We start from the raw sequence: 72,089 nt of genomic DNA, 5'->3' as shown, positions 1-72,089 counted from the left end.
TATATCTATTCATTGTTTTTTTGAAATTTGATCTTTTTTTTCTTTTCTTTCTTTCATTATTATTAGGAGCCATTATTATTGTAACATATAGATAATTACTTTGGAGGATGAATGGACACACAAAATAAATTGTGAGACAAATTTTAAATAGATATGAGAAGCTCTCTAAAGCATGCCACATTGCCACATCATCACAATGCTTGCTTATGTGCAACTCAACATTCCTTTTACTAATAAAAGATATATTATTTCATTCCTTATGGCAGTGGTAGGTAGCATTAATTTAGAGACTGGTTTCTTCGTCTTTTTTTAGTATATATATAAACGAAATGGTAAAGATATTGGAAATTCATACACACATGAAGTTGAGTGACTGAGGTTCGAATTCTGATTATAGCGTCCGAACTAACAATTTCGATATTTTTACTAGTGAAGTTAAAATTTGAGGACTAGAGATTGATTTCTTTTGTTTTCAATTTAAGAATTACCGTACCTACCAAAAAATGGTACAACAGGTTGGCGACTGGTTGAATGTATTAAAACGAAGGGAAGTATAATGCATGTTTATTATTTAAGAGATAAAAGTGTAAGTATATAATGAAAGTTATCCGAAATGAGAATTTTCAAAGATGTATAGTTATCAAATTTAAAATTTTTAATTGATTAGTTACAAATTTTAAATTGACAGTTCATTATAAGAAAATTTGAGGTTAGCTAGAACACCGGTTGTTGAGTTTAATTATTCTAATTTTAATAGATTTAATTATATTTAGTCCCTTATATTATTATCATGCTCACAAAAATAGTCTATTTTTTAAAATCAAACTTTTAGGTCCATCAATTATTATTTTTATTGCAATTATAGTCTTAAATTGGTTTTAAGTTTAACTTTTCAAATGGTGATTTTTGTTTAAAAAGGGTGAATTTTGGCCTAAACAATTATATTTTTTCTTGATATTCAAAATTGAAGAACGAATCACCATTTTAGAAGTGAATCTTCTCCATTCTCTACTTGTCTTCTTAAATTTTTTGCAAATTAGTTAGACGTGAACTCCCGAAAAACCATAATATCTCGCATCCTTATTAATTTTACCATTTTGCTCTATGTTTATTCTCCAAAACACATATGCTTCTTTTTTTTTTTTTCAGTGTAAAGCCCTATTTCTACTTATCTAATTAACTGTCCTCGTAATTTTTAGACTTAATTATGCCTCTAGCTTCTTTATCTTGACACACCTTATTCCATCGATCCCGATAAATTTTTCTTCTTATCATTTGCTTTATGACTCAATGTTGTATTTTGTATAGCCATTTATTTATTTGGTTTTTGTTTTACTTTTAAAATAAATCATAATGGGATAAACTTTCTTGATTTAAAAAGCGAAACAGCCTTTGAATTTGTAACCAATTGTAATTTAATTTCTAACAAGGAAATTTTCTCAACCACATCCTAGTCTTTTCAAAGGACATAATATAAATAAAATACAAGTTAAAATGGACATATAGTGTATATCAACAATAAAGCATATTAAACAACTCGTTTTTTTTTCTTTCTCATTATGGGTTTCACATACATATGTGAACGAGTCATAGGACACTACAGTAAGTTACTACCAACACATACAAAGTTACCCATAATTGTCTGAGGAGCAATATAGGTCCGTCCCTCACCAGTGAGAGACCATCTTTTTAGCCATTAAATCAAATAAGTGGTTAAGATCTATTTTAGTTTTTTTTTTTCTTTCATTTCTCCACATATAATTACACTTCTCACCAAACATTCCCACCAAAAAGACAATTAAGTCCTCACCATCACACCACCGGTACACTATTCCGACCACCCATTTCACCGATGACGGCGACCACACACGTCTCCGACGCCAACCACCAACTATTACTTCGTCTGCCACAAATCCAACGACGGGCACAAATCCAACGACGGCAAGCACCAAATTTTACTTCATCATCCACAAATCCGACTTCGCCCTCCACAATACGATGATGGCGACCACCTAAACATCTGTCAATCACCATACGACGGCAAAAAAAAACCCAAAATTCATAACCATTAACCTTATTCATTTCTATTTGGTTAAATGACATCTTGCATCAACTAGTACAATTCTGTTTCATTGGGTTCTTTAACACAACGACATGAAGGGGCAACTGGGAACAATAACACAAATTGGTGATATCTCCACAATGCATTGAAAAAATAGATTTCAAATAGATTATAAAAAGCCTTTGGCAAGGGAGTGTTTGGCCAAACAGATTTCAAATAATCTTCTCCAGACGGTGTTGCCTCAATTCCCACAAAAGTCAACTGTAAAATTTTTCACAATTCACATATTATACATTAGTGTTGGTTTCAAAATTCAAGATTTTATCCCTCGATCCATTTCATACAAAACTATGCTCATACATAGCTAGCAGAGAAGAACATATGGAGCTTACACAAAACAAAGCTAAAACAGAGAGATGTGCAAACTCCATTTGGCTGGCTATGAAGAAATGGTAACTTTAGAAGTTTAGCGTGTGTGTATGTGTTACAAAGGTTCCCATTATATAAGCAAATGCACAACTAGTTGCATGCAAAACTTATTGTATTTTTCATATTGATTCTTTAATGTGGTTTGCAAAGATTATGCACATGTCGTCCATGCAAGAAAGTTGTTATCTCCAAAAGGGTATCAAAGTTAATTTGTTTTACCTTATGCACATGGCTTCCATGCACAACTCCTACTTCTCTGCAATGCCATAAACATTGTTTCCTTAGTATTACCAAACTTTTTGTGCATATTGTTCTTATGGAGGAAAAGTTATCATTAATATCCAAAGCTTATGAAGTTATTGTACCATGCATCACATTGATTCCTTTGTTAATTGATCCATGTATTTATGAGATTATGGAAAATTAATCGGAGTAACAACGTTCTTGAGTTTAATGTTTTTTTATAAACTTGCGTAAACATCTAATCCACCCATACCCATTACAGACCCTTAAAAATCCCTGAACAAACTACTCCAAAAGTACAACAAAATCAAAATAACCGCATAGCAACGCCCCCACCCATCCTCCTCAACATAAACCCCGTCGCATCAACCACAACCGAAACAACATCCCCGAAGCAAAACAAGATTCGCTGCACCATACACCAACACCAAAACCTTTGAAAGACACCAACACCAACAACTCTGAAAGACCCTGTCGCGGTGATTTTCGGATATCAAAGCTATTGATCAGACTTTGACTCGCAAAATAAGAAGTCACCACCGAACTTTAATTTATCCAAGGGAAGGGGAAAAGATCGAATAAAACCCACAAATAAACATGCAAAGCTAAAGAAGCAATAAAGCAATAAGCAATGCAATGAGAGATCAAGGTACGGGGGTTGATTATGCAAAGGGAAGGTATTAGCACCCTAAACATCTATAGTACTCTATAGGAACCTCTTGTAATATATATGTTTTTGGCTAAAATTGTTTGCTTGTAAATGATTGGAGAGATGAGAAAAGAAATATCTTTTTTTATTAATTTTTGATTTGGAAAGACGTGAAAGTCTCATGCCTACGTACCAATGAAGGATCAAAACCTCGTAGTTCGGGGTAAAAATAATAAAGTGGTTTGTTTGATTGTTTTTAGGAGAAGAGACGAGTTGTCATCTTAAGTTAAAACTCCTTTAATCCACCACAAACATGATGACGATAGATCTTTGCTTCACAATAGGGAAGGGCTCTAACTTGGATATCAAATCAACAAGTATGCCACTAACTCTCCTAGGTGGAAAAGAATCAATATCTTTTGATTAAGTGTTATGGGGAATTTGAGTTTTCAACCATAGATGACTCATATCTAAACTCTTTGAGAAAAAAGTTTTTAAAGTCAAAAACCAAATGGCAAAAGGTTTTAGTGAGTTTTTGTATTTTTTAGTCTTTTGAAAATGTTTGGATATGCTTAAGTGTGTTAAAGCATTTATTGAAAAAGAGTTGAAAATCTCTTGACGAAAGTCAAGGTTTCTTAAAAAATATTCTTTTTGAAGATTAGTTTTTTTGAATGTTTAAGATTTTGTGTTTTGAAAGTAAAGAACAAAGATAAACAAGTAAACATGCAAAAATCACATAATGACACAAAGTCAACAAAACAATCCCTTCCCTTGGATTTAGACAAAATTAAATTAAAATGATAAAGAAAAGTATTTTTTTGTATTTTGTTATTTATGATAGAGAAAACAAAGAAATATGTTTTTTTGGGATTTTTTTTAGATATTTTTAATGATATATATAAGAATAAAAAAGAAATAAAATAAAATAAAGGGGTTTTTAAAGAAAAAGGCAGAGGAGGGTGTTGAACCCGTGACCTCCCCATGAACAAACCAAATACTCAGCCAACTGTGCCAGGAGCCCTTTGGTGAACAAACACGCGCCGTGTATATAAGAAATAAAACCCGCGTTTAAAACATAAACAAACGCGCGAAGATGTCTTCTTCCTCCTTCGGCCAAACGCAGAAACAACTCCATGACTCAAAAAACGTATTTTCTCATTTTCTCACCAAATTTGACATGTGAATATACCATTTTGCTCGGAATTTAATGAGGATCATGAATATACACTTAAAGTTTATCAATTCTTACTCAAACATTCGAATTTTTCAAATTAAAGTAAGAACCCTAAAACTTCAAATATAAATTAAATATTATTTAAGCACAATCAGAACTCATGCGTATAGGGCTTTCACTTATCACATCATGGACTACATTTTGTCTTCACGAATCAATCAAAGATAATGCATGTATGATGTAGTTCAAAGTCACGAAAACTTACCTATTGGAGCAAGGTCCAATGCCCCTTCAAATGATGTTTCAAGATGAGAAAATGATACCTTTAGCTTCCTTGAGTCCCCAGGAGTGTAATGGTATAGTTACTTTTCCTTTAAACCTTCTGAAAGGTTCTACCCAATTCAAGTTGAAAGTGACAAAAAATGGGATTTGGGAGATGGTAAAGGAGGTGTTACAGTTGATGATAAATGCATACAGAAGTTTATTTATGGTGTATGGATGATGATTCAATGGAAAAATTGGAAGAAACTTTGAGGAAATGCAAGTTTCGAAATTTGGATTTTTGAAAGTGTAGTAATGGAGTTTTTGTGTGGATTTTGTTGATGTTTGTTGATGTCTTAGTTCTGAGGCTTGAGGGGCTTTTATAGAGCTTCCAATGTGTCTTCAGAAGTTGATGGAATTGACTCTAGTTGCATCTCAATGCTGGTTTGTCTCCAAAGTTACAAAAGTGGTTCAAAAGCATCATGGTTCCAAGATGAGATGGAGTGAACAAGGAGGCAATGTGGGAAGCTTTCTCTGAGTTTAGGAGGTTGCTTCTAAACTTTAGGATGGAGTGTGATCAGAGGAAACAAATGGGAAGCTCAATGCATGAGTTGTTGGAGAAAAGCAAGCTTTACAAAATGTCAATGGAACTTTATGCAAAAAGTGCTCCAAAAAGGACATGTAATTTGGACAATGCTTCAAACACTTGGATAATGCACTAAAAGTCTGTGTAAAACATCAGTTTTGTTGAGATTTAGAAGCAACATAGGCCTGCAATTACTGATCACAAGGTTTGGATTTGGTTTGAGCAAGAACTTGACATGGTTTTTTGACCCATAAATCAGCTCTAACATGGTCACTTCTCCCCTTCGAAACTTGGTTCTCAAGAAAGATAAATTCATGCTCTTGGTGTCATTGGAAAGATGGCATCCGCCTCTACAACTTTGATTTTGATCACTTGTCCTGAATACAATGGGATCATAGATAAAACTGGCCACCAAAATTCAAAGTTTAAGCTGTTTGACACTTAGAAAAAATTCTAAGTGTTTTGACAGTTTTTTACAATTTGACATCTCATGTTTCCTTGTTGTTATAAGCCACTCAGGAACTCTTCTGAATCCAAACTCTTCACCATGATATAGTATCATATGAAATCTTGACATTAAGCTCTTGTTTGCTCAAAATGGATGCTGGTATTGGAAGTTATAAGCTTGCAAAGTCATGCACTTGATAAGGTCAAAAACAACTTAGAAAAAATTTCTAAGTGTGGAGATTTTCAACAACTTTGAGAATCAACTTTAAGCATTGTAAAGATCCTTTTGACTTCAAATATTTTTACCACATTTCAATATGCCATGAGAGCTTTCCACAGAGTCCTTGTTTGCAAATTTATGATACTTGAGGAAGAAGATATGATCTTGATAAGTTGGCTCCATGAACATGAAATTTTCTATACTTAGAAAAATTTCAAAACCCTAGTCTTTGATTTTTGGAACCCTTTCTTGACTTTCTTGATTCAAAACCATGTCTTACCAAAGAGGCAAGCACAACAAGATATCTTGTATTTTATTATTTTTTTATTAATGATGCATGAGAATATGAGGTGGGATCTTAGGTCAAAAATTGGGGTATGACAGATGCCCCTATTTAAGTTTCTTCATCCGGAGATATGAAGATTGAAATCTTTGTATTGACGGGATTGAAGAGACTTAAATATAGAATACACAATTTTGGACCTAAGATACCGAAAAATTATTATGATGCAAATATGGATGCAAGACTCTAAATCTTGTGGGAAGAGACGTCACAAGAGACAAACTACTACTACTAGAGAAACCAGGGATATGACAAAGAAAATCCACAGGGGAATAACAAAAGTGACCCGACTGAGGAAGAGAAATAACAAAAAGGGATGTCCAAGTCCATTAAGGAAAGGAATCCAACTCCACTGGAGAAATGATATAATTTCACTGGGAAGAGATTACCTACTATCATGCAAGTGATAGCTTGTTAAGGTAAATCAAAGTGACAAGACATTATCTACTATCCAAACAAGTGATAGCGTGTAAAGATAATGAAAAGAGGAGACATTACCTACTATCAAACAAAGTGATAGCATGTCAAGATAATGAAACCAAATATTACCTACTATCGTAACAGTGATAGCGTGTCAAGGCAATATGAAAAGATAAGACATTATCTACTATCCAACAAAGTGATAGCGTGTCAAGATAATGAAAAGAGGAGACATTATCTACTATCAAACAAAGTGATAGCATGTCAAGATAATGAAACCGGATATTACCTACTATCGAACAAATGATAGCGTGTCAAGGCAATATGAAAAGAAATGAGACATTATCTACTATCCAACAAAGTGATAGCGTATCAAGATAATGAAACCATATATTACCTACTATCGTAACAGTGATAGCATATCAAGGCAATACGAAAAGAATGAGACATTATCTACTATCCAACAAAGTGATAGCATATCAAGATAATGAAACAAGGAAATTACCTACTATCAAACAAGCGATAGCATATCAAGGCAATATGAAAAGAAATGAGACATTATCTACTATCAAACAAAGTGATAGCATATCAAGATAATGTAACCATATATTACCTACTATCGTAACAGTGATAGCATATCAAGGCAATACGAAAAGAATGAGACATTATCTACTATCCAACAAAGTGATAGCATATCAAGATAATGAAACCAGATATTACCTACTATCGTAACAGTGACAGCATATCAAGGCAATACGAAAAGAAATGAGACATTATCTACTATCCAACAAAGTGATAGCATATCAAGATAATGAAACCAGATATTACCTACTATCGTAACAGTGATAGCATATCAAGGCAATACGAAAAGAAATGAGACATTATCTACTATCCAACAAAGTGATAGCATATCAAGATAATGAAACCAGATATTACCTACTATCGTAACAGTGATAGCATATCAAGGCAATACGAAAAGAATGAGACATTATCTACTATCCAACAAAGTGATAGCATATCAAGATAATGAAACGGGAAATTACCTACTATCAAACAAGTGATAGCATATCAAGGCAATACGAAAAGAACGAGACATTATCTACTATCCAACAAAGTGATAGCATATCAAGATAATGAAACAAGGAAATTACCTACTATCAAACAAGTGATAGCATATCAAGGTAATATCGCTCCAAAGATTGAATGATAACAAGCTTCCGTTATTAGAATAGGGAAATCAATAACTCTACCGGAAATTCAAAAGAGCCGCGGGTAGGTTAGATTGAAATACAGGTTTCTTAACAATGAGAAAAATGTATGTAAGGTTCTTCAACAAAATTTCTTGATATGACTCACTGGGGATAAAACCACTTGAGAAAATTGAGTGAAGAGATATTTTGTGATATACGAGTCGCTCAAATAAAGAGACTGCCACTTGTTGCTTGGGGACGAAATTCAATCCAGGAATGAACTGGAGAGAAACGGTCAAACAAGACTCTACATCCAATGAGGAATAAACTCAACTTGGGATTTTCCTATCTACATATTGGAAAGGAAAAAACTGAAGCAACCTTCTTCCACGAGGGATGAACTCAGTGGGGAATTTAGAAAGGATACACACTTTCTGCTTACGGCTGACACTCTAGTGGAGAGATGACACACCCGTATTTATTTTCCGGTGATAAACACAACCAAGATAAGTGAAATAATAGAAATCGGGGAATGCAATCATGCATAAATGATGCTAAATGATGCAAGTATGTATGTCATGTATGAATGTTATGTATGAATGTATGAATGTTATGTATGAATGTATGAATGTTATGTATGTCATATGTATGCTGACAAAACAGATAGACAAACAAATTGGAGATGACCAAACAACATCGCACAACCGGATACTCAACCAATCTCAATCAAGATGGAAACATCACTAGAGAGAAAACAAAACCACCGATAGAGTAGAGTTCTTCTATAATGTTCAAACCTCACTAGGGAGAGGAAAATACTTCGTGGGGAAGAGAAAAGAATAACATACCAACTTTTATTGAAGGTGAGGATACAGCGACATACCGACTTTTACTAACGGTAGCGAAACAAAGAGACACTGACTTTTACTGACAGTGAGTTACCAACTTGAAAGTAACAAATCATACCGACTTTTACTGACGGTAAAGAATGCTTCCCAAGATGGGTCTTGGCTTTATCTTCATAAACCTCCCAACGACTCTGGACATTAGCCACGAACGGGTCTCAGTTTCTTCTTAATTCAAGTCTTTCACTTGGAAAGGACCGAAAACAATCCGTCTCCGCTAAAGGGATTGCCACTTGCTAGGAATTGGAAATCAATTACTCCACCAGGGATCTTCAAGAGAGACGCGGGCAGGTGAATCTTCAACAAACTTCTCTGACGGGACTTTTTCGGAGAGATGCCATTTGATAGAAAGAATCATGATAGATATAAGCAAACTTCTCCGAGAGATGCCATCTGCTGTTGACAGTTGAGATATCCAGAAGACACAAGCTGTCCAAATAAAGAGACTGCCACTTGTTGGGGATATAAATGTTAATTTTTGCAAGGCGAGCTAATGCCGGTGATTCCACTGGGGAAATAAAAACTGTGTTGTGGAATATCAAGTTTGCAAAATAAATGCAATCTCCTGAACCACCTTCCCAACAATAACCGCTGGGGAATCAACATTCAATCCAGGAATGAACTGGAGAGAAACAGTCAAAGAAGACTTTAGTGAGAAAATAACTCAACTAAGGGGTTTGTTCTATCCAAATATGAACCGGAGTAGAACACTGAATAAAATACTTCCATAAGGGACAAACTTAATGGAGATTAAGAAAAAATAGGGAATTTTTTGCTTAAAGGGTAAACTCTAATTGAGAGAAGTACATACACCTTATGAGGAGAAGGGACAAACATAAAAAATGCAAAAATGAGCAACGAATATAAATTCGGCTATGCATGATGAATGTTGTGATGTGTATCATGTATATGCTGACAAAACAGACAAAACAGATAAACAGACAAATTGGAGATGACCAAACAACACAGTACAACCGGATACTCAGCCAATCATAATCAAGATGGAATAATCACTTTAGAGAAAACAAAACCACCGATAGCGTAGAGTCCTTCTATAATGCTCAAATCTCACTGGGGAGAGGAAAATATTTCATGAGGAGAAACCTCCAAAATTCAATCCTCTAATATCACAAATCCGTTGAAAGGATAACAACGTGAACTCTTCTTTGAGGCTTAGCTAGGGATGAATGAGGAACAGTCAAGTTCAGTATTTAATTGGGGAATGCTGGATCACATACATAACAACCATCTTGACAGATCTGGATTGCCCCTGGAAACCACTTCGAGTGCCCCTAGTTTACTATGTTGATCAAGGTAGCCTTCAATTCACAACTTGCCCCAGACCGCATGGCCTTTGAGATAAATTGTTTGATTAAAGATTCACGACGTAACTGCCCCAGATTGACGGTACTTGGCATATTCTTTGCTCAACAAATCTTCTAGGCAACATGCCCCTTACTGATGCTCATTTGTAAGTTTCCTTGATATCAAGCAAATGTTTTACAAGCAGAAAAAGTTTATTTTGAGAATGAGAATTCTAATACAACAGTTATGTAAGTCTTGAAGATTTTATTGAAATGATGTCGCAAAACCTTGTGACTGAATCACTAGTTAGGATATGACATTGATTTTTATTTATTTATTGATTTTTTTTTTAGACAAATATACAAAAGCATATGATACCATCACAGATTTTGAGCAAAGCTCATGGGAGTCAGGAACGCTTTAAAGTATGTTATTGAAATAAACCCTGTTTCAATTAGGACTTTCGAGGATTGTAACGTGGCCTGGTTCACGGTATATAGAAAAAAGATTTTAAGGCTCAAAGGTTATTTGTGCCCACCCATTCTTCGTGATGTTCTCCAATCCTATGTTCATTTCATTCAACCAGAGTGTTCATTTCTCAAAAAGGATTTTGACGATTAGGGAACCAATGAGGCTTTCGGAGTAGCAGTCACCTTTTTGTCTTTGTTGTTGTAGTCACACAAATTTGTTCTTTTTGGTATTGAAGACCTTGGCTTTATTAGCCCTTTCGCTTTTCACTTTTCATTTTCCCTAACTTTTGCCTGAACTCTTTCTTTTGAATTGGTAGTCCAGCGGGATGCCCTAACTTTTGCCTAAGCCAATTGTTTTCAAGCTTGGTCTTAGCGGGCTTTTCTTTTTTGCTTCTTTCTTTTGATTGGTCTTTTGATATCTGGATTTTGAACAAATCGTATGACTTTGTCTTGACTTGTTGAAAAGGGTTTTGCTTTCCTCATCTCTCGATGGATGAGGGATAACCATTGTGGTTTCACATCCCTTTTTCATCTCTTGAAGAATGAAGGATAGCTATTGCGGTTGATTCTTAAAGGTGCATATCTTTATGAAATCTGAACACTTGGTCAAATAAAATGAATACTACCCATGCCCCAGGTTAAATGAAAGGATTATTTTTTTGTATTGAAAAGAAACTCCTACTTCAAAGGCTCAACAAGGTTAACGAGGGATTATCTTCCTTATATCTCCGGTGTTTGGGAATTGAAACAATGCCTGTACATCATCAACCGGGTTTTATTCAAGAGCACACAATTAGAGATTTTTTTGCGTTTTCAATCATCATCCTCCCTCCAATTTTCGCCTAAGCAAGAATATTGATAGAATTTTGGTATCATAATGCAGAAAAACAATTTAGTTGAAAGCAAATACGAGTGAAACGAATGAATTTCTTCAAGACAAACATACTCATTGTATTAAGATAAACATTCAAGAAAACAAACAAGTTCCTACATGCAAACAATGCATTAACCAAAATAAAAAGACCACAAATGACAAAACAAGGTCATTCGGGATTTGAATGAATCTCATCACAGCAACCATAACCTGAGACCACATGTTCATTTGAACAAACTTCAACCATAATCACACATTATCATTCCTATTTCTGGTGACTTGGATAAAACCTTGATCCAGTAGGTATTGAAGGCCTCTCTTCACCACGGAGCATCCTCGAGAGTCTCTACAACAAATTCGACAAGAACCATAGTTATGTCGTTCTAAATTACCCATCCTGAACAAAGTAGCATGCATTTGTACCAGATCTCCTCTCATTAAATGTGCATCAAAGATACGGTACTCGCCGGGACATCCATATACCATGTTTACAGAATCTTCCCCATGCGTCACAAAGTTGGGTGAATCCTCTTTAAGATCATCTTCAAGGATAACATCAACTTCGGGTTGAGGAGGATTGATGAAACCTGCGCTTCGAAAGAATTCTTGAATCGGCCGAACAACCGTGTCTTGTGTAACAACACTTGCATTTGTAGAAGAGTAACCCAAACCTTCACGGTACTTATTCTCTGGCAAAGTCAGAATACTTCTCAAACCTTCAGTTGCACCACTCCGAGGAGATGGAGGAGTTGGTGACTGATTCCGAGCGGCCATCAAGCTCTTTACCATGGCAGTTAGTCTATCCATTGCTGCTCGAAGAGTAGTCACCTCTTCACGAATCTCGTGGATCTTATGCTCTAGTGTTAGGTCCATCTTGACGAGCTTGGTGTTGTACTTTGCGACACAACTCAGCTATCGGAGAAAAAAGGTATGACTCAATCTTAGAATGCAAAAACTTGCATAATGAATGATGCATGAAATGCAATGCAAATGATTTATTTTTATTGGTTTTCAAGGAACTCAATATTGATTGCAAACATCTTAAGGAGACAACTCCCTTTTTAGAAAAAACATGCCACCCTTTACTGATGGAAAGAAAAAATGTACCAACTTTTACTGATGGTAACAAAACACACCAACGTTTACTGAAGGTGGACTACCAACTTTTACTGAAGGTAGAAAAGAGAAAAACTTCATTTCATTGATAATGAAAGGATTACAAAACCTATGACGTATGCAAAGGGAATCCTAAGTTCTTTGAAAACCAAAGTAAAGAATTTTCATGAATGCATGGTTATGCAATAATTACAAACAGGATCACAAACATGGTTCAAGGATTCGACGTCACGAGCATGGAGTCATGGATAGAAACCAACCACAATGTGTGTACTAAGGGTTCTTTTGTACCTGTAGAACAAGGTTCTAAGGAGTTCCCAGAGTCCACATCCCATCTTTCGAATTTTATCGGCTTACACGACTAACTCGCGGTCCAATAATATTCTCAAGAGAAACTCGTCTGAGTGTAGCATCGCGTAACAACTATTTCAAGACTACTCTTGATTTAGTCACCGCACTACATCCTAAAAGGTCAAGATGGGTTAAAGGGTTCTAAGGTCCTCAGCTTCTCGGGCTCTCATGTCGAAGGTAATAATGTTTTCACGACTCACTCGTTCAACAAATACCACCCTCAAGGAGGCCTCCACTGAGCGGGGGATCTCATGCCAACTCTTTCAGGACTGACTCCATCAAAGTCAACATGACTATACCACCCATCCTATCTTATTGTGCGCTCAAGTCCGGGTAGGGGACTTATCTCACCACACAAAGTCATCAAGTCCAAGCAAATAAGCAAATAACGTGCAAAGATAATATACAAGCATGTAAATAATATACAATGATAATAGCACAAAAACATATATATATATACAAGTTAGGCTTAACCCTCTTGGGGTGGTCATCCCCAGTGAAGTCGCCATTTCTGTCGCGGTGATTTTCGGATATCAAAGCTATTGATCAGACTTTGACTCGCAAAATAAGAAGTCACCACCGAACTTTAATTTATCCAAGGGAAGGGGAAAAGATCGAATAAAACCCACAAATAAACATGCAAAGCTAAAGAAGCAATAAAGCAATAAGCAATGCAATGAGAGATCAAGGTACGGGGGTTGATTATGCAAAGGGAAGGTATTAGCACCCTAAACATCTATAGTACTCTATAGGAACCTCTTGTAATATATATGTTTTTGGCTAAAATTGTTTGCTTGTAAATGATTGGAGAGATGAGAAAAGAAATATCTTTTTTTATTAATTTTTGATTTGGAAAGACGTGAAAGTCTCATGCCTACGTACCAATGAAGGATCAAAACCTCGTAGTTCGGGGTAAAAATAATAAAGTGGTTTGTTTGATTGTTTTTAGGAGAAGAGACGAGTTGTCATCTTAAGTTAAAACTCCTTTAATCCACCACAAACATGATGACGATAGATCTTTGCTTCACAATAGGGAAGGGCTCTAACTTGGATATCAAATCAACAAGTATGCCACTAACTCTCCTAGGTGGAAAAGAATCAATATCTTTTGATTAAGTGTTATGGGGAATTTGAGTTTTCAACCATAGATGACTCATATCTAAACTCTTTGAGAAAAAAGTTTTTAAAGTCAAAAACCAAATGGCAAAAGGTTTTAGTGAGTTTTTGTATTTTTTAGTCTTTTGAAAATGTTTGGATATGCTTAAGTGTGTTAAAGCATTTATTGAAAAAGAGTTGAAAATCTCTTGACGAAAGTCAAGGTTTCTTAAAAAATATTCTTTTTGAAGATTAGTTTTTTTGAATGTTTAAGATTTTGTGTTTTGAAAGTAAAGAACAAAGATAAACAAGTAAACATGCAAAAATCACATAATGACACAAAGTCAACAAAACAATCCCTTCCCTTGGATTTAGACAAAATTAAATTAAAATGATAAAGAAAAGTATTTTTTTGTATTTTGTTATTTATGATAGAGAAAACAAAGAAATATGTTTTTTTGGGATTTTTTTTAGATATTTTTAATGATATATATAAGAATAAAAAAGAAATAAAATAAAATAAAGGGGTTTTTAAAGAAAAAGGCAGAGGAGGGTGTTGAACCCGTGACCTCCCCATGAACAAACCAAATACTCAGCCAACTGTGCCAGGAGCCCTTTGGTGAACAAACACGCGCCGTGTATATAAGAAATAAAACCCGCGTTTAAAACATAAACAAACGCGCGAAGATGTCTTCTTCCTCCTTCGGCCAAACGCAGAAACAACTCCATGACTCAAAAAACGTATTTTCTCATTTTCTCACCAAATTTGACATGTGAATATACCATTTTGCTCGGAATTTAATGAGGATCATGAATATACACTTAAATTTTATCAATTCTTACTCAAACATTCGAATTTTTCAAATTAAAGTAAGAACCCTAAAACTTCAAATATAAATTAAATATTATTTAAGCACAATCAGAACTCATGCGTATAGGGCTTTCACTTATCACATCATGGACTACATTTTGTCTTCACGAATCAATCAAAGATAATGCATGTATGATGTAGTTCAAAGTCACGAAAACTTACCTATTGGAGCAAGGTCCAATGCCCCTTCAAATGATGTTTCAAGATGAGAAAATGATACCTTTAGCTTCCTTGAGTCCCCAGGAGTGTAATGGTATAGTTACTTTTCCTTTAAACCTTCTGAAAGGTTCTACCCAATTCAAGTTGAAAGTGACAAAAAATGGGATTTGGGAGATGGTAAAGGAGGTGTTACAGTTGATGATAAATGCATACAGAAGTTTATTTATGGTGTATGGATGATGATTCAATGGAAAAATTGGAAGAAACTTTGAGGAAATGCAAGTTTCGAAATTTGGATTTTTGAAAGTGTAGTAATGGAGTTTTTGTGTGGATTTTGTTGATGTTTGTTGATGTCTTAGTTCTGAGGCTTGAGGGGCTTTTATAGAGCTTCCAATGTGTCTTCAGAAGTTGATGGAATTGACTCTAGTTGCATCTCAATGCTGGTTTGTCTCCAAAGTTACAAAAGTGGTTCAAAAGCATCATGGTTCCAAGATGAGATGGAGTGAACAAGGAGGCAATGTGGGAAGCTTTCTCTGAGTTTAGGAGGTTGCTTCTAAACTTTAGGATGGAGTGTGATCAGAGGAAACAAATGGGAAGCTCAATGCATGAGTTGTTGGAGAAAAGCAAGCTTTACAAAATGTCAATGGAACTTTATGCAAAAAGTGCTCCAAAAAGGACATGTAATTTGGACAATGCTTCAAACACTTGGATAATGCACTAAAAGTCTGTGTAAAACATCAGTTTTGTTGAGATTTAGAAGCAACATAGGCCTGCAATTACTGATCACAAGGTTTGGATTTGGTTTGAGCAAGAACTTGACATGGTTTTTTGACCCATAAATCAGCTCTAACATGGTCACTTCTCCCCTTCGAAACTTGGTTCTCAAGAAAGATAAATTCATGCTCTTGGTGTCATTGGAAAGATGGCATCCGCCTCTACAACTTTTATTTTGATCACTTGTCCTGAATACAATGGGATCATAGATAAAACTGGCCACCAAAATTCAAAGTTTAAGCTGTTTGACACTTAGAAAAAATTCTAAGTGTTTTGACAGTTTTTTACAATTTGACATCTCATGTTTCCTTGTTGTTATAAGCCACTCAGGAACTCTTCTGAATCCAAACTCTTCACCATGATATAGTATCATATGAAATCTTGACATTAAGCTCTTGTTTGCTCAAAATGGATGCTGGTATTGGAAGTTATAAGCTTGCAAAGTCATGCACTTGATAAGGTCAAAAACAACTTAGAAAAAATTTCTAAGTGTGGAGATTTTCAACAACTTTGAGAATCAACTTTAAGCATTGTAAAGATCCTTTTGACTTCAAATATTTTTACCACATTTCAATATGCCATGAGAGCTTTCCACAGAGTCCTTGTTTGCAAATTTATGATACTTGAGGAAGAAGATATGATCTTGATAAGTTGGCTCCATGAACATGAAATTTTCTATACTTAGAAAAATTTCAAAACCCTAGTCTTTGATTTTTGGAACCCTTTCTTGACTTTCTTGATTCAAAACCATGTCTTACCAAAGAGGCAAGCACAACAAGATATCTTGTATTTTATTATTTTTTTATTAATGATGCATGAGAATATGAGGTGGGATCTTAGGTCAAAAATTGGGGTATGACAGACCCGAATTGAGACCATAAGACAAACTCAATGGGATATCAACACCAAAACCATTCAAAAGAGAACCACCACCGGATGGCGATGCATAAGCAGCCACGACGGAGCACAAAACCCAAACCGAAACTCAAGCGCAAGCAACAAAAAAACAAGATAGAACACGGTGACAGTCAGAGCTTAAAAAGGACGCAGCAGCAAACAACCTCTAAGAACAACAAAAAACCAAAACAAAACACAATGACAGCGGCGTAAAGGGCTAAGTTTTGGAGAGAGGCAATGAAGCTCTGCAGCGGTTCCGTTGTGACGGTAAGGGAAGAATAGCCCAACAAGGATCAGCTCTGATGTCGGTAACAAGCGAAAGTTACAAATCTCAGTCGACAATCCAACAACGATGAAATGAACGAAACCTCAACTGAAAAACCCACAAAGCACCAATACAGCTCTCACGCAGCAGCAACAACAGAACAACTAAAGGAAGGCAAAACTGTAAGCATTAAATCACTAAATTAATATTAAACACATATACATGCTTAACAATATTATGACATATACTTTAGTGCGGAAACAAAATAGTCATGGAAGCATGTATAAAATCATAGGATCGACAAGTTGATCTTTAGGAATACCTGGATCCATGGAGATGAGTCTTTTCAGCAGTGATCCTGAAATACAAAGAAATGGCGGCTAGATTGGCTCTTCCTCAACCGGTACCCTGATGCCTTGATTCTCTTCAGATGGGGAGAAGAGAGTGTTTGCTTTCGTACGGTGTATTGGGGACCATAGCCTTATATAGGGTGATGGCCCATTAGGGTTCCCATTATCCCGAAATGGGCCATCCTGACATCCACCCATTTGAGTCCATATCTAACTAATTAAATAATTAATTAATTAATTCTAAATAGAAATCTAATAGCCTTTTAACTTTATTTGATCACTTAATCAATTTAGGCTCTTAATTGATAAATAGCTAATATAATTAATATAAATATATATGCCCACATAATAATTATTGGAATATAATAATTGAATAATATAAAATATTCCAACAATCTCCCACTTGGGCAATATATGTTAATAATTATATCATAGTTCTTTAGGCGCGCATCCGAATGCTATTTATCTTTAGATTTCAACTTTACAATCTGGTCCACCTCATACATCAACAATGGGACCACCGCGGCTGTCGTCACTGACGTATAACGTGACGGAACCCCGATGACCACCACATCAATGTATTTGATGACATAGATCGATATGGATGAGTGGCATGGAAATTTCATGCAATGTGATCTCTAAATCATGCCTATTTCCAACTGAATTCTTTATTGAGATCAAACTGAAGTTCCTTAGGTGCAATTCAAAATAAAAATATTTGCACATAACCAAAAACTTAATATTGTTATAACAATAATATCTTATAATAAGTTTTATTTCTGCAGAAAATCAAACATAACATAATGTTTGTACCAAAATTGAAACCAAAATATATAGAACATAATACAAATAAGGAAAAGACTCCCACTAATCTAAGGCAATCTCAAAACCAAGACCCATGCGAGCAACATGCCCATGAAAAGCCTTAGGCGTTAAACCTTTGATTAGTGGATCAGCTAGCATTAAGTCTATCCCTATATGTTCTATCAAAAGTTGTTTCTCCTGAACTCTCTCTTTCACAACAAGATACTTGATGTCGATAAATTTCGACTTTGTGGAACTCATATTGTTGTTGGAGTAGAGCACAGCTGCACTATTGTCACAATAAATCTTCAATGGCCTCTCGATGCTCTCAATGATGCGTAGGCCTGTGACAAAGTTCCGCAGCCAATTCGCATGATTTGATGCCTCAAAGCAAGCCACAAACTCTGCCGCCATGGTAGAGGGAGCCACTAAAGACTGTTTGGCAGACTTCCAAGAAACGGCTCCTCCAGCCAAGAGGAAGATGTAACCAGATGTGGAACGTTTACTATCCGGGCATCCCGCATAATCAGAGTCAGAATACCCAATGATCTCCAAATTATCTGACTTCCGATAAGTGAGTACGAAGTCTCTAGTTCTCTTCAGGTAGCGCATTACACGCTTTACTGCTATCCAGTGCTGCATACCAGGGTTGCTCAAATATCTGCCAAGAACTCCTACAATGAATGCTAAGTCGGGACGAGTACAAACTTGAGCATACATAAGACTCCCCACAGCCGAAGCGTAAGGAATTTTATGCATCTCTTTCTTTTCAAGATCCGTAGTGGGGCACTGATTAAGACTAAATTTGTCTCCTCTAGCAACGGGTGTGTCTCCTGGTTTACTGTCTTTCATGGAGAATCTATCCAAAACTGTATCAATATAGCTCCTTTGTGACAATCCCAAAATACCTTGAGAGCGATCTCTAAGTATTCGAATTCCTAAGACAAAGGAGGCGTCCCCAAGATCTTTCATCTCAAAATTCTTTGTGAGAAATCTCTTGGTTTCATGCAATAAGCCTATATTGTTGCTTGCCAAAAGGATATCATCTACATATAATACCAAGAAAACGAATTTACTCCCACTGAACTTTTGGTATATGCAATCATCAACTGGATTAGCCTCAAAACCAAAGGAGGATATAACTTGATGAAATTTGTAATACCATTGACGGGAAGCCTGTTTAAGGCCATAGATGGATTTCTTAAGTTTGCAAACCATAGACTTTGGGTCTCCTGACACAAAATTTTCTGGCTGCACCATATATATTGTTTCATCAATGTTTCCATTTAGAAACGCAGTCTTTACATCCATCTGATGCAGCTCTAAATCAAAATGAGCTACTAATTCTATTATAATCCTAAGAGAGTCTTTCGAAGAAACCGGAGAGAAAGTCTCTTTATAATCAATGCCTTCCTTCTGAGTAAAACCTTTGGCGACAAGACGAGCTTTATATCTCTCAATGTTACCCTTTGAATCCCTTTTGGTTTTAAATATCCATTTACAACCAATGGGTTTCTTTCCTTCGGGTAATTTAACGAGATCCCAAACATCATTGTCAGTCATCGATTTCATCTCATCCTTCATGGCATCAATCCACTTAAGAGAGTTTGAACTTCGCATAGCTTGACTAAAGTTAATGGGATCATCCTCAGTCAAACCAATGCCATCCTCATGTTCTTGAAGAAATATAACATAATCATCCGAAATTGGACACTTCCTCTCTCTAGTGGATCTTCTTAATGGCAGCCCTTGAGGTTGTTGAGTTTGAACTATAGGTGGTGCTTGAGGAAGAAACTCAGCGTTGTCTTGTTCTTGAGGGATGTTAGGAATAACATCATTGTTAATCTCTGGATCTGTTTCTGGAACAACAATAGGTACAAAGACTTGATCATTGTCAGTAACAGTTTCTTCATCAAAGACAACACTCCTTATGTTTCCTTCCCCTCCAAACTCTACATCCTCAAGGAATCTTGCATTTCCCGTTTCAAAAATTGTTCTAGTGATGGGGTTATAAAACTTATACCCGTAAGAGCGTTCGGCGTACCCTATAAAATAGCAGCTAATTGTCTTTGCGTCCAACTTACCTTCATGAGGCATATAGGGTCTCGCTTCAGCTGGACATCCCCAAATGTGCAGGTGCCTAATGCTGGGTTTTTTCCCAGTCCACAGCTCATAAGGGGTCTTAGCTACTGCCTTACTAGGTACTCTATTAAGGATATAAACTGCGGTCTTTAATGCCTCTCCCCAAAATGACTCTGGTAGAGAAGAATGACTAATCATACTCCTTACCATATCCTTAAGAGTCCGGTTTCGTCGTTCTGCAACTCCATTCATGCTGGGTTTTCCCGGCATTGTGTATTGCAGAACAATTCCACACTCATCGAGGAAAAGCGCGAAGGGCCCTGGACGTTGTTCCCCTGATCCATCATACCGACCATAGTATTCACCACCACGGTCAGACCTGATAGCCTTAATTTTCTTTCCAAGTTGAAGTTCGACTTCAGCTTTGAATGATTTGAACACGTCCAGAGATTGAGATTTCTCATGAATCAAATAAAGGTAGCCGTACCTCGAGTAATCGTCTATGAACGTAATAAAATACCGTTGTCCATTCCAAGAACTTGAAGGGAAAGGACCACATATATCGGTGTGAATTAGTTCTAAGACATCCTTAGCTCTTTCGGCATGAAAATTCCTTTTGTTTGTTTGCTTACCCTTGATACACTGAATGCAGACTTCAAAGTCCGACAAGTCAAGGGATCCAAGAATACCGTCTGACATAAGCCGCTGAATTCTCTGTTTAGAGATATGACCTAATCGCTTATGCCATAAAGTGGCAGAATTCTCATTTAATTTTCGTTTTGTACCATGCGACTCTATTTGCATTATTTCGTTATAAGGACATTCAATATCAAGCATATAAAGATTATCATTCAAAGAACCGTAACCGACAACATTTGAATCATATGAGAGGCTAAATTTATTATTTCTAAACGAACAAGCATAACCAAATTTGTCCAACATAGAAATAGAAATTAAATTCCGTCTAATAGACGGAGCAACAAAAGTCTCAAGTAAATCCAAATGAAAACCAGTCTTTAACAATAATCTAAAAGTCCCTATAGCCTCGACTGCAACTTTATTGTCATCGCCCACATAGATGAATCTTTCAGCATCACTTGGCGGACGGCTCCACAGGCAGCCCTGCATGGACATACTAATGTGAGTAGTAGCACCAGAATCTACCCACCAAGTATCCTTAGGTACAGAAACTAAATTAATTTCAGAACAAACAAAAGTAAGAAAATTACCCTTCTTTTCACGCCATGCGGCGTACTTGGAACAATCTTTCTTCATGTGTCCAGCCTTCTTGCAGAAGAAGCAGGTGGACTCCTTATGTTGTTCCTTTGCTTTCTTATTTTTGGAAAAGTTTCCCGCAGCTTTCTTCCTTTTATTCTGAGAGCCAGTAACCAAGTGAGCACTTTCAGTCTTTTCTCTCTTCAGCCTCTCTTCCTCCTGCACACAGTGAGATATAAGCTCATTGAGGGACCACTTGTCCTTCTGAGTGTTGTAACTCACTTTGAATTGCCCAAAGTGCGCCGGGAGAGAGATCAAAACCAGGTGCACAATTAAATCATCAGGAAGTTCTAACTTCAGTGCCTTTAGTTTTGAAGCGAGATTAGACATCTCCATGATGTACTCCCTTATGTTCCCCTTGCCTTTATAGCTCATTGAAATGAGTTTGGACAAGATACTACTTGTCTCAACTTTATCATTTTTAGCAAAGAATTTTTCCACAGCTTCAAGGAACTTCTTGGCATTTTCGCTCTCAGCAATTGAGCCCCTCATCATTTCAGGAATGGATTTCTTAATCATCATCAAGCACATGCGGTTTGATCGGTCCCATTTCTCTATTTTGGTAGCATTCACATTCTCAGCAGTGGCGACAGGACGCTCTTCCCTTAGGGACAAGTCTAAGTCCATACATCCGAGGACGATCTCCACAGATTCTTTCCATGACTTGAAGTTCATCCCATTCAGCATAGGGATAGAGTTAATTTGAGCATAAAAGTTAGGAGCAGTAACGGCAGCAACTGGAAAAGAAAAGAGAACAATAGACATACAATAACATTAGTAGGCATGTCATCAAATAACCATATGGACATGCACAATGTTCTTTATATGCAAATTAAATAAGACCCAAACAAGATACCAAGCACACCATTAATTCCCAATCTTTGATTGCAAGAATTAACTGTAAACGGTACTCTCACGCAACGATCAAATATTGGTAATAAGTCCTGTCAGATAATGTGCGTCTTTGACACCAACCATTACCCACATGGAAAAAAAACTTAATAATTACCACATATTTATCATCACAGGTATGCAATTGTTCGGCCAAACTGTGTCTTCCTTTTGGCCGACTAAAACAGCTCGCATGAACAATTACACACTACATCTTTTATAATTTCAATTGAATCAAATTTACACAACAGAGATTACTTTTGCAACATGTTGTTTCAACCAACTCAACTAAAATTATTAGACATTTTAATTTAATAAATTAAATGGGAAGGTCTTAAAATTCACATAAACATTACCTACAAATGTAATGTCAAAATTGTATGTTATCTGATCGCTTAATAATCAAATGACTATTAAACTAAGAACCTAAACACAAAGTTGTGTTTATATCAAGTACATGCCAGCATGCTGGTTGTACTCATGGGGTATGAAACAAGTATATACTATAAAAAGTAGGAATTACTGCTTGTTAAGATTAGAATGAGCCAAGTACACTAATTACAGTCAAGTGCACATAAGTATACGTGGTGGAAAAGAACAGTAACATACACGTCCAATTGATTTTAGTTTATAAGAAACTGAATAAGTCCAAAATTAACTACCGATATAATTTTCCAAAAAATAAAATAAAATGAATACTGTATCTAATTAAACTAAATTAGAGAATCATAATCGGTTTCATAGTGAAATATGCTGAATCCAAACAATAGTAATTTGATCCGACAGTTATGGAATTAAAATAAATAGTCATTCATATTTCAAAAGTCAAATAAGGATTATCCGATTTGATACCGTAATTAAAGACCATAATTGAAAATAATTCACAATAATATTGACAAAATTAATTTGTATCTTTATGGAAAGAAATTGATAACAAAATAGTAACTGATCCTCATATTTGGAAACCAAATCAAATATGTTAATTTGTTTTTAAAAAAAAATTATAACCAAGTGAAACAAATTAGACTTATATCAATTTATCATTTATTTTCTGAAAATAAATCAACTGCGGAAGACCACCGGTTGGAAAAAAATAAAAGAAACTTTGGCACCGATTCACCAAAATATTCAAAATTGTCACTTTTCCACAGTATCAATTGAAAAACAAGTTAAAGCAGTAACACACATAACACAGTATTTAACAACAATACTGGATCAACTTGATTTGTAAAACAATAAAATAATTTAAATTTAAACAAGATACGTGTACCGTAGCTAGAAAGGCTTTATCCAGAGAACCAAACAAGAATATGTAAATGTATATATGCACATAGATAAGTATCATATCATATATATACCAAAATTTAAAGACTGTCAAGACCACAAGGAAAATTGCAACCGAAAAAGGACATATATACACACTTTCAAAACATTGAATCATAGCATGCATATACGACAGCCAAATCAGAAACGGCAAAATAAAATATAATATGAACAAATAAAACCTCAATCATATTCTATTCTGTAGATTCAAAGAAACTATACACGAAGGCAATCATATCGTATACACAAAACAATATCAGCCAAAATTGACAGGAAACCAAACATGATCGAAAAAGTAGATATTCATAAGATCAAACATGTCCTGCTCTGATACCAATTGTAAGCATTAAATCACTAAATTAATATTAAACACATATACATGCTTAACAATATTATGACATATACTTTAGTGCGGAAACAAAATAGTCATGGAAGCATGTATAAAATCATAGGATCGACAAGTTGATCTTTAGGAATACCTGGATCCATGGAGATGAGTCTTTTCAGCAGTGATCCTGAAATACAAAGAAATGGCGGCTAGATTGGCTCTTCCTCAACCGGTACCCTGATGCCTTGATTCTCTTCAGATGGGGAGAAGAGAGTGTTTGCTTTCGTACGGTGTATTGGGGACCATAGCCTTATATAGGGTGATGGCCCATTAGGGTTCCCATTATCCCGAAATGGGCCATCCTGACATCCACCCATTTGAGTCCATATCTAACTAATTAAATAATTAATTAATTAATTCTAAATAGAAATCTAATAGCCTTTTAACTTTATTTGATCACTTAATCAATTTAGGCTCTTAATTGATAAATAGCTAATATAATTAATATAAATATATATGCCCACATAATAATTATTGGAATATAATAATTGAATAATATAAAATATTCCAACAAAAACCACCATTAATGAACCCCATGAACACATATTTGTGAAACCAAACCCACTACTCATAATACCACTGTAAACCCACTATGAAACAAAAACCATGACCCACAGATCCGTCCAAACCTAAAAACCGTGACAATCACCACAACAGAGACCCAACAGTCCAACAGAGAACTGAACTAGGACATGGTGGCAGACTGACTCCGGCGGTGCTTAACACCATGATGAAACAAAACCCACAAACACAATAATTGTGAAACAAAACCATGACCCATACAACCACCATGAATCAAAACCCATAGATCTTTCCAAACACATATCTGTCCAAACACTAGGGCACAACAACCCGACGGGAACACCAAAATGGAGAGCCAAGAGAAACACCAAAAAAGAGAAGAGAAGACCAACATGAAAACCCAAGAAAACAAACAAAAACTGCAGCGCCGAACAAGACCAAGGTGGTGTGGAGGGCCGCGCCGCTCGTCGCACCACTAGAGGAAGAAGCTACATCTTGAAGGCAAGGTTTTGATATGGGGGAAGGGACGGCATGATTTTTTAGTGAGTTATAATCAAAATTGAATTACAAGGAGTGTTGGAACAAAGTTCACATTGATGTGTGAATTGAAAATAAAATTTTGTCCCTTATCGGGTACTAGAGCATATTAGTATGTTGTAGCATACTAGTGTGTATTTTTGAGGAAATAAATAAATTAAGTCTCATATTTATTTATTTATTTAATCTATGGTGATTTTATTTTTCATCAATTTGTAACTGTCAAGTTTATGGGACAATAAACTCTAGTTAAATATCAATTAGCTGTAGCCAAAAAAAAAAAAAAAACATTATTACATATATCACCACAACACATCATAGTTGCAGCGAACAAAAAAAATATACCAAAAGAAAACCTAGAATTACAAAGCAGATATATATGCTCGGTGAGAATGAAATGGTCACGAGGAAGGCATTACCTCATGATATTGGATTGAAGTCCATCATCCCTCTTATAAGGTCTGTAATTCTGGTAATTTTTAGAAGTCAAATTGTTCTTCTAACTCACAAGATATTGAATCAGCTACTTTTATATACTTATTCCTGTCCTATCTCAAAACAACATGATCCAAATTCTAGAGTTTGATATTGGATTAGTAAGCTTATGAATTTATTGTGAATAAATATGTTAAGAAGCATGTAGGCATATGATAATTCCTCGTTTTGTCTTTTCTGTTCAAGTAACTTCAAATTGGTATCACATTCCTTTAATTTTGATTTGAAGCTATATTTACTCGTTTGCTTTGGAATTGTGCTATGTTATATAAATAAGTATGATCCTATTAGATATGTCAATTGGTTTCTTTAAATGGATATACAAATTATGAAGATTTGCATTAATTTTTATACTGAATGAATTGTTTAGACAAGAACAAATTTTTATCTTGTTAATCATAAGCATGCGACCTTTTTATACTAATATTTGTATTAGTATTAATTTGGTTAAGAGTGATCAAAGTATCACTAGTTCCTCCAAATAAAGAATGGTCTTAGTATCATTATCCCTTTGATTTGAGAATGGTCTTAGTACCATATTTGAATGACCTCAGTGTCATTATATTGATTGATATTGTAGTATCATCAATACATGTGGTATTGTAGTACCACATGTGGTATCGTAGTACCGTTGATTCATAGATTGATGTCGTAGCATCAATTTGAGTGGTATTGTAGTACCACTGAATCACCGATGAATCATAGATTGATGTTGTAGCATCAATTCGAGTGGTATTGTAGTACCATTCAAGAAGGTGTATTCTTTGACCGATTTCTACCGTGCAGTAGCATATCGGTATACAGTTGAAACTGAGCTGTTTTATCCTGGGGACGGCGTGGTTGATAGTCTGCTTGCACAATTTTGGGCAGTGCCACGAAACGTCTTAAAGAGAGCGACCTAGTCCGCGACTCAACCCAGTAATCTCTTCGGTGGCTGTAAAAATTATTTTTAACTGTTTTTAAATCCCGAAAACAACAAGGAGTATAAAGTTGGAAGCACTTGATACGATACAGATACGGCGATAAGAAAAATTTTAAAATTTGATAAGGTTAGAAGCTATTAATTACTTAAGGCTACTACCGGAAGTGAAAAATAGGTATTATTAGATCGTTTGAATATTATGCCGCATTATAAAGCACCCCATTATTACCATTTGGCTGGAAGGCGCCGACCTTGGGCTAGTATAAAGCGAATTTCGATTGTTCTTTGATGAATTTAACATTGGCTTGTGGTGCAATTTATTGTGACAGCTCTGGTACTTTTATGGGTGACTTTTCCTGCAAGCTCCACTTTAGAACGGTGTTGCATGCATGTTGAGTTATTGGGGCTTATTCTCGGTATTGAAATTGAAAAGATTTTTGATAGAGGTTGGCTAAAAGCTTTAGTGGAAAAAAAAAATTCTACCCCAACAATTATAACTTCATCCCTACAATTTTTTTTTTCAATTTTACCCTTTTTATCATTTGACTTCATCCCTACAAATTTTTCTGGTACATACAAGTTTTTTGGTAGTCAAAATTTCAAACTGGAATACTTAAAAAAGAGATCCAGCGTACAAAATCCATATTTCATAACCAAGGAGAGATAGCTACCGGAAAATCTAGAGGAAGAGTTCCGAAAGGTTAAACTAATTACACATTTTTCAAGTGCAGAGTGAAGATAAAAGCGTAGCGTATGAGAATTCAGTCTTGGCTTATGGGTATGTGAAATTTTCTGCAGATTTTTATCAGATAAGTAACAAAGTTAGAAGCTTTGAGCATTTGGGTTGTTCCAACTTTTAGTTTGTGATATTGTTGTGTGAAATTGGAGAAGAAAAAAATTGGGTTTTGGAGAAAGGTTTGAATTTGGTTTTGTGATTGTTTTCATTTGAAGATCTAAATAGGTGGAATGGAAAAAGGTGTTGAAAGATTGAATTGAGATGAGTTTTGTATTATTTTAATTTTACTGGAAATCATATAAAAATGTGTGTAAAATTGGATTGGGGGATAATGTAAAATTGTGAACGGACAATGTCCATGAATGAGTTTGGTGATGATGCTTCTCTTCACTATGTAAATCCAGATTTTGTGAATTAATCATCCGGAACACTTTTCCCTAAAGTTTTTCGGTAACTATCTCCACCTAGTTATGAATTGTACATTCCGGATATCTTTTTTAAATATTCCGGTTTGAAATTTTGACTACCAAAAAAATTTCATGTACCAGAAAAAATTTTAGGGGTGAATTCAAATGATAAAAAGCATAAAATTGGGAAAAAAAAAATATTTGTAGGGATGAAGGTATAATTTTGTTGGGGTAGAAAAAATTTTCCAGCTTGAGTGGAGAGTGACTCCCGAGTTGCCATTCAAGCTTGGAAGAATCATACATATAGTCCCCTGGGACCTTCGTAATAGGTGGAAAATTTGCTTTTCTCGCAACATTCAATTGGTATTTTCTCATGTCTTCTGCGAGGTAAATAGATGGCCGATAAGTTAGCAGCTCACAAGCATCAGATCATGGGTTTCTTTTGGGGGATACTATGCCCCTTTTTCTTAAGGCGGGTTTTTTTCGTGATAGATTTGGATTACAAAATATTATCTTAGTTCTTTCTTCGTTTATTTTTCCTTCTTTTATTGGTTTTGGTCTAACCCCCCAATTTGTATAAATTTTTTCCTTTTTTAATATATATTATGAGCACTTGATAAATAATCTGACATACGAGAGGTACCAACATATTTAGAATGTCTTATAGGTTCTTTAACGTCATTATGTTCTGAGTTTACCAAAAAAAAAAAGTACATTTGTTTAAAAGTAAATTCAATAATTTAATTATGTGATTTAGAAACATACATTATTGAAATTAATAAAAATCATCAAATGGGTCCATAGCTCAGTGGTAGAGCATTTGACTGCAGATCAAGAGGTCACCGGTTCGAACCTGGTTGGGCCCTTTTTTTAATTTCAATTTTTGCTTAAAATAAATTATAACATACATAATAGCTGTAGGGCTGTGCATCGGTCGGTTACGGCCGGGTTCGGGCCGAAAACTTCAAAACCGACAATAACCATTGAAGGAAAAATCCCACCCATCACCGATCGATTACTAGCACGGTTTTGTCGGGTGGCGGACAGATCGGGTGTCGGTTAAATCGAACGGATCTATTCGGGTAACACAAGACCATTTTAAGCTTCAGCATCAGAGAGATGAATGACAAAACAAGAAGAAGAAAAAGGTTAAAAAGAAGAGTGAGTTTGGAGATGTAAAGATGAAAACATCTAAAGAGGATTGTAACTCAGCTTCATTTTGCAAGAGATTTCACTGTTAAAACAAATAGCAATGGTAGGTCTCTTTAATCTTGAAATCTGCTAGTAGTTTTGTTGAATTTTGGAGAAGAAAGAAACATTCAACATGCAAACAAGAAACGCAATAAAGAATGGAGAAAATTACAAATGGGTTATTATAAACACTCAATAAAGAATGGAGTAATTTGAACAATCAGATTTTGTTTTCTGGACAAAAGAAAAGGGTTGGAGGAGGAGTTATTGGTACTCTTCAATCTTGAAACCATTTTGTCAAGAAATAGTAGATGACAGCTCACAGTCACACATACCATTAGTAGTAGCTACTAGTTTTATTGGTATCTGAAAAATGATAGATTAATAATTAATACTTATCTTCTGCAACTTTTATTATTACTATTGTAATAATTATCTTCTGCAACTTTTTACTTTTCAGTAGTCTTCTGTCACTTCACTATACTAGTATAGTAAAATACTTCAAAGGCTACTCATAGAAAAATATTAGTCATAGTACTGCAAAAGTTATGATTTGACTGAATAAAGCATTACTAGTAGTTTACGGTATAATCCAGTCGGTCGGGCTTGGGTATTGACGGATCCAACATTGCAAAACCGCACCCAACCATAGAAACCCATACAAGACTGAAAATGTTAACCTGCCAACCCGTGAACCGTTCAAATCCGACCCGTTTATTATTTTACCAATCGGGTTTTACGGGTTTCAGTCGGGTCGATTATTTTTGCACAACCCTAGCTTATAGATAGAATTTTTATTTAGATTGAGAAGCTCTATCTTCTATCTAACTTTACCTTTCTTCTTGTTCTTCTTTATTGGCATAGAATCATCCATTTGCATCATATTTCTCTCATTTAATATAAATAAGTGATTTTCACATAAATTTGATTTTCCTTTGTGTTTTTTATTTTATTTTATTTTTCATTGATTGAGTGTGACATTGTTTTGTTTCTCGTCTTGTTGCAACATTGTTTGATTTATTTTCTTGTTGTGATCAAGGTTGTTATAATCTTGTATTAAATCGTAAACTCTATGGATTTTAAGTTTTTAGGTATGCATTTCATGTTAAATCGGAGCTAAAACCATTTTGAGTAAAGTTAATAGTCAAAACGAGTTTACACTATTCTTTTTTATAAGCAAAAATTAATAGTTGAATAATTGATTATTTGGTCTATATTCTAGACCAAGTACATCAATTATTCAAAGACCATAATAAGAGAATTTGTGCTGATAAAAAGGGAAGGAGGAACAGAGGGAGTACATCAAGCGTTAGATAGATAATAATTTTTGGTACTCGTGTGTTCCCAACCATGCCTCCTAATTTTATACATGCGCACGAAAAAATAAAAAAATTAAAACAATACAAAAAAAAATATGAAAACAAGTGAGAAACAAAACAAATAAGTAATTATATTTTGTTAAAATAATATCATATTACAAAATTTTAGATTATTTAAATATAATAAGTAATAAGTTTTTTGGTAGATAGATGAAATAGCGTCTGACCTAGCAATTTCGATATTTCTACTAGTTGAGCTAAGATTTGCTGACATTTAAATATAATAAGTTAGTTGATAAATAATAGATAAATAAATATTGTAAAAAAAAGTATACATAATATAAAAGGGGTTTCATAAAATAAAACAAAACAATAGTTCTTATATAATATTCAATCTCACATGACATCCATGATTCAAAAAGTCATATTTAATAGGTGAAAAAAATGAGAGAACTATTATTTCTTTACAAGATATATCGATGTACATATAGTTCTTGCGTTATTTTTCATTGAATCGAATGACTATAGTTATATTTAACTAATGGGAATGAGAGCAAATCAATTAAGTGTGAATTATATAATATTTAAAATATATTTTTAATTTAAAATTAGTAATATATTAATTTTGTTATATTTTCTTTAATTGATATTCATAACACTTAAATTTCTAAATTAAAAATGAAAAACCAAAAATAAAAATAGAAAACAACACCAAAATTAGAAGTGTCAATTCCCCAAAATCTCCAAAAGTTCTTCATAAGGAATGAGGAGGCGGTGTACCCTTAGAGCGGGTGTGATATAAGTCCCAACGCTTTTTGCTAGCCATTGTCGATGTTTCTTAGCTTTTTTGAGATATATCGCATGAAACTTCTCTCACATCCTTCACTTGTCCCGTTAGCCCAAGCTTGTGTTATTTTCTCAATATCATCAATTACCATCCGTGGCAATTGTATTTCAGAAACAATGTATGAGTCAACATCTGAATGAACTTGGTGCAACTCGTCCTCGACATAAATCCCATGGTCTGCCTCGTGATTTGGTGCAAGTTGGGCAGTATCTCGCGCTCTCTCCAGCTGCATTTCAGGAACCAACAATATCTCATTGTCTTGCTCTTGTTCCTCATGATCCTTATTCATTGCAGATTCCATAAATGACATGTGTGTCAATGTTACAAATTTTAAGGCACGAGTATTTCGATTACTTGTACTTTCCTACATTTGTAGGCATTTTACAATGAGTTTAATTGTTGTGCACCGTCAGTGTAAATTAATTTTACACATGCATCCAATGACGCGTTGCCACGTCATTTAATGAATGTGACACATCATGTGTTTTTAATGACCATACATGATGTGTCGGTTTTTTATTGGCCGCATGTGCAAAATAACTTTACACCGACGGTGCATATAAATTAAATTCTTTTACAATTTTATATTACTTCATCCGTTCCTTTTTATTTGCCGTTTTAGAAGAGAAAAAATTGTTTTAAATTATTTGTCGTTTTGATAATTTAAGGTTATATTTTGTCTATTATAGCCTCCTTTCAATAAGACTAATTAGGGTCCATTTGGATTAGCTTATGCAAACAGCTTATGCAATTTTTATGTATTATTATAAGTTTGTAGTTTACGATAAAACAACTTATAAAAATACAATTTTCACTAGTGTGAACTTATAAAATAGCATAAAGAACTCTGACTCTCCCTGTTCGTACCCAGTAATATTAGCCCTCCTTTCCAAAAACTGATAAGTAGGAAAGAAAAAAAAAACAGAAATATTATATATATATATATATATATATATATATATATATATATATATATATATATATATATATATATATATATAAAATTACACATGAGTGAAAGGCAAACGTGCAACAAGTTGCGCCGCTCAGGGGCGGATCCAATCAGGTGCGAGAAGCCGCACCTGCACACCCTGAATTTTAGAAATTTAGACCAAATATTTAAGTTATTTCAATTTTGCACCCCATGGGATATTAAATTTTGCACCACTGGACCAGCAAACAGTCTCGCAGGCGTGTGTGTAGTCTGCCAAACTTTGTGTTAGTAAATTTAAGGACCACCAACATAATGAATTTTAAAATTTGGGGATCAAAATTATAATCAAGGTAAAAATAAAAGGGTTTAATGTTTAGATTATTGAGAGTGGAAAAAATTAAATGTGAAAAAACGAAAGTGGAAAAAAAAAAACAATAAATTATAATAAAAGGTATTTTTGTATTTTGTTAAATAGTTAGTAGCGTCTATCCCAATGGTTGTCAAAATAAATCTATTATATGAAGTACTTGAGTCTAAAAACACGAACGCTAAGTTGATATTTTTTTGGTTGTCTACGGAGTGTCTCTGCAGTGTTCTCAATAGTGGACACAAACTTTATGCTGATTTACTTAAAATCAAGGTTTGAAACATAAAATGGCTGGTGTCTATTGATTGGACGCAAAGGACACTAGTATAACATCTGTTTCATGGTCGATGCTAGTTTGCTTGCCGTTATAACACTCTTTTCGTGGATCTATATATATATATATATATATATATATATATATATATATATATATATATATATATATATAAATCCTAGATAATTGTGAAATTGTCTATCTAAACCCTAACCTACAAACCAATGAAAACCTTTCATTTAGCCACATCATCCACTTACATCCATTTAACGTGGGTTACTAATTGTAATTGTAATTATTATTATTATTATTATTATTATTATTATTATTATTATTATTGTTGTTGTTTTGGGTTATTATTCATTTTTAATTTTTTTTGTTCATTTTATTATTTTATGTATTTTATTGTTTTTTTTTTCAAAAAAATTAATGTTTTTGCTAATAATCTTTTGTCCAAACTGTACCGGGCCATGGACCAGGGTGTGATTTGTTAAGGCCCAATACGAAAAAGCCCAATGGGAGCATCTAAAGGAGAAGTGTGAAAACAATCATGAAAAACACATGATAAGCGTGATCCACCATGACTTGGAAAGGAAGGAAGAAACTTGGAGAAGAAGGAAGAAGCTTGGAGAAGAAGGAAGAAGCTTGGAGAAGAAGGAAAGTAACCGCCCACTACCCATGAATTCCTCTCCAAGCAAGGCGGTTATCAAGCAACAAGAGGGAGATGTTTTGCCTATAAATAGGATCTTCTTCAAGAGAACAAGAGAATTTTTCACTGATTCTACATAGACTCACTCTCATTATGAGAAACCACCATATTTTCATTCTTGTAAAGAGATTCAATTTCTTCTCCGACATACTTGTATCAGTTATCAATCTTGAATAATACAAACCCCTATGTTCTGATCGAATTCTGACTTATTAAACTCCCAGGGTTGTTGGGATTGAACTGAGGGTAATCACACCATTTAATCAATAATACAAACCCCCTTGTTTTTTACCAGAACATTTTGGCGCCCACCGTAGGGCTGCGGTAAAATCATTTGATCCCAGCCTATCACAGCAACTAGACGAAAAATCAAACATCTTCACATGGCTGGAGAGCATGGAAACAACGATAATTCTAGCGTTAACACCTTGCAAGCCGCCGTCGTAGAAATTCGGCGTTTGCAGACTCACATTGCGGCCATCAAGGCTTAAAGGGCAGATGAGAAAGAAGCAGAAGTTACAACTTGACATCTCTTTTGGATATATCTCTATGTTATTATTATTATTATTATTATTATTATTATTATTATTATTATTATTATTATTATTATTATTATTATTATTATTATTATTATTATTGTTATAGTTTTGATCCGGAGGATTTTGTTTGGCTCCACTCATCAATAAAGAAAGAAGCGTGTATACGGAGAATCGCATCGCGTCCTCGTCTTTGCATCGCCATGCATCTGTTATCACACCATCCAAGAACCGCCACGCCGCCACTAACACATTGTTTTCTTTACGGCAACTCTGCTCTCAATCCAGGCGGAAACAATGAAGTCGCCATCGCCGCCGTTATATTCGTTAAGAAATCGCCTCCGACGTCAGTTGTGGAGAAATTGTCATCGCCGCGGTCGGTTATGGAGGAATCGCCATCTCACCGTCGGTCGTTCTGTTCATCTCGATCAGGTGTTAACGTTCTTTTCTTGCAACTTACCATTTAATCATATAGTTCTCACTCCTTCTGTTTTGATAATATGTTATTTGTACTTATAATTAACACAAAATGCTTCTTAGTTATTCAAGGAAATTGTTAGAGCACCACAAAAAAAAACTGCATAGCAACATGAGATCATGTTGCATTCTATTAGTAGGGTACTGGATAAGTTGAAACAATGAAACTATTAAGCGTTGAACTCATATCATCCCTTCCTGCATTGTCCCATTTATTTGCCATGCAACTTGATCAATGTGATGAACAAATTGATGTAATTAGTGATAGTAATGTACCAATAGAAAATGAAACTAAGGACAATATTTGGAGTGGGACATTATACTGTATTGATATAGCGATTATATGCTTCTGATGCTAGAACCTCAAACTACCAAAAGTTCTATGATGTTTGGTGTTTAATCTTTTAATTTCTCGATAGTATTATAGCTGTTGATTATTATAGAGAACATCTGATGCATGATACTGTGATAGTTTTATTTCCTTTGTACCTAACAAAGTTATCAAGTTGATCATAGCACAGGGTAACGAACAAATGTGGAAAATTGAGATGAAAATTCAGTAATTATCACTCGGCGAGATAGAAGCCGCCAACTAATATTTCAGGTTGAAGCATATTCCGCGATGACTACCGCAATGGAACTCAGTCTCACCACGCCAAAACATAATTGTTTTTCTTGCTAGGCGAGGAGCGCCGCAACAAACCACCCATGGCGGTATCATTTTCGTTTGTTTTATTTTTCATATATTATTATTGTTGAACCTAATGTATCAAAGCTTATTTGCAGCGATCATGATTAAGTTGTGGGCTCTGAACCAAGAATAAATGAAGCCAGCCGGCTCTAGACCAATAAAGGTTAACCGGTGATGGAATAAAGGTCAACCTGATTAAGTTACGGGCTCTGAACCAAAAAAAAATAAAAAATAAAAAAAAATAAAAAATGGTTATCTCAAACTTGAGCTCTGAATCTTTATTAAAGATCAACTCAGATGTGAGCGCTGAACCAAATGTAAGGTTGAAAGGCCTTGGCGTTACCTGTAAATCTTACGAGTTGGGGGCGTCAGAAAAAGAAAATAAAACAAGGTTGAAAGGCCTTGGCGTTACCTGTAAGTCTTACGAGTTGGGTACGTCAGAAAAAGCAAAATTAAACAAGGTTGAAAGGCCTTGGCGTTACCTGTAAGTCTTACGAGTTGGGTACGTCAGAAAAAGAAAATAAAACAAGGTTGAAAGGCCTTGGCGTTACCTGTAAGTCTTACGAGTTGGGTACGTCAGAAAAAGCATGGTTGAAAGGCCTTGGCGTTACCTGTAAGTCTTACGAGTTGGGTACGTCAGAAAAAGCAAAATTAAACAAGGTTGCAAGGCCTTGGCGTTACCTGTAAGTCTTACGAGTTGGGTACGTCAGAAAAAGCAAAATTAAACAAGGTTGCAAGGCCTTGGCGTTACCTGTAAGTCTTACGAGTTGGGTACGTCAGAAAAAGCAAAATTAAACAAGGTTGCAAGGCCTTGGCGTTACCTGTAAGTCTTACGAGTTGGGTACGTCAGAAAAAGCAAAATTAAACAAGGTTGCAAGGCCTTGGCGTTACCTGTAAGTCTTACGAGTTGGGTACGTCAGAAAAAGCAAAATTAAACAAGGTTGAAAGGCCTTGGCGTTACCTGTAAGTCTTACGAGTTGGGTACGTCAGAAAAAGAAAAATTAAACAAGGTTGAAAGGCCTTGGCGTTACCTGTAAGTCTTACGAGTTGGGTGCGTCAGAAAAAGCAAAATTAAACAAGGTTGCAAGGCCTTGGCGTTACCTGTAAGTCTTACGAGTTGGGTACGTCAGAAAAAGCAAAATTAAACAAGGTTGCAAGGCCTTGGCGTTACCTGTAAGTCTTACGAGTTGGGTACGTCAGAAAAAGCAAAATTAAACAAGGTTGAAAGGCCTTGGCGTTACCTGTAAGTCTTACGAGTTGGGTACGTCAGAAAAAGAAAAATTAAACAAGGTTGAAAGGCCTTGGCGTTACCTGTAAGTCTTACGAGTTGGGTGCGTCACAAAAAGAAAAATTATACGAGGTTGCAAGGCCTTGGCGTTACCTGTAAGTCTTACGAGTTGGGTACGTCAGAAAAAGATACAGCAAAGAAAGGCGAGATTATCAATACCGCCAGAAGAAGCTTATACACAACCAAAGCAAGGCGATTCATTATAACGCCAAAAGACAACAGGTATAAAGTTATTTTTATTGATTTACAATTATTATAGAAAGTCGAAGATGTCGCAGGTGCAAGGACAAAGTTTCCTAGGCGAGAACGACAAAAGGCGTTACCTCACAGCGTAATGCAAAAATTCATCCGCAAAATTATGAAGAAAGAAGATCATTGCAAATAAAGGAATTAATAGAAACCCAAATAAGGGTAAATTGTTCAAGCCACGAAGGGGCATACAAATAGTTACAAAAGTCATAGAAGGGCGTACAAATTAGCTAAGAAATATCAACAACAAAAGGAAGGAAAAGGCGACAAGCAAACAAAGAATATGAGTCAGCAACAAATGGGCGACATAGAACAACATCGAGGCATAATAATTGCCAAGTGACTTCATTCAAAAGCACTTCGCCTTCTTGAAGCCTCGTGCTTGGGGGGCTGTGTACCGGGCCATGGACCAGGGTGTGATTTGTTAAGGCCCAATACGAAAAAGCCCAATGGGAGCATCTAAAGGAGAAGTGTGAAAACAACCATGAAAAACACATGATAAGCGTGATCCACCATGACTTGGAAAGGAAGGAAGAAACTTGGAGAAGAAGGAAGAAGCTTGGAGAAGAAGGAAGAAGCTTGGAGAAGAAGGAAAGTAACCGCCCACTACCCATGAATTCCTCTCCAAGCAAGGCGGTTATCAAGCAACAAGAGGGAGATGTTTTGCCTATAAATAGGATCTTCTTCAAGAGAACAAGAGAATTTTTCACTGATTCTACATAGACTCACTCTCATCATGAGAAACCACCATATTTTCATTCTTGTAAAGAGATTCAATTTCTTCTCCGACATACTTGTATCAGTTATCAATCTTGAATAATACAAACCCCTATGTTCTGATCGAATTCTGACTTATTAAACTCCCAGGGTTGTTGGGATTGAACTGAGGGTAATCACACCATTTAATCAATAATACAAACCCCCTTGTTTTTTACCAGAACACAAACTTTGTAAATAAAAGGAGTTGGTCGATTGTCATGACTACTTTCTAATGTTAATAAAAAATAGATAAAATAAAATTTACTAATGGTTGATATGCCCTGTATGATTTTTATCATATTCGATATTTGAGTATGAGTTAAGTTGGTTTATCTTTGCTCCAATAAGTTTCAAATTAATATAAATGTCAAATTCGATAATACTGTTTTTTTGTAAGAGATATGAAGTAATTTATCCAACTCAGAATCCTCCAATGAGATTTATAATATAAATAAAAACTTATGTTTCAACATCGATTGTTTTCCATGGTCAATTATATGTTATCATTTTCATAGTTATTTTGAAAAATGAGATAAAGATATTGCTAATCAATGTTAATGAAGAAGATACCAAAGTAACTTCAAATGTGATGTATAAATAAGTTTTTTAAATGTATAAACATCTATATATTCCTAGATAGTTGTGCAACCACTAATCTAACTCTAATCCACGTCAGCCACTTATATCCAATTAAACCACCCAGTAATGTCACATTACTTCTACTTACATCATTGTCACCTCTATACACTTTTTCATATGCCTACATTTGTATACCTATGACTTTTCATTATACACTCACTCAACTAATAATAATAGTTTTTATTAAATTATACCCACTAATTAATCTTTTATACTATATATTTAATTATAGTGTCCAATTAAGAATCAAATGCACAGTGTATGAGTATGACCACAAACAATTTTCATAGTGACATGACAATTTATGGATTACCAACTTATTTTGGTAGATGCAATAGAATTCATTGTAATCTTTTCGAAATGTATAAACACATCTTTAATATATATCTTATATTTACATCACTTTTTTTTTATTATTATTATTATTTTGTTGTTGTTGATGTTATTATTATAATTTTCATAATACTTATTGTTTCAATTTATACGAATGATTTTTCAACATTATAATATAAAATACCGCATAGATGCACGGGTGTGAGACTAATAATCAATGTAAAGCATCAACTTAGCTATTTGTGGGTTATACAAGAAATAAAACAATTGCCAACAATTTAATTGTCATCCTGAAAAATAAGTATTATAAAAAATACTTTAATTAAAAACATGTTGATTTCAATCTCATCACCTGACACACAAAATGTTCAATGAAAAACACAAAGAGATCAAGAAAATGTAATATTTTATCCAATGTTATTGATGTAACTATTACATATGAGATGTAATTTTATTTAATATAAAATGATTGGTGTAAAAGTAATATAGGAGTTGCCAATTTTTTAGGGTTTCATATCACTGGATGGAGGATCGTGGCAACATGGGGCTCCGCGGCAACATGGTGCTCTGGGACAGTGAGGTGGGTCACATGGTGATTCAGGTTCGCAACAAGGTGGTAAATCTTGTAAATTAATAGCTGTAGAACCTGCAATAAAAGCGAGTAACAACACAAACGTTAAGAATATCTTCAACATAGAATTCATTATCAACAAATTTCGTTTGCAATTAAAAAAATAGCAAATAGATATCTAATAGTGAATCATATATGTAAAGGCAATGCATACCTATTTATAGACAAAGTTAGAATCCTCTAAAATACGGTAATTAGAAATATTAGGTAATTTTATTAATTTTTTTGACTAAAAGTATGATGTTTTATTTTATCTTTTGACTGACTTTTAATATCTTATTATTTTATACGGATAGAATTTTAAATAATATTTATTAAGTATAAGTTTTAATTCTTCATAAATTCCACCAGCTGAGCGTGCAATGCGTAGCCGCCACCCCTAATTCCTCTTGCCAAGAGGCTCTTGGTAACTCTAATTCATCTTTTTCTTTTATTCTCGATTCATCTATTAGAGAGAGATGATTTATGATCAGTTTTGATCAGAAATCACCCATTTTGATGGTTTTTTATTTCTTTTTTTTCAATTAAATAAGTGATTATAAACACATAGTTCATTTGAGTTTTTTGCTTTGTGGTTTCTTCGTTTGATGTTGTTTTATTCCCGTCTTGGTGCGCAGTTGTTTGTTGTCCCGTCTTCGTACGGTGTTTGTTTTACTGCCCGGTCTTTGTACGGTGTTTATTTTGTTCAGATTCGCAGATTTGCATCGGTCCAAATTCAGTGAAAATTCAATGATTTCAGAGTCGTCAATGTTCCAAATCCGGAGACATGACTATTTCGGATACATGAATCTTGTTATATCAACTATAGGCTTTGTCATATTTGTAGACATTAGGCCGTTTTATGCTATTAACTCGGGTGTTGTGAGCATGTTCACAGATTCATCTTCTTTAGTTTTTAGCGAATTTGAATATGTAATAATTTTGATTGATATATTTTACCAATTTGAATGAATATTGTTGGTTTTAGTAAAAAAAAAATAATAATAATTCCACCGGCTGCAAATTTATTTATGCTTATGAATATAATATAACTATTATTTTTTTTATTTGGCATAAAGGAAAGAAGAAAAATACAAAAAAAGGGGGCAATAAAAAAAAAAAAAAAAGACGAAAAATATCAACTCTTCAAATGAATACCTTTGGAAATAATCTTACCCTGAATCGGGCAGAGTAACTCCCTTTGTTAGGATCAACATGTTGCTTTGGCTAGATATCTTTAATCTTTTTCTTTGGGACCTGATAGGCCGATTTTATACTTATTTCTTTTGCTTATTTTTATTTGTAATGTTATGAAACATATGATCTATGGCAGTTACACGAACCTTTGAGTTGATACAATTAACAACGTCAGAATCAGAGACAATACTCACAGTCTGCCAATTTAAATCCTTTGCAGTTTGCAGTTTGCAGTTTGCAGTTTGCAGTTTGCAGTTTGCAGTTTGCAGTCCCCATCGAATACCAAGCACTTCAGCAAGAAGATGAACAGTTTCAATGCTTTCTTTTCACCAGCAAGAGATATATGTAAATTGAGTCAGGTTGATCGTAAGCAACCAATCCCCAACCTGTTGTACCATTTGAAACTTGGAGAAGTAGGAAATTGCAGCCTATAAATAGCTCTGTATTTTCATTGTAAAAGGGATCGACATATTTTTTATCAGTCCATTTATTGATAACTTATGTAATATCATTCTCACATATTTAATAATATAACCTCCTTTGAGTGTTCGCCAGAATAGTGACTATCTTAATGGTGTTTTTTTTTTTTTTTTTGACAAAACAAATTTTGTATTTAATCACTAATATAAATTCTTTTTGTAGAGTTTGATTAATTTTTGAAAAAATACGAATTTCATAAATAAAAAAAACAAAGTAGAGATTTGATTAAACAAACCATCTGGACATTTTTTTTAAGTAACCAAACCATATATGATAAACAAATTGGGGTTGAAATCAGACGCATTGTGGAGTTTACCTTAAGTAACCAAACCAAAGATTTACCTTTAGGATTTCAGTTGATTTGATTGTGCTAGGAAGGTTTAAAGCCAAAGAAATGAAACTATATATAGGTTGTACAAAAACAAAGAAGTGGAAATCAATGTATATAATTGGTTCTTCTACTAATTATCGTTTTTAATTGATGTGAGAATGTAATGAAGGGAAATCAGAAAATGTATTGATTATAATAAGAAGAAGAATGAAATGTATGGTTGGTTATATAATGTGTGTGAAATTGGACATTCATTGTATCTATCTAGTGCATTTGGAAAGTAAGAAATTTAACAAAAGAAAAAAGTAAAACACTCACTAGTGGAGAAAATTACTCTAATAAATAAAATTACTTACTATAATTGATTCAACACACAATCACTAAGAAACTCTTTTCTTCCCCAAATTCATACTTTATGTACCTAACCAACATGTAAGTAAGTAACATATAGAGAAGCTTTACTAAAGAGAAGCTTTTTTAGTGCTTGTACCATTTACCACTAATTAATGTTTTGTTCAAGATTTAAGTGATTTAATTGAAGGTTCTATGTATGTATGCTAGGAAGGAAGAATCAAAATTGGTCCTACTGATCATTACTAATTTACTACAAGAAAATTTAGAAGGTGAAAATAAAGGGAAAGAGTTATATAGCACTTCAAATGCGAACAAGGAATTAATGGATCCAATAAAGTATACTTTTATTTACTCGTACATATAGACTTTTTCTACTATTAAAATAAACTCACATTTTTTAAGATAAAGTTAAACTACTAATTCCACAGTTCAAAATATTTCAAGTGATCAGTTTTGAATTTTCTTAGAAAAAATTATTTTATTCAATTTGAATTTTTGAGTGATTTTCAATTTTCTTTTAATTCACGTTTTTTTATGTTAGTTTCAGCTAATTAAAATCAAACTGGATATTTGCAATTAAAATCCGAAATGAGAATTTTCAAAGATGTATAGTTATCAAATTTAAAATTTTTAAATGATTAGTTACAAATTTTAAATTGACAGTTCTTTATAAGAAAATTTGAGGTTAGCTAGAACACCAGTTGTTGAGTTTAATTATTCTAATTTTAATAGATTTAATTATATTTAGTCCCTTATATTATTATCATGCTCACAAAAATAGTCTATTTTTTAAAATCAAACTTTTAGGTCCTTCAATTATTATTTTTATTGCAATTATAGTCTTAAATTGGTTTTAAGTTTAACTTTTCAAATGGTGATTTTTGTTTAAAAAGGGTGAATTTTGGCCTAAACAATTTTTTTTTTTTATATTTAAAATTGAAGAACGAATCACCATTTTAGAAGTGAATCTTCTCCATTCTCTACTTGCCTTCTTAAATTTTTAGACTTCTCTAGCTTCTTTATCTTGACACACCTTATTCCATCAATCCTGATAAATTTTTCTTCTTATCATTTGCTTTATGACTCAATGTTGTATTTTGTATAGCCATTTATTTATTTGGTTTTTGTTTTACTTTTAAAATAAATCATAATGGGATAAACTTTCTTGATTTAAAAAGCGAAACAGCCTTTGAATTTGTAACCAATTGTAATTTAATTTCTAACAAGGAAATTTTCTCAACCACATCCTAGTCTTTTCAAAGGACATAATATAAATAAAATACAAGTTAAAATGGACATATAGTGTATATCAACAATAAAGCATATTAAACAACTCGTTTTTTTTTTCTTTCTCATTATGGGTTTCACATACATATGTGAACGAGTCATAGGACACTACAGTAAGTTACTACCAACACATACAAAGTTACCCATAATTGTCTGAGGAGCAATATAGGTCCCTCACCAGTGAGAGACCATGTTTTTAGCCATTAAATCAAATAAGTGGTTAAGATCTATTTTAGTTTTTTTTTTTTTTTTCATTTATCCACATATAATTACACTTCTCACCAAACATTCCCACCAAAAAGACAATTAACTCCTCACCATCACACCACCAGTACACTATTCCGACCACCCATTTCACCGACGACGGCGACCACACACGTCTCCGATGCCAACCACCAACTATTACTTCGTCTGCCACAAATCCAACGACGGGCACAAATCCAACGACGGCAAGCACCAAATTTTACTTCATCATCCACAAATCCGACTTCGCCCTCCACAATACGATGATGGCGACCACCTAAACATCTGTCAATCACCATACGACGGCAAAAAAAAACCCAAAATTCATAACCATTAACATTATTCATTTCTATTTGGTTAAATGACATCTTGCATCAACTAGTACAATTCTGTTTCATTGGGTTCTTTAACACAACGACATGAAGGGGCAACTGGGAACATTAACACAAATTGGTCATATCACCACAATGCATTGAAACATCACCCCAAAATTGAATCGATGCGAAGTCTTAGTGTATGGATGCATAGTTTAAGAGTGCCGAAACATAACTAATATATTGAATGGATGCAAAGTTTAAGTGTTTGGATGCATAATTTCAGCGAATTGAATCATAATAGTAACGTATGCATACGTCATTTAAAGGTGTCGAAACATAATAGTAATCTCCACCTAGTTATGAATTTTACATTCCGGATATCTTTTTTAAGTATTCTGGTTTAAAATTTTAACTACCAAAAAACTTTCATGTACCAGAAAAAATTTTAGGGGTGAATTCAAATGATAAAAAGGATAAAATTGGAAAAAAAAATATTTGTAGGGATGAAGGTATAATTTTGTTGGGGTAGAAAGAAAATTTTCCAGCTTGAGTGGAGAGTGACTCCCAAGTTGTCATTCAAGCTTGGAAGAATCATACATATAGTCCCCTAGGACCTTCGTAATAGGTGGAAAATTTGCTTTTCTCGCAACATCCAATTGGTATTTTCTCATTTCTTCTGCGAGGTAAATAGATGGCTGATAAGTCAGCAGCTCACAAGCATCAGATCATGGGTTTCTTTTGGGGATACTATGCACCCTTTTCTTAAGGAGGTTTTTTTTCGTGATAGATTTGGATTACAAAATATTATCTTAGTTCTTTCTTCGTTTATTTTTCCTTCTTTTAATGGTTTTGGTCTAACCCCCCAATTTGTATAAATTTTTTCCTTTTTTTAATATATATTATGAGCACTTGATAAATGATCTGACATACGAGAGGTGCCAACATATTTAGAATGTCTTGTAGGTTCTTTGATGTCATTGTATTATGAGTTTACCAAAAAAAAAAAGTACATTTGTTTAAAAGTAAATTCAATAATTTAATTATGTGTTTTAGAAACATATATTATTGAAATTAATAGTAATTCTCAAATGGGTCCATAGCTCAGTGGTAGAGCATTTGACTGCAGATCAAGAGGTCACCGGTTCGAACCCGGTTGGGCCCTTTTTTTAATTTCAATTTTTGCTTAAAATAAATTATAACATTCATAATAGCTTATAGATAGAATTTTTTAGATTGAGAAGCTCTATCTTCTCTCTAACTTTACCTTTCTTCTTGTTCTTCTTTATTGGCATAGAATCATCCATTTGCATCATATTTCTCTCATTTAATCTAAATAAGTGATTTTCAAATAAATTTGATTTTTCCTTTGTGTTTTTTGATTTTTCCTTTGTGTTTTTTTTTATTTCATTGATTGAGTGTGACATTGTTTTGTTTCTCGTCTTGTTGCAACATTGTTTGATTTATTTTCTTGTTTCGATCAAGGTTGTTATAATCTTGTATTAAATCGTAAACTCTATGGATTTTAAGTTTTTAGGTATGCATTTCGTGTTAAATCGGAGCTAAAACTATTTTGAGTAAAATTGATAGTCAAAACGAGTTTACACTATTCTTTTTTATAAGCAAAAATTAATGGTTGAATAATTGATTATTTGGTCTATATTATAGACTAAGTACATCAATTATTCAAAGACCATAATAAGAGAATTGTGCTGATAAAAAGGGAAGGAGGAACGGAGGGAGTACATCAAGCGTTAGACATATAATAATTTTTTGTACTCGTGTGTTCCCAACCATGTCTCCTATTTTTATACATGCGCGCGAAAAAATAAAAAAAATTAAAACAATACAAAAAAATATATGAAAACAAGTGAGAAACAAAACAAATAAGTAATTATATTTTGTTAAAATAATATCATATTACAAAATTTTAGATTATTTAAATATAATAAGTAATAAGTTTTTTGGTAGATAGATGAAATAGCGTCTGACCTAGCAATTTCGATATTTCTGTCAGTTGAGTTAAGATTTACGGACATTTAAATATAATAAGTTATTTGATAAATAATAGATAAATAAATATTGTAAAAAAAAGTATACATAATATAAAAGGGGTTTCATAAAATAAAACAATAGGGGTTTAAATATACAATCACTTTATATTTCAATCTTATATAATATTCAATCTCACATGACATCCATGATTCAAAAAGTCACATTTAATAGGTGAAAAAAATGAGAGAACTATTATTTCTTTACAAGATATATCGATGTACATATAGTTCTTGCGTTATTTTTCATTGAAATGAATGACTATAGTTATATTTAACTAATGGGATTGAGAGCAAATCAATTAAGTGTGAATTATATAATATTTAAAATATATTTTTAATTTAAAATTAATAATATATTAATTTTGTTATATTTTCTTTAATTAATATTCATAACACTATTTGTAACCAAAAAAAATAAAATATTCATAACACTTAAATTTCTAAATTAAAAATGAAAAACCAAAAATAAAAATAGAAAACAACACCAAAATTAGAAGTGTCAATTCCCCAAAATCTCCAAAAGTTCTTCATAAGGAATGAGGAGGCGGTGAACCCTTAGAGCGGGTGTGATATAAGTCCCAACGCTTTTTGCTAGCCATTGTAGATGTTTCATAGCTTTTTTTGAGATATATCGCATGAAACTCCTCTCACATCCTTCACTTGTCCTGTTAGCCCAAGCTTGTGTTATTTTCTCAATATCATCAATTATCATCCGTGGCAATTGTATTTCAGAAACAATGTAAGAGTCAACATCAGAATGAACTTGGTGCAACTCGTCCTCGACATAAATCCCATGGTCTGCCTCGAGATTTGGTGCAAGTTGGGCAGTATCTAGCGCTCTCTCCAGCTGCGTTTCAGAAACCAACAATATCCCATTGTCTTGGTCTTGTTCCTCATGATCCTTATTCATTGCAGATTCCATAAATGACATGTGTGTCAATGTTACAAATTTTAAGGCATGAGTATTTGGATCACTTGTACTTTGCTACATTTGTAGGTATTTTACAATTTTATATTACTTCAACCGTTCCTTTTTATTTGTCGTTTTAGAAGAGAAAAAATTATTTCAAATTATTTGTCGTTTTGATAATTTAAGGTTATATTTTGTCTATTATAGCCTCCTTTCAATAAGACTGATTAGGGCCCGTTTGGATTAGCTTATTTTTTAGCTTATGCAAATTAACAGCTTATGCAATTGTTATGTATTATTATAGGTTTGTCAATGTTGTTTATGATAAAATAGCTTATAAAAATACAATTTTCACTAGTGTGAACTTATAAAATAGCATAAAATCTAATTTATATTGCATAAGTGATGACAGTCAATTACATGATGTTTTTAGTAGCAATTTAGGGTAGTTTTATAGCAATTGAAGTCCAAAAGCAAGCAAATACCTAGAAAAGTGAAGTTACTTGGCCCAGAAGCAAGAAAAGTGGAAAAAACAGCAAAAAAGGGCAAAAACATAATAAACAGCGCGCACCATCGTACCTATGATGAGGTCCAGCGTGGCGCGATGAGAAGGCGGTTTAGATTGAAGAAAATCTGCAACAAATTTTTTCCATCGCACCACGATGACTTGTCATCGTGGCACGATGATGACGGCAAAAGAACGCAGAAAATCCTGAGAAGATCTTCCATCGTACCACGATATGATCCATCGTGGCCACAATGAGGCGAAAATACACGCTATCATGGCCACGATGGGTGCGATGGATGCGCAGAAAAGCCCAAAACTCAGCTGAAAAACTATAAATAGAGTCTTTCTCCTCCACTATTATTCATTCCAAAATATTCAGAAATATTCATACATTGAATATTCACTCTAGAGTTAGGAGAACTCTAAGGAGGAGACAGAGAGGCCAAGGAACTTCAAGGCCAATAAGGTTATTTTCTGTCTGTCTTTGTAATTTATTTTTCCTAGGTTAGGTGGAATCGAGGAACTCTCTTACGAATGCTTAGTTTTGTATAATTTGGGTATAAATTCAATTGTTTCTACTTTCAAACTCTTTTATCGTCTAGTTTTATATTTATTTTAATACTGATCACATTAGAATAAAATCTAAGGACCTAGTGGATATCGCATAGGAAACGAAGCTAGTAATCCCGGACGAAGGATGGTGTGCTATGGCCAAGATGAGACCATTAAATTCAGTATTTGAGGTCTTAGTATAGAATTAGTAATAACGATAATTTCTACCTGAGGCGGAGTTAGGACTAGTTAGAGGCACACGTGACAGCTTATGACACATGGAGCCACTGAGGTAATGATACCAATGTTTGTAACAAAAAAGTGGAACATGGGGCGATGATACTTAAACAGAGTAAGGGTAACCACTAACTAGGCTCTGAACAGTTTGTAATAGAAATAAGGAACGAGTGCTTCTGAACCTAATTTTAATAGTCTAATTCCTGATAGAGGGAAACAAGGGAATAACCACCACGCAGGAGTAAGGGATGGATCCGACCACACTTAGCCACCCTGTGTGGTCACACACACAATATTTATTTTTCTGCTCTTTAATTTCTTGTCATTTACTATTACCCGCAAAGAAACCTTTCAAACAAACAAAGCGAAGGCAACTATTTATCTTCCTAAGCGAAACTAGTAATTTTATTTTTAGCACAATCCATGTGGAGAACGATAAACTTATCACTTTATTACTTGGTAGCGATTATGTGCACTTGCAGAACCACCGTCAATAAGTTCAAAAATAAGCTAATCCAAACGGGCCCTTAATTTTTTTTTGGTACATTAATTTTTTTTTTTTTGTACATAATATTTTAATTTTATCGGAAAGAGAAAATGTGTGCAAGAAAAAAATGAATTTATTGGTGGATTAAAATTAGGGTATAATAGGAAGATACGGTGCAAAAATACTTTTTTAATTTGGTCTTTTTTTTTCTAAAGTGACAAATAAAACGGAAGGAGTATTAATTTGAGCAATGTGAGTCTGTCCGCCAATTTATTCTTTTTGTTTTTAGAGATATTGAATTTGTGTTGTTTTCAATAATGTATTTTACTAATTCAATAATGTATTTTACTGATTGAATTTATGTTGTTTCCAATTTGTATATATTTTTTCCTTTTTTTAATATATATTATGAGCACTAGAAAAAAGCACTTCGCCTATGAGAGGTGCCAACATATTAAGCATGTCTTTTAGGTTCGTTGATGTCATTATGCTCTTAGTTCAAAAAAAATTACATTTATTTATAAGTAAATTCAATAATTTAAGTAGTTTATCATTAAATATATGTGCTTAATTTAATTTATAAAAAAGGTAGTATTTATGTTTTTTAGAAAATGCAATTATTGAAATTAATAAAATTTATCAATTGGGTCCATAGCTCAGTGGTAGAGCATTTGACTGCAGATCAAGAGGTCACCGGTTCGAACCCGGTTGGGCCCTTTTTTTAATTTCAGTTTTTGCTTAAAATAAATTATAACATACATAATAGCTTATGGATAGAATTTTTAGGTTGAGAAGCTCTATCTTCTCTCTAACTTTTCCTTTCGTCCTGTTCTTCTTTAATGGCCTAGAATGATCCATTCGCATCATATTTCCCCTTTTTAATCTAAATAAGTAATTTCCACTTCAATTTAATATATTTTTTTTTTGTGACTTCATTGATTGAGTGTGACGTTATTTTGTTTCTCGTCTTGGTGCAACATTGTTTGATTTATTTTCTTGTTGCAATATTCATTTTGGCTCAGATTAACAAATTAGTATTGATGAATTCGAAAAATAACATGTGAGTGTGTCAATGTTTCGATAATGTATATTACTAGTTGAATAAATGATATAATTCTTTTATTAAAAAAAATTTATTACCAGATTTTAGTCAAAAATATACATTTAGTAATTATGAAAGAATTTAATTTGTTGTGAAGTCGAAACTTTTTCAAACCTACAATAACAACAAAAAATGGAGCAAATAACGATGATAATAAATAATAAAGAGTTCAAGTAATAATAACTTCCACGAAGAACAAATCAATGTATAAAGCAAAACCCAATTATCAATTCAAAGCACAATTGATAAGCGACTAATCCTTAGGATGGTATTGAAAAACATGTATAAGATTTTGACCCTAATCACGACCTGTCGATAGGACAAAGTTTTTTTTTTTTTTCACCACTAATTTAATCTGGTTCGAGGGTCAGTTCTGACAGAACCAAAATTATTAAGTAAAAGAGAAACTTGACCTAATCACGATCTGTCGATAGAACCAAATTATCAAACAAAGTGCAACCCTAACCGCGACCTGTCGGTAGAACCAACACTTATCTCAAGAACAAAGAAAAAATTCTCACAATAGAAAACACTCAATTATATTAAACTTCGAGTTGTTATTTGAGAAGTACATGATAGTCTTATTTATAGCTTATCCTTATATAGTACGATTTATTGTCAACTACCATAAATTCATCATAGACCTTAGAAAATTAGCACTAACCTGCTTATAAATTCTCATTAGCCACTATAATGACTTAGTTCACCACTAGGAAGCATCTAGAGAGGCTCGAAGGAAGCTAAAGATCATCTAAAATTTCCCCCAATAACAAAAACGAAAATGGCAATAAAAATAAATAAAATTGGACTTAATTGATTTCTATTTAGTCCAATATTATTATACCACAAATCAGTTCATCGATGCTTCTTATTAGAGCTGTCAAAATGGGCGGCCCGGCCAAATTCGGGCCGGCCCGGTCGGGCTTCGGGCTTCGTCGGACCGGGCTAAAAAGCCCGGATAAAAAACGGGCTACCAAAATTAGTGCCCGAGCCCGGTCCGATACGGGTAGTCGGGCTTTCGGGCCGGCCCGGTTTATTTTAATTTTTTTTTACTTCTAGTGCTCAAACTCAACCATATAAATAGCATTAATAATTCTCGCGCGTCCTATTTTTTACTCATCCGCTATATAATAATTCTCGCGCGCCGTATTTTTACTCATTCCCTATCTACGAATTTCTCGCGCGCCCTATTTTTACTCATCCACTACTTACGAGTTTCTCGCATGTCATATTTATACTCATCCGCTACCTACGACTTTCTCGCGCGCCCTATTTTTACTCATCCGCTACGTATGAGTTTCTCGCGCGCCCTAATTTTATTCATCAACTACGTACGAGTTTCTCGCGTGCCCTATTTTTACTCATCCACTACCTATGAGTTTATCGCACCCTATTTTTACGCATCCGCTACTTACGAGTTTCTCGTGCGTCATATTTTTACTCATCCGCTACCTACGAGTTTCTCGCGCGCCCTATTTTTACTCATCCGCTACGCACGAGTTTCTCGCGCGCCCTATTTTTATTCATCCACTACGTACGAGTTTCTCGCGCGTCGTATTTTTATTCATCCGCTACCTACGAGTTTCTTGGGTGCCATATTTTTACTCATCTGTTACTTAAGTAGCGGACGGTGTTTTATAATTTATATTACAAACTAATTTCAAACCATCCAAAACAAATTATTTATATTGATATTTTTTTATTTTTTTAAAAAAATTTTAATTTTTTCGGGCTTGCGGGCCGCCCGCGGCCCATTCGGGCTAGCCCATATTTTAATTGGGCTTTTGTCGGGCCGGGCTAAAAAGCCCGGAATTAATTCGGGCTAGGATTTTCAAGGCCCGAGCCCGGAAAAAAAATCGGGTTTGGCGGGCCGGCCCATTCGGGCTAGCCTATTTTGACAGCTCTACTTCTTATCATATAAATTGGGCTTCATCCAATCTATGTCTTCAAGTCGAATAATTCTCTTGACTAGTAGGAATAAGAATCGTAAGATGCCAAAATATTCTAGTACATTTTTTTATAAGTTTCTTTCCACATGCTTAGAGAACTCATGATCTCATCAACAAGAAAGAAAGAAAGAAAGAAAGAAAGAAAGAAAGAAAGAAAGAAAGAAAGAAGAAGAAAAAAAACACAAAAATTGTTTATCCAATTTGGCTCAAATTGACCCGTGTCTGAGAGAAAAAGTAACTCTTTGATCCACTATCAATGAGTGTTTACAAGATATACAAAAGAGTTACGAGAACAAATCTACGAGACTTTTACAACAAGAAATCCAATATTTCTACCATTTCCTCCCAATCTCTTAACAAGAAGAGAGTTACAACTTACAAAAGTGACCAAGAAATTGTTCCCGATTGTTCACCAAGTACAATCCGCAATTTCTCTCGCTTTCTCTCAACCCCTCACATGATAGATTTCACTCAAGGTGTTTCTCAACCCTAGAATCTCGGCCAAAAATGCATTGTCTTGTACGCACTACGTCCAAGTATGTACGCCTTGCGTATGGGGCAGTAGCAAAACCAATTTTCTGACATTTATGATTCTAAGGCACACAAAACATAACTTTATTTTTGTTCTAATAATTTAACATTATTTCACTAAAAATAATAATGCTATTAATTTTTTTTTGAACTTTCACTTGAGTTAATTCTATTTGAAACGTGTCATGCACTAAATATGTGTATATTTTTCAACTGATATTTAAACATTGATTCATCACGATATGAGACTATAGCCCCTTCAACTAAATACTAGTGGTTTCTATTAGAATGTTTCTTAGTAGAGAAAACCTAATTTTATAAACCTATAGGTGGAAGACAGGGACGGATAGGAGTGTCAACTAAGTTGGGATGTCTATCCCTATCTTGATATCTAAATGCTTTTAATTTATTAAAAAAAACTATTTTTATAAACTAATAATAAAATATTAAAATCTACAAAGAAACAGAAACTATGATCAAAATGTTTCCCATCAGATGAATTATACTACATAGACCAATCAATTTATTTCACGAAACCTATTTTTTGGTCTAATGATTTAACATTATTTCACTAAAAATAAGAATGGTATTAATTGTTTTTTGGATTTTCACTTGAGTTAATTCTATTTAAAACGTGTCGGACACTAAATATGTGTATAATTTTCAACTGATATTTAAACATTGATTCATCATGTTATGAAAATGCATCCCCTTCGACTATATACTAGTGGTTTCTATTAGAATCTTAGTAGACAAAGCCTATTTTTGTAAACTAATAATAAAATATTAAAATCTACAAAGAAACAGACACTATGATCGACCAAACAAAATTATTTGTTTATATACTTCTTTTTTTTCTTTTGGGTTACTATATTATTGGTACGAAACAATGACTAATCAGAAATAGAAATTATATGAATATACAAGATGAGTATTATGAGTGGGAAAATGAGAGTAAAATCATGTTATTTCCTTAATGAATTGTGAGTACCAAACCTCTTTATATAGGAGAGGTGAGTTCTATACACTATCAATTACATAAGCATGTAGGATAGTAACTTGCAATCTAAGAAACAGTTGAAAACAAACATCTAACTAACTTCTATTTTCTTCAATTCTTTCCCTTTATCTCTTTAAGCCTCTTGGTGTAATAATGAGTTTTTTCCTTCAACTAAATTTTTTCGGTATGCAAGAGTTAAGAATCAAATCCATAATCACTAGCTTAAAAGACTCAAAACTCTTATCACTTAGACCAATTTATTACTGATTAAAATATACTGTTTTTAATCTCAGATAATTTTTTAACTTCTGTACTGTAACATTTGAATGGACTCTGTGGTCTCATATTGGGGGGCTTTTTCCAACATACACAGTATGTACAAACATAAAACAACTTAAACTTCAGTTCAATTTGCAGGACAAAACACACGCAAGCAATAAATGTTGGAGGGAGATAATTAAACTTTACCAGTGTACATTTAACAAACAAGGCATAAATTAAACATACATATAATCTTAACATTCAACATGTAGTTTGTCCAACCAAACTCTAATCTTCTTTGTTAATGACAGCTTCCTTCTCAGGTTCATCCCTGCCAAGTGAAGCTACAAGGGTTTCCAGCTTCTCAGGTTCATCTGTGTCAAGGGAAGCTACAAGGGTTTCCAGCTTCTCAGGTTCATCTATGTCAGGTGATGATATAAGCCTTTCAACCGGAACTTTGGAAACATCACGGCGAACACCGATATCAGAAACCAATCGGCTCACACAGTAAATGCCATATCCAACAGCAGCCAAACCACTGAAACTGGTCATCATAAAACGAAGTGGTGCAGAAACCACGGCACTAGCAGCAGCCACACATGACGCAGCTTGTCCGCTCCGACCAACACTGATGCTTGTGAATATCAGCAGACCAGTTTTGCAGTAAACTGCAAAGTCTTCACAGTTATTGTTGAAAACGTTGTAACCGCCAAATCCATTTTTACGAAGAAATGAAGCGCGACGAAGGACGTCTTCATTTGGATCAGAAACTGCAAGGGTACAAGTGCCGCCACGAGGTTTGGCTAGAAAATATGTAGGTGAGACACCATACTCGAAGAGGTAGAGACTATCACCAGAGAGAAAGCAATCCAAACAAGAAGATATGACACCATCATCCTTACTCTGGTCGCCGCATTTTGGGCAGGGAGTGCCGGTAGCATTGGATGCTGATGAACTGCAAAGGAAACGGTCCAACACGGTTCCTGTTCCAATTTCTTGCCCTCCTCCCCTCGTAAAGTGGATCACCATTTCATCACCAACATATATTCCTGCAGTTTTGCACAAAAACAGTTGGAAAAACCAATATGACAAATTCAGCATCACACACATTAAAGAAACAAATATCATAGATTCTAAGTCCATCTCAAGTTGAAGTTTCAAAATGACTAACGCATTTCTCAACCTTACAATCATTTTTGTCCCCATTAATGTTCAATACAATCCTTAATATCAATAGGTTACATAATGAACAAGTAACAGTGTTAGTTTCAGCTTAATCAAATATCAAATACGACAACATTGGCTCGCAATAATATCAAAACAAAGTTTGTGTTTACTTTGTGTATGTTAATCCACGTGAAACTTGAAAATCATATTACAAAATAGTTCCATAGTTCATAATTTAATTTAAGGAACAAAAGTACAATATAAATTTACAAAGACTGAAAGATTTTCCCACAAGGCCAAAACTACTGATACCAAGGACTCGTTCATCAAAAACACATCAAGAAAATGTAACAGATTATAATAGAACTCATAACTTACATATCTAAAATGCACAAAATACAATTAGATCATAAGCATGAAATTCATCGGTGTAAGATTTTCCTTCAGATCCAAATACTTATTTTTCATAGATACTTTTATAAACCACACCCATGTGGTCCATAAGGGTTTGTTCTGACCAAGATAATATTAGTATAAGTCTACCCCTCACCTCCCCCGTCCAAAAACTTTTGTTAGGGAGAAGCTATCCTCATACCACATTCCCTTCCCCCTCAAACCCCTTACCCTCTCCATTTCTCTCTCAACTCTCAAACAAAACCTAAGGGTCTGTTTGAAGTTGTGGTATAGGGTGGAATGGAACGAAATAAGCTAGTTAGATTTTAAAAAGATGGATGTTATCTCATTTCATTCAATTGTATTCCACTATATCCCACCAATCCAAACACACCGAAAGGGGAAAAATTAAGACAGTCAACAATTTATTTCAACAGGGTTAAACTTGCAAAACCTCGAGAAATAAATGGACTAAAAGACATTCGTTCTAGATATAATGACCAAACTTATAGAAAAGTTAACAAAATCAACACCGGCACTAGGGCCTCTAGGGGAAATCAAGAGATAGCTTCTAAGGATAAAACAGACATTTTCTTCCAATTGCGTTGGTGCTATGATCACTTGTAAACAATGATCAGTGCAATCAATGACTTGCAATTCCATGTAAAAAAACTTATCTGTGAGTTTTCTAAGTATAATTTGAACTTTGAATCTCAAGCTGATACGAATTGCCTCGAAGGCTTCACAAACCTACTCATTATGAAAAACAGTTATCTGTCATTAATATGGGCAGTGAGGCTTGAGTAAATATCAACACCACTAGGTTTAACGCAATGTTTTAAAAACCTAACTAGAAATCAAACCGGAAAGACATAAAGGTCAGGATCGGCCCAATAATTTTTAATAGTAAGTGAAGTCTAAAGCAAGTTTTAATATTCGAGGCCATTTTGTTTCTAAATTCTAATGAAGTTTTTTTTGTTGGTCTGTCTAAATTGAGGGCTTCAGTAGCCTTAGCCTTGGGTCGGCCATGCTGATGGTTCAACTGTTTTAAACCAATTGAACCAACCATGATGGAACCGCTCAAATAACCAAACCGTACACAGTACCTGTTCACAGTTCAACCGATCGAACTGTCCAGTTCAGTTTTAATACATTGGTTTAATATGTCCATACAAGACACCAGCCTAGAGTTATAAGTTATAACACAGCACAATGAGATCAACCTAATAACCATCAGAAAGCAAAATCCTACTCCCCCTCTAAAATTTTGTGAGATCCAAAATTTCCAACATATAAGCATTATTGTAATCCTTATATATATGACCAATTTCGCTTAATTCAACACCAACTATGTTGCTTCAACATACTAAATTTCAAGTTGGCTACAAACTATTGTTGTTAAAACTAAACTACTAAACCAAGATATTGGGCTCAACCCCTAGGACGAATTGTTTGGAATAACCCTAGTTCGATTCGTGGTGAGAATATTTTTTGTCAGTCTTTAAGTTTTTTTTTTTTTAAGAAAATAGATACCAACATCATTCAACAAATCATAAACTTTTAACACAAAAACCAAACAAAATCCAAATTGTCATGATCATTTAACCATACAAAGTCGGTATAGAAAACATGCCTAATGTGCTCCAAATCAAAATCATCTAATCTCCACGCCAAAATATAACAGCTTAACGCTTCTTTGAGACACCAACAGTCTTTCCCCTGCGGTCGGTAGTCTTGGTATGCTGAACACGAACACAAAGGCCCCAGTAGTGCCTCAAACCACGGTGGTTTCTGATTTTCTTGAGTCTCTCCAAATCATCCCCCAACTTCATGTCAAGAGCATTAGACACAACATGAAAAAACTTCCCATCCTTGTAATTGTAATCCTTCTTCCTATTCAAAAACAATCAGGAACCTTGAATTGATGAGGGTTCGCAACCACGGTCATCAAATTATCCAACTGCAGCACTCAATTCACCAGCCCTCTTGTTCATGTCAACATCAGCCTTTTCACAGCAGATGTTAGAAAGTCGCCTTCCAATACCCTTGATAGAGGTCATTGCGAACATGACCTTCTGCTTTCCATCAACGTTAGTGTTCAACACACGCAGAATGTGCTGAAATTCTTCGTTCATCACCAAAGACATTTTAGCCTCTCCGATGAAGGTTCCCGGTGAACGGTGATGACTTTCGCCAAGGGTGTGTGTCACTGCGGCTAATTGAGGATGTGAACGATGGTCAGGCGTCAGACTTTACTTACCTAGAGGCCGAACCAAACGATTAACACCAAAAATAAAAAAATAAAAAAAACTAAACTACTAAACCCAACACACCCGCAAGCAATTTTCCAACACAACAACAAAAATGATAATTAAATTACTGGGCCACAATTCCACAAACTTGAGAAAAACAAAAACAAAAAAAAAAAAAACCCAGAATCTATTAACTTGAGAAAAACAAAAACACAAAAAAATACTGGGCCTCTAGGGGCAAATGAAGAGTATTTGGGTTTAACTTTATGCGTTAGCGTCTAAGGATAAAACAGACACTTTCTTCCAGTTTCATTGGTGCTCTGTTCACTTGTAAACAACGATAAGTGCTATCAACGAATTGCAATTCCATGTAAAACAGACTTATTATTGGTGAGTTTTTCTTAAGTATAATTTGGACTTTAAATCCCAGCCCGATACAACTTGCCTCATAGGCTTCCGAAACCTACTCATTATAAAATACAGTTATCCGTCAGTAATATGGGCAGTGAGGCTTGAGTAAATATCAACACCACAAGGTTTAGGTAATTTTTCAAAACCAAACTAGAAATCAAATCAGCAAGACATACAGGTCATGGACATGGTTCAACTGTTTTAATCCGATTGAACCAACTAACCGCTCAAATAATCAAACCATAGACAATATCAACTGTTTTAATCCGATTGAACCAACTAACCGCTCAAATAATCAAACCATAGACAATATCAATTCACAGTTCAACCGATTGAACTGTCCAGTTCAGTTTTAAAACATCGGTTTAAGATGTCCATACAAGACACCAGCCTAGAGTTACAAGTTATAACACGGTACAATGAGATCGCCCTAATAACCATCAGAAAGCCAAATCCAACTCTCCCTCTAAAATTTTGTGAGATTCAAAATTTCCAACATATAAGCATTACTGTAATCCTTATATTTACCCCTTACCCTTAAAAATATGACCAATTTCGCTTAATTCAACACCAACTATGTTGCTTCAAAATACTAAATTTCAAGTTGGCTACTAACTATTGCTATTAAAATTTAAAACTACACTACAAAACCAAAATCTTTGGATCAAGTGGTTAATTAGTTTCCCGTAGGATTTTACTTACTTTGCGGCCGAACTCTGAATTACCGGCCCTTCCCCTAGAACCAGAGAGTTACACCAATAAAAAGCTACACTACTAAACCCAACAAACTCACAATAAATTTTCCAACACAGCAACAAAAATGATGAAATTACTGGGCCACAAATTTAACAAAAATAAAAACAAAAAAAAAAACCCAGAATTTATGACGTGAAATTAAAGCAATAAACAAATACCCAGAAAGAGAAAAAAAATGATAAAAAAGAAGAACGGACCGTGATGAGCATAGATGTAAGCTTGTCTCCATGAGTAAATGTGATCACCAGGCTTGAGTTGTTCACGATCGATCTTATTGGAAAACACTCCCATTTCAGTATTTCAGTTTCTCTCTTTGGATCTCTCTTCTTTTTCCTTTTATCCCTCCAAATGAAAATGGAAGAAATGGATTCCTTTGAATTGAAGGAATGAACAGAATCTAGATAAAAATTCTGATTATATTCCCACTTTTGATTTTGGGTAGAGAAAGGTGACACTGTTAAGTTTTCTTTTGTTTTTTGTTTTTTTTTTTTTAATTAAGTGGTTGATTTTGGCTTTCACCAGTTTTAATTTGGTTGGGGTCAGTTTATTAATTACTATTGATGGATTGATTTGATAATAACTTCCTTTTTTTTCAGTCAAAAAAGAAAACTTTCCTTTTTCAGTCAACAATAAATAACACAGCATTCCTTTTTATTATTAAATACTCACTTCGTTACAAAATATAATTAATGTTGTATGAAAAAGAGAAATTATGAGTTATTCTCTCTGGTCCAATATATAAAAAGCATTTTACTTTTTTAATTCATTGTAAAATTTATGTATTTAGACTATATTATTGTCTAGGTTTACATCAATTCTACTATAAATCTAAAAAGTGAAATATTTCTTATATATATATATATATATATGACTGGAGGGAGTAGTTTGCAAAATTATCCTTCATCAATGATATAGAAAAGATGAATTAAATAATTAAAAGAAAAAAGAGGAATAAATAATTAAGAATATAATAAAAAAAATATTATTAAATGTTTTATCAGTAATATAAAATGATTTATAATTTAGTATAAATTTGTTTATGAAAGTTACTTACATTACGGATTGAGTAAAAAGAAGATAATAACTTGCCTTGAAAATTTAATGGGTAACTTGTTTTTGATGTGGTACGTTACTAGAAAATACTAATATACTATTAGAATCTATGGTTTGGATTTTTGTCTAATTTTTTTTCTTTATATCTTTTATTTTAATAAATTGGTATTCTTTATAGTATAATTATTTGTACCATGCACCCGCTTATTTTTAAGAAGGTGTGTGTTAGCAAGTTATAACTAAAAAGCAAGGTTGTCAGAACCGGACCGGTCATCGAACCGGTGAGCTTAGCGGTTCAAGGTTCAATTGGTCGGACCGAGGTTCAACCGGGTTGGACCGTTTTTAATTAAATATATATTTTAATTAATATATAAATAATTTTGTCAAAAAAAATTAATATAGTGTAAAAAAAAACATGTTGAAGATTTATTTTTTTAAAAGCTTTGGGCTTCTCTTATAAGATATAACTAGCAGCCTTGCTAAAAAAGCCCAATCCATAATAAACCCTAATTATAGTATTTATAACTCTGAAATCTTGATGAGGCATAACCAGCAGCCTCCACAAAATTCTTCTTGTCTCATTGTCTGATTTCACTCTTCTTCTCCCACCTTTTTAACTCTTCTTTTTTTACAAATTTCTATTGTTAAAGGAACAATAGATCTTGTTATTTTATCAATCTTCTCTTAGCACTCATATTCCACTCCCACAACATCATTACACAACCTATTTTCAATTTCAACAAAGTTGAAATTTTTATTTTACATATGCTGTTTTTTTTAAACGTTATTTTATATATGTTGTTGTTGGCTTCCTGTGTTGGTATTGAAAATAAATGAAGAAGCTAAAACTTTAAGTATTTATTAAAATAAGTTGCAAAAGAAAAAATCAAGAAAAGTTTTGCAGTGATTATGAGTTTAAAAAATGGCCACTAGAGGAGGAGGAGGAAGAGGAAGGGTGTCAGTTTTTGTTTCTTGTGTTTGTTCCTTTTCCTTGATTTTTTTCATTTAAATTTTTTTTTAAAAAAAATACTGAAACGTTATAAAAAAAACTAAAATGAAAAAAAAAAAAAAAAAAAAGACCGCCAAACCGCCCAGACCGACCGGTCCGGTTCACCGGTTCGGCACCGGTTCATACGTTTTTTTTCCGGTTTGTTTCCTCAGCGGTTTTAAGTGTTAACCGGACCAGATTTAGGTCCGGTTCCCGGTTCGACCGGCCGGTCCGGTCCGGTTTTGACAACCTTGCTAAAAAGTAGTTAAATACATCATAAAGTGCATATTATAAATGCACACCTTTTAAAAAATAAGTGGGTGTATGTTAGCAACTCCTATAGGCATTTGCTATAATACACCTACTTAATTTTTAGAATGTGTGTGTTAGCAAATGATAACTAAAAAGTAGTTAAATACACCCTAAGATGTGTGTTGCTAATGCACACCTTCATAAAAAAACAGTGGGTGTGCATTAGCAAATCTCATATAGCCTTATATTTAGCATATCTAAGTCAATAGGTAGCGACATATAACATTTTTTAGTAAGGACATGTTTGAATTTGACTTGTTTTTAAAATTATGAAAATAGCTTATGCAAATAAATAAATTTTTATGTTAATGCATAAGTTTTCACTAATAAAAATTGTATCTTTATAAGTCGTTTTATCATAAACTACTTTGAAAAACTTATAATAATACATAAAAATTCATTTATTTGTATAAGTTATTTCGCATAAGCTCAAAATTAAATCAATTTAAACTGGCTCTAAGAAGAAAAAATTGACTAAGCTTATTGATGAAGAGGAAGTAAAATAATAGAATTATGTTCCCTGATATTTTATTACATAGTAATGAGTATTTATACAATGATATTGAGTTAGGCCTAATTATTTTCTAACAAACTATAGAAGATACTAATAATTTATACAATTGATATAGTGAATATTTTATATTTTAATATTCCCCCGTAGTCGAAACGGGAGGTTGACGAATGTTGAGACTATCTCTGAAATCATCAAATAATTGCAACGGAAGTCCCTTGATGAAAATATCAGTTATTTGATAGCGAGACGGGACATGTAGAACACGTACTTGACCTTTAGCAACATTTCCACGCACAAAATGAATATCCATTTCAATGTGTTTTGTGCGTTGATGTTGGATAAGATTATCTGACAAGTAAACAGCATTAACGTTGTCACAGTAGACAAGAGTGGCTTTCATGATCGGACACTGGAGTTCTAACAGTAAGTTTCGAAGTCAACAAGATTCAATAACAACATTAGCAACACCACGATATTCTACTTCAGCACTAGAGCGAGATAATGTTGACTGTCGTTTTGCAGACCAAGAGATCAAATTATCCCCAAAGTAGACACAATAACCGAATGTAGACCTTCTAGTATCTGGGCATCCTCCCTAATCAACATCGGTATATGAGGTAAGGGTATCAACTAGGGATGGAGAAAGATGTAGACCATGGTCAATGGTACCCTTAATGTACCTAATAATTCGCTCCAAGCAGTCATATGTTGTGTGCGGGGATCATGCATAAAGAGACACACTTGTTGGACGACATAGGCGATATCAAGTCGTGTGAAAGTTAAATATTTCGATGCACCTACAAGACTCCGATATTCAGATGGATTATGATATGGATTACCTAAGAGTCCAATGAGTTTTGCTTTAGTGTCCACAAGAGTAGATACGGGTTGATGACAATTTTAGCAAGTGTACTAAATTCGTCGTTAAGTAATAAAATTTATAAGATTTGTATCCACATGGATTGTTCTTATTTCAACGAAACAATTCAATGAATTTAGGATTAATAAATAAATTGCAAAGGGGGGTTTTCAGATTGATTTGTAGTAACAATGACAATAATTAAAATTGCAAGAAAGTTGAAACGTGAACTTTTATGAGAGAAAGACGATTAGAAATTATTTTGAATCATCTCTATGTCCCTATCTGGTACTCTAGGTTCTAGCCCTCAACAATAAAATTCTTATAATTACGATAATTTAACAAAATAGACCGAGTCCAATTCCTTGACTCATCAATCTCGTTTATCTAATATAGCACCCTAATTCCTTAGGTGAAACTAATATTATCAAAAGCATGAATGGACGTTAAATTCTTAATCATACCAACTAATTCTTTATTCCTAAAGCAATTACTGAAGTAGCAATAAATGTCACAAGAAAGGGGGGGTTTGAATTGTGACCCTTTTTAAAATTATTTTATGTGAGTTTAAAATAACTCAAGACAATATTTCTTTTAATTGGTTAGTTAACAATTAACAAAGAAATATAGTTAGCAACAATAAAATAAACAATATATAAATGAACAAAATAAATACTGAGTTAGTTGCTGAATAAGTAAATGTTTAAGGCCCAGAGCACTCTGGTATTACTCAGTTAGTTAGTTTAGTATGTTTTAAGGATTTTAGAGTCCAAGAGAAAAACACACAAAAGTTATCCTGGTTCACCCAACTTGGGCTAGTCCAGTCCTCACAGTCCTTGTGAGATTGTCCACTATAAATGCTCAGATCAGAACCTTCTGCTTCGCATCAAAAACTTGATCACAACTGGATCAATACAAACTGCTTTTCTTCACTCGAAAAGACTTTCACACAAATGCTTTTCTTCACTCGAAAAGACTTTCACTCAAAATGCTTTTCTTCACTCGAAAAGACTTTCTCACAAACACTCAATCTAACATGAAAGAAAGACTTGAGAGGGTTACAATATTTGTGGGGAATATGGGTTAAATCAACTCAAGTGAGAGATTGATAATAGCAAGCTTTGTCTATTTGTTTTTCACAAATTTATGATATATCTTTGATGCTTTGCTTTGCTTTTGAAGAGTTTATTACTTGTTGATTTTTGCTTCAACTAAGTATATGATTTGATTCTTTTTGCAAACTCTTAATCTTCTCTTCATGTAGCTCCATTGTATTTATAGGCAAATATAACCTTGGAGGAGCGTATGAGAGAGGGATTTGAATTTCAAATCCAACTTGACATGTCACAATGTTGTGCTGTCAATTTGCTGTGAATAGTGCGTTATCGTTGCTTCAGGAACATTACCGTTATGGCAATCTGCACTACACTTTTAATCCAATGACAACCACTACATTTACGTGGCCCATATATGTCCATAAGAAGGAATCTTTCCTAATTTAGGGTTGGACAACTTGTATGCAAGTGGGAAAAAATATCATGTAATAATTGTACTTGTTTTGGTGACTCATGTCCTTTGTTGTTTTCTTGTCCCCTCTATGTTCCCTTGAAGAGAAAGAGGCTTGCTACAACTTGGCTTATGGTGTGACTTCACCTTGTTGGCCAATTTTCGTCCAAACCATCATTGTGTGATGTGGCTTTCATTTGAATTTCAAATCTTCTTCAATCATTGATGGAAGCTTCCTTTGTTTGTCCAAAGGGGCTTTTATTCACTTTAGTCCAAAAATGCTTTATGGCCCATGATTCAATTTATGCCATGTTTGGCATATTCCTTACATAAGTGTTTCCTTAAAATATACCACTTTTGATGAGGCAAAGGAATAATATCTTTGTGAAGCACTTCATCATTTATGCCAAGACTTTAAGATGCTTCTTTTGTTTCTACTCATTGCACATATGTTTTGCTTGTCCATTGGTTGCTCATCCATAACGTTGCCGTTGACAGATGATATCATTATCGTTGAAACATTTCTCACAAAACACATTAGTAGATAACAAGATAATCATAATTAAAATTAATTAACATGTTTGTTATCTTTAAAACATCAAATAAGGATTTTGTCCTCAACAATCTCCCCCTTTTTGATGATGACAAACATTTAACTTAATTTTGATTTTGAGTTTTTGATAAAAGATTTTGATAATCTTTTGCATTTGATTTGTCAATAACTCCCCCTCAATTTAAGCATTCTATTTTCAATAGCAAATTGAGTTTAAACTTTGATTAAAAATAATATGACAAATTTTAATAAGTCATTCTTTTACCAAAGTGAATGTTTATGGTTATGATGGTTTTGCTCAAAAATTTGAATGTGTTTCATATCAGAGTTTTTAAGGATATTTTCAAAAACATTTGTATGTTTTGATTAGAGCATTACTTATCCTTTTGGTTGAATATTTTTAACCTGCCTTCAATGCAGAAAGTGAGGATGGATTCAAAACATATCATAGTTTAAAAACTTAGCATGTTTCAGAGAATCAAACAATATAAGATTTATCACATATTTCAACATGAATCCTGAAACTGTCTTGTGACAGAAAAAAAAGAGGTCATGATAAAATTTTGAGATATTTCTGAACTGCATATTTTCACAAAGCATAGCTTTATTTTCTTGTGATCAAATTGATGATTCACAAACCTGCTAATAACATAACATATAAACCATTCATTTCATAGCAGTAGCAAGAGTTTTTTCATATATGGATTCAAAATAAACTTGCAGATGCATGCTATCATAGCATAACATATTGGCGCACTAGTTCAAAATACAAATGCATCACAAAACATAGTTTTTAACATCATAATGCAAAATAAGTAAAACAGAACAATAATCAAAAGAAATCAAAAGAGGTGCGCTCCTTTTGTTGTGCTAGCATCTGCAGCTTTCTTCTTTGTTCTTTTCTCCCCCTTTGTCATATCAAAAAGTGGGCTAAGGCGCAGGCCTGGATGGTGATGAGCCATCTGATGATGATGATGTGGAAGGTTGAGACATAACATGAACAGGAATGGGGTATGGATTAACTGTAGGTTTTGGAAGATTAAATCTTTCACAGAAAACATTAGAAATCCAATCCCTCATGATTGAGTTCTCAAGAGTGATATAGGTTAGATGAGAATCAAGAAGTTGAGTAGCTTGGAACAATTTTTTCACATCACTCCTAGTTTTGGAGGTGGTTCTCTCAACTTTGGATCTTGGTAATTGTGGTGAAGGTCTAGGTGCAGCATTTGATGGTCCGGCATTGAAGTTTGAGATGTTTGGGAGATTCAAAGTGGGTGAAAGGATGGAAATGTTTTGAGTGAAGAAGGGTTGAGAAAAAGGGTTCTGAGGTGGTGAAAAGTTAAAGAGATTATTGCTAAAACTCTCATTGAACATAGGTGAAATGTTGAAGCTTGGTGGAGAAGAAAACAATGGAGCACTACTAGTGGATGATGAGGTGAGATGGTTTAACACAGAATTAGGGTCAGGTGGGTTTACAAATTGATTGACTGCTAAATTTGGAACAATTTGTGGCTCAGGTTGAGGTGTCGGTTCAACTGGTGATTCATTTTGTGGATAGGCTAGAGGGATGTTCAAGTTAATCTCAGCTCTAGGGCCTAGCATTTGAGATGAGGATGGAGAAATAAAAGCCTCATTTTGAGGAATTTCTGTTTCAACAGAATGTGGCACAAAAGGTGGATTTGGAATAATTTCATCTTCAACAAAAGGTTCAGGAATTTGTTGAGATTGTGCAGTGTCATCATACTGCTCATTTCTCTTTCTCTTGACTCTAGTGTAAACTTTTACAGGAGCTTGGGAGATAGGTTCACTCTTGAAGTGTTTGAGATTTTTCAGTGAAATTTTTTTGCAAAAGGTTGCAGAGGTTTCTCCTTCAAAAGGAATTTTGAAATGTTCAAATATTTTGGTTAAGGCCATGCCATAAGAAACACAGAATTTCTTGTTGTTTTTGCTAGCTACATCTATCATGAAATTGATTATGATGAAAGGTAGATTTAGCTTTTTCATTTCAAAAAGATGATGAATGACCATAATTTCATTATCATCCAGATTTTCATACTTGCCTTGTCTAGGCATAACATTCCCTTGACTCATGATGCGAAAGACTTTAGGCAAAAAGTTTAGGTAAGAGGTTTTTCGAGAGTCTTTTGGAGATTCTAAAGTGAAAATAGGGATCCTTACTTCCTCAAAAGTGGTTTTAGCTAAGCTATACCAGTTTTTACCATAAGCTCTAAAACCATTGTTTGGAATTTTGAAAATGTCAGCAATTATGTCAGGGTTTAGTTCAAACTCTACTCCCTTAACATTGGCTCTAATTGTGCAATTTTCTCGATCACACTTGGCCTTAAAATAAAAGGCTTGAATTAACCTAGGGTAATAGGTTTCTCTAAGAGATAGAAAAGAGGACCAACCTTGAAAGTCAGTGTAGGCTTTTATCTCAAGAGGATGTGATTGAAGAGCTTCAAAATTGAAAAACCATCCTGGTGCTATTGGCTTGGTTCTCCATTTGTCTTGAAAAATCTTTTCTTCAGCTTCTGATGAGTACATTGGTGTTTCATCTTTGGACAAGGCATTAACAGATTTTTCTTTTTGTGTTCTGTTCTTTGACTTGTTTGAAGTAGTTTCATGGACTTTTTCTTTTCCTTTCTCAGATTGTGGTTGAATAGGAATGGAAGAGTCAGACTTGGTTTCCTCACTTGAGGAGTCAGAAGAAGGGTTTGAATACGATTTTGAAGATGGAGAGATGTCAGTTTCTTCCTCATCAGTTTCATCCTCTTCTGTGGAATCACAGTTAATGTAAACTTTCTCAGCATTGCTTTGAGTTTTTTGGTTTGCAAAGTTTTCTTTCAACCTTTGGGAACGGCGAGGAGGAGCAGAAAAAGAAGGTTTTTTCTTTGATTTTGGCTTGAGATGTGGTGGAGTTTGATTTTGATTTAGTGATGTTTGAACTGGATTTGGTGGTGGTTGATCATAGTAAGGAGGAAACAAGGTTCTTAAGGGTTTTAAGTTTAAGGGTAACGATGAAGATGGTGGTGGTGAAGGGTTGCGGAATCGTGGTGGTGAACGGTTGAATGGTGGTGCTCGTCTGGCTGTTTGTTTGGTTCTCATGATTGTGATGGAGAGGAAGATGAAGGAAGAAGAAGGGTTTGGAGAAGATGATGAACTCAGTTGAAGTGAGAAGAGGAAGAGTTGATGAATGAGGATTAATGGTGGGAGTTGGTTTAAGTAACCGAGGGAGGGAGTGATTAGATGTGATATCTTGAAAAGATATCCCTTTTCAGATAGTAATGATCACACTTAGTAAAGTAGGTTAGATGAAAAGTTTTAAATAAGAAAGGAAATCATTAATGGGTTGTCATTTTATTAAAGGATAATTTTTTAATTCACCTTAGATATTTCTGGATTACTAGCTTTTAATGGGATTTTGAATTATTTTTAATTTAACTTTTAACTCATTAAAACGATCTTCTACTAAGGGTTTAGTGAAGATATTAGCTAGTTGATTATCTGTGTCAACAAAAATTAGTTCAATTTCCTTTTTATTAACATGATCCCTAATAAAATGATGTTTTATCTCAATATGCTTGGATCTTGAATGTTGAATGGGATTTTTTGACAAATTAATTGCACTAGTATTATCACAATAAATAGGTACATTTTCGTACCTTATTGAGAAATCTTCAAGCTGATTTTTGATCCATAAAACTTGAGAACAGCAGCTTGCAGCTGATACATATTCAGCTTCAGTGGTAGATAATGCTATCGTGTTTTGTTTTCTGCATGACCAGCTTATGAGTGCTTTTCCAAGAAATTGGCATGCACCACTTGTACTTTTTCTTTCAATTTTGTCTCCAGCGTAGTCAGCGTCACAATAAGCTATTAAATCAAAAATAGAATCTTTGCTATACCAAAGACCAAGATTAGTAGTACCGACAAGATATCTGAAAATTCTTTTAACAGCAGTTAGGTGCGATTCTCTAGGAGAAGTTTGAAAACGTGGACATAAACCTACTGCAAAAACTATGTCTGGTCTACTTGCAGTTAAGTACAATAGAGATCCAATCATACCTCTATATTCCTTTTCAGGAACAATTTTTCCTTCCTCATCTTTATCCAAATTTGTAGATGGATGCATGGGAGTTGCCATAATTTTGGCTTCATTCATTTTATATTTTTTGAGAAGATCTTTAATATATTTTTCTTGACAATAAAAATTCCATTCATTTCTTGTTTAATTTGTAAACCAAGAAAATATCTCAGTTCTCCCATCATGCTCATCTCAAATTCATTTTGCATGAGATGGGAAAAATCTTCACATAATTTTTCATTTGTTGATCCAAAAATAATATCATCAACATAGACTTGAACAATTAATAAATCCAATTTATCAATTTTTGTAAAAAGAGTTGTGTCAATTTTTCCTCTAGAAAAATTGTTCTTGATTAAGAATGCACTTAATCTGTCATACCAAGCTCTTGGAGCTTGTTTTAGACCATACAAAGCTTTTGAAAGTTTGAACACATGATCTTTTTTCTTTTCATTTTCAAAACCAGGAGGTTGATGAACATACACCTCTTCATTTAGAAAACCATTCAAAAAAGCACTTTTAACATCCATTTGAAATAATTTAATATTTTTATGTGATGCATATGCTAAAAGAATTCTTATTGCTTCTAACCTGACAACTGGAGCAAAAGTTTCATCGTAATCAATACCTTCTTGCTGGTTATATCCTTGAGCAACAAGTCTTGCCTTGTTTCTGATAACCTTACCTTCTTCATCTAGCTTGTTTCGAAAAACCCATCTTGTTCCTATGATTGAATGATCTGTAGGAGATGGAACAAGTAACCAAACTTGATTTTTCTCAAACTGAAGAAGTTCTTCTCTCATTGCTTCTACCCATGAATTATCAATAATGGCTTCGCCAATGGATTTTGGCTCTATCTGAGAGATCATTGCCATGTTGTTATCATTGTCTTTGAATGATAGTCTTGTTCTTATTCCATCAGTGGAACTTCCAATGATTTGATCTTGAGGATGATTCCCAACAATTCTTAAGGTTTTTGGAGGAAGAAGAGGATCATCTTCTTTCTTTTGATTTGGAATATCCTGAGAAGTTAGTCTTTCTTGCTCATCATCAATTGATGGCATTATAAGATCATCAAATTCATCAAAGATAATATTCATGCTTATTTCCATGGTTTGAGTTTTTAAGTTATAAATTCTATATCCTTTAGAATTAGTAGCATAACCTAAGAAAATAGCTTTATCTGATTTTGAATCAAATTTACCAAGATTATCTTTTGTGTTTAAGATATAACAAAAACATCCAAAAATATGAAAATATGATATGTTTGGTTTTCTATTTTTCCAAAGTTCATATGGAGTTTTGTCTAGAATTTTTCTTATTGAAACTCTATTTAAAATATAGCAAGAGGTACTTATGGCTTCAGCCCAAAAATATTTTTCAACATTTGATTCATTTAACATTGTTCTTGCCATTTCTTGTAAAGTTCTATTTTTCCTTTCAACAACTCCATTTTGCTGAGGAGTTCTTGCACAAGAAAAATTATGAGAAATACCATTTTCATCAAAGAATGATTTGAAAGATAAATTTTCAAATTCTCCTCCATGATCACTTCTGACAGAGATGATATTTGAGCTTTGTTCATTTTGAACAAGTTTACAAAAGTTTTGGAAAGCATCACAAGATTCATCTTTATTTTTCAAAAACAAAACCCATGTGTATCTGGAGAAATTATCAACTATAACAAAACCATATTGTTTTCCACCAAGACTAGTGGTGTTGACAGGACCAAATAAATCAATGTGAAGTAGTTCTAGAGGTTTTTTAGTTGAAATAAAATCTTTTGGATAAAAACTACTTTTGACTTGTTTTCCTCTTACACAAGCTTCACAGATTTTATCTTTGTCAAACTTAATTTTTGGAAGACCTCTTACTAGATCAAGTTGAGATAATTTTGAAATTGTTTTCATGCTTATATGACCAGCTCTTTTGTGCGAAATCCATTTATCTTTTTCGATAGACATAAAACATGATTCAGCTGGAATGTCATCTAAGTATAAAACATACAAATTTTTCTTTCTTGATCCGGAAAAGAAAACTTTTCCTTATGAAGTTTGTTTGACTTCACAAATATTTGGTTTAAAAATAACTTCAAAACCACTATCACATAATTGACTAATACTAAGTAAATTATGTTTTAGACCTTCTACATATTGAACATCTTCAATTTTTGCAGAATCATTATTACCTATAATACCTTTTCCTTTTATTTGTGCAGTATTATTATTACCAAACGTAACTGACCCTCCTTCTTTTTTGATGAAGGAGAGAAAACACCTTTTATCTCCTGTCATGTGTTTTGAACAGCCACTGTCCAAAAACCATGGCTTTTTCTTTGCACCTTGAGAGTATCCCTGCATTTTGAGATTTTCGTTTAGGTGCCCATAATGACTTGGGTCCTTGAGGGTTAGTTTTCACAGTTTGTTTATTCTTAAAATAGCATTCTTTTTCAAGATGCCCAAAGTTTTTGCAAAATGAACAATGTTTATTTTTTCTCTCCAAGTGACGATAACGTTTTGGTTCATAGTAAAAACTTTCACAACTTTCTTTTTTATAGCAAATTGATTCATGATGACCATTTTTGTTACAAAATGAACATCTCAACTTAAAATCTCTTTTTGCTGGCAAAAGAACATTTTCAAAAATTTTGTTTTTAACTTCATTAAAACCTAAGCCATTTTTGTTAAGAGCTTGAGATTGTGATCCCATAATGTTTTGAAAAGTTTCAGTTGATTTTATAAACCCAGTGAGATCATTTCTCAGTTCTTTTATTTCATTTTTCAACACAACATTTTCATCTATTTTCTTAGATAAAACACTAGAGCAAACATGTTTTTCTTTTGACTCAATTAAGTCTTTGTTAATTTTTTCAAAATTAAGAATATCAATTTGAAGTTTTTTCTTTTCTTCTTTTAGTTCAGAAACTTCTTTTTGTAATAAAAAACATTGTTTGGATAAGAATTCAGAATCATGTAATAAACTATCAAAATTAGTTTCTAATTCTTCATAAGGATGAGATTTATCAAAGAGAAATACCTCATCATTTTCTGAATCTGCCATTAGACAGATGTTGGCTTCTTCTTCTTATTTATTTGTTTCAAATTCATCATCATCATCCCAGGTAGCTAACATGGATTTTTTCTTGAAGGGAAAATTTCTGGGTGATTTGTTTAAGGGACATTCTGATTTGTAATGTCCAAGTTTGTTGCAACCAAAGCAGGTCACTTGACTTTTGTCAAAGTCATTTTTCTGCATATCTTTTCCTGAAGAAAAGTTTCTTCTAATTTGATCTCTTCTTCTTAACATACGTTGGATTTTGCCAGAAATGAGAGCTAGTTCTCCTTCTGCCTCTTCTTGGGTAGATTCTAATTCCTTAGAGTCATCTTCTAAAAAACTTATATCTTTTTGAGAAGCTTTTAAAGCAATGGTTTTTTCCTTTTTTAAAGGTTTATCTCCTTGAAGAATAACTTCATGAGCTTTTAAAGTACCAATAAGATCTTCTATGGGAAGTGTTTTCAAATCTTTAGTTTGAGTAATGGCAGTAACCATTGGTCTCCAAGTGATTGGAAGACATCTCAAAAGTTTTCTAATTCTATCATTAGTTGAAAAAGTTTTTCCAAGAGATCTTAATTCATTTATGATAGTAGTAAATCTTGAAAACATTTCATCAATAGTTTCGTTTTCAATCATTTCAAAAGTTTCAAATTTATTAGTTCCTATGTCTATTCTTGTTTCTTTTACATGACTAGTTCCTTCATGGTGAACTTGTAAAGTGTCCCAAACCTTTTTAGCAGTATCACATTCATCTACTCTTTCACTTTCTTCCATGCTTAGAGCACAGGATAGAAATAAATGAGCTTTAGAGTTTAGGAGTACCTTTTGTTGTTCGGAAGTTGTCCATGCATCTTCAGGTTTGTCTGAAATGACTCCCTCAGCAGAAGTTATAGTAGGAACATAATCTCCTTCTGTGACTATGCGCCACATTCCTACTTCTTGAGATTTTAAAAACAATTATATTTTGTTTTTCCAAAAATAGTAATTCTTTCCAGTGAACAAAGGTGGTCTTGAAGCAGATCCTCCTTCTGGAATGTATCTTTCTTTTGACATTTTTCTTCCTGAATCTTTTTCCTCTAACACTTGTTAAGTGTATAAACCTGTAGAGACAGGCTCTAATACCAATTGAAGTAGCAATAAATGTCACAAGAAAGGGGGGGTTTGAATTGTGACCCTTTTTAAAATTATTTTATGTGAGTTTAAAATAACTCAAGACAATATTTCTTTTAATTGGTTAGTTAACAATTAACAAAGAAATATAGTTAGCAACAATAAAATAAACAATATATAAATGAACAAAATAAATACTGAGTTAGTTGCTGAATAAGT

General features: G+C 33.8%; 1 protein-coding gene, 3 non-coding genes and 2 pseudogenes across 4 annotated transcripts; 3 read left to right on the top strand and 3 right to left on the bottom strand.

Annotated features, from left to right (window-relative positions):
* Window positions 1-28,632: 28,632 nt before the first annotated feature.
* TRNAC-GCA lies at window positions 28,633-28,704 on the top strand. Its single transcript has one exon. It is a non-coding gene; the product is annotated as a tRNA-Cys (tRNA).
* A 15,656-nt stretch (window positions 28,705-44,360) lies between these two features.
* TRNAC-GCA lies at window positions 44,361-44,432 on the top strand. Its single transcript has one exon. It is a non-coding gene; the product is annotated as a tRNA-Cys (tRNA).
* A 4,228-nt stretch (window positions 44,433-48,660) lies between these two features.
* TRNAC-GCA lies at window positions 48,661-48,732 on the top strand. Its single transcript has one exon. It is a non-coding gene; the product is annotated as a tRNA-Cys (tRNA).
* Window positions 48,733-52,974: 4,242 nt separating this feature from the next.
* LOC123924155 (protein LEAD-SENSITIVE 1-like) lies at window positions 52,975-58,345 on the bottom strand. Its single transcript, XM_045976941.1, has 2 exons — window positions 58,035-58,345; window positions 52,975-53,907 (listed from the first exon to the last, which is right to left on the bottom strand). Exons 1-2 carry the CDS (start codon window positions 58,126-58,128, stop codon window positions 53,147-53,149), a joined length of 855 nt encoding a protein of 284 aa, XP_045832897.1. The 5' UTR covers window positions 58,129-58,345; the 3' UTR covers window positions 52,975-53,146.
* LOC123924156 lies at window positions 55,957-57,986 on the bottom strand (annotated as a pseudogene).
* An 11,406-nt stretch (window positions 58,346-69,751) lies between the features above and the next one.
* Window positions 69,752-71,865, bottom strand: LOC123922560 (annotated as a pseudogene).
* Between the last annotated feature and the right edge of the window lie 224 nt (window positions 71,866-72,089).

Source organism: Trifolium pratense, linkage group LG4 (assembly GCF_020283565.1).
Source record: "Trifolium pratense cultivar HEN17-A07 linkage group LG4, ARS_RC_1.1, whole genome shotgun sequence".
NCBI lineage: Eukaryota > Viridiplantae > Streptophyta > Magnoliopsida > Fabales > Fabaceae > Trifolium > Trifolium pratense.
This window is presented reverse-complemented; position numbering and strand designations above follow the sequence as displayed.

Coding starts and splice junctions, on each gene's coding strand:
- LOC123924155 (XM_045976941.1), bottom strand. CDS start 58,128: ATGGGAGTGTTTTCCAATAAGATCGATCGTGAACAACTCAAGCCTGGT. Junction 53,908..58,034: donor TTACATCTATGCTCATCACG/GTCCGTTCTTCT, acceptor GCAAAACTGCAG/GAATATATGTTGGTGATGAA.